The following is a 60948-nucleotide window of genomic DNA, read 5'->3' on the forward strand; positions in this document are numbered from 1 at the left end:
GATCCTTCGAATTACGTCAAAGTTTTTCTTTTTTAGCCAATGATTAATTCATCAGTTTATAACAAAAGGGATAAGAGAAGAGATTGGAGTAGATCAACTAATTCAGATGAGTCGTCATTTGGTTCTACATCGACAATACGTATTGTGGAGTCAGTTTATATTATAGAACAAAAACCTAATACGAAATCATCATCGTCATGTCGGTTAAGTTAGGTACACTTGCTACATTACTCTGGAGTCATATGTTCGTGATTCGTCCGAATTGATTCATGACCCCATCCAACAACGATCCAAACCACCAAAGTCAACATCTGCTTACTATCCTATACAATATACAGGTTGTTTTAGAGGCTTTGGGAAGCAATAAAATACTTACTTTGGAAAACCAGAATATTTCCGCCTCAAAAGTAAACGATGACATATTATTTGGCATCTTTTTAACCAAGTTTGACTAATGTAAAACTAAGGGATAATGACATATATGGTTCCTAAATTTTACCTCAATATGCAATGTGGTCCCTGAACTTTTAATTTGTTCAATGTGATTCATAAACTTTTACTTTTGATACATGTTCAATTTAATCCTCGCACTTTATGAAAATGTTCAGTGTGATCCTTCCATTAATTCAAGTTCACGGACAACATTGAACATTTTCGTATAATCTAATGGCTAAATTGAACATGTACTAAAAGGCCAAGAATCACATTGAACAAATTAAAAGTTCAGGGACCACATTGCACATCATGCCGAAGTTCATGGACCATTTGTATCATTTTCCTTAAAATTAAGCAATAGGGGTCATTAATCGAGTCAGAGTTATGTTTGCATGGACCTGGTCTGATTGAGTCAACATCTTTTCTTTCTTTTGGATGATGCAAAGGCATGAGCGTAGACTCGGACTATCCAAGGGTCCAGGAGACACACCACAAGCCCCATGCACCAGTTAAGTTAGAGCCTATGGCCTATACATGTGAACTTGATTCAAAACAGTTTGCATTCAATTTATAGGTTTCAAACAAAGGTAATGACCTCCATTTCCTGAGATAAAAACCCTCCAACCCTCCAACCAATTGACCCAATCCTGGGGAATCGAGTGAATATCATTGAAATCGTTCAATTCATGAATCTCAAGTAAAATCAGCCATCAACAACGTCTTAATCACGGAAAATTTTCTTGGGCATACTAACATTGGCATACAAAGTTTACATATGAAATAATGGTGCAGACTGCCATTGGATTTTTAAACAAGCGAATCATATTTGTATATCATTTGATATGTACCGATTAAGTATATTGATTTCAATCTAACATCTACTCAAGCACAGATCAATCAATAGCCGCAATTTACACGTTCTGGCACATTAGATCTAAACGCAAATTTCATTATCAAACTCATGCAGGGACAACTTCCAAGGACATCTCATTTTTTTGTTCCCACCCAACATTCTCTTTATGGTTGAACAACTAGTAGGTACTTCATAAAGGAAGAAATGTTTGCTAATTTCTTTAGGCTTTCGTTTCGCTTTCCATGTGAGACGATGCTGTATTAATTTAGTCAAGAAAGACAAACCGAGGAGATGCTGATCTCCATTTAGAACACATCACGTGTATGGTGTTTGATGGACAGCAATTGCACAAACATTAATGGAAGATAAGAACGTCTAGTTGGGCAGTGCCAGTCAACGATCTAGGAGGGATTATATGGAATTGAACCAGACTGAGGAAGGGCCTACCTTATCTGAGTCTTTTCTTCAATGTGTCATTCAAATAATTTGATTTGACATGGCCTTTTCTTTACCCTTTTTCTTTTGCTGTGGATGTTATATGCCTGCACATGAGGAGTTGCTGAACTTTTGTGCGAAAATGACATAAATAATCATGAATCTTAATTTAATATATAACGTAATTTTTAAATTTTTTATTTATTTAATATGATTTTTTAACTTTAATATAATATATAATGTGATTTTTGGACTTTTAATTCGTTCGATGTAATTTTTAAATTTTTAGTACATATTCAATTTAGACCATGAACTATATTTTAATATAGTCCTTTCATTAATTCAAGATGATGGACTATATTGAACAAGTGCAAAAAATCTATGAACCACATCAAATATTATGTTAAAGTTCAGGGACCACATTAAATATTATATTAAATTTTAAAAATCATATTAAATAAATGAGAACTTCAGAAATCACATTACATATTTAATAAAAGTTCATAAATCTCTTATGTCATTATCCCTACTTTCATCGTTCCACGAGCGAAGACTTTGTTGCTGCACTCTCCTTTGACCAGATCTTGCTCCGGCTGAATGTGCCTTTGAAGTTTCACGCTTTCTGTCTTGTGAATATTTTTTCGGGTTAACGTCACGATCCCAAACTGATACATTTATAATAATTTTACCCCGAACTATTTTTTTGATCACAAAAAATCCGAAACTAGTACACCTGTGATAATTTTACCCCGAACTATTTTTTTGATCACAAAAAATCCCAAATTGGTACACCTGTAACAAATTTACCTCGAACCATTTTTTTGACCACCAAAAATCCTAAACTAGTACACATGTGACAATTTTACTCCGAACTAATTTTTTGACCATCAAAAACCCCAAATTGGTATACCTGTGACAATTTTACCCCAAACTAATTTTTTGACAACTAAAAACCCCAAACTGGTACACCTGTAATAAATTTACCCTTCGTTAGTATCTGTTACATTGGATTAATATCACGAAAAATCACAAATTTATAAACTTGTGACAAACAGAGGGGTAAAACCCAAAATCGGTACACCTGTCAATTACCACGTGTCATTAAACTTAGCAATTTGACAGTAAAATTTAACGGAAACTAATAGAGAGTAAATTTGTCACAGATATACCAATTTGGGGTTTTTTGTGGTCAAAAAATTAGTTCGGGGGTAAAATTGTTACATGTGTACCAGTGTGGAGTTTTTGGTGGTCAAAAATATAGTTTGAGGTAAAATTATCACAGGTATATTAGTTTGGAGTTTTTTTATAGTAAAAAAAATAGTTTAGGGTAAATTTATTACAGGTGTATCAGTTTGTGATTTTTCGAGGTATTAGCCCTATTTTTTTCAGCCATGACTTGACTGTTCCTAGAGATCACTTCCATGGTATGTGTCGCTTCGAGGGTTTGTGCCTAGTCTCCTTATAAGACGATGCAAGAAAAGGAGCGAATAACTCTAATAAGTCCACTACTTTTTTTTTTGCTAGAATAAGTCCCACTACTTAAAAGCGGATACTTGAGAATATCCGAGGTTCAAGACAGCTAGTTATCCGAACAATGATCTCCTAAACAAATGAAGTTCTGAGGGCTAATTCGCGATGAATTGTGATGGGAATGATAACTAGTTTCGTACCTTATTACAAGGCACGAGCCATTGGCCTTGTAGGACCTTGTGGCATGTATTATCATCGGTCACGTACTACATCTGTTTCACCGAAATTATATTGTCGATGAAATACCTTTCACCAAAGGCTGGATATATGATGTTTTTAAATGAATAAGGTTCCGTGACGACTCGGACACGAAATAATTTGCATAACAAGGATCACTAACTATAAATATAGGTAAAAGCTAATCCCTATCCACAAGCAATTACGATCCCTTGAATATCCTCCAACTCAACTATCGATCAAATATACGTATACAATCTTCACTCTACATCTTTTGTGACATAATCGACCATTCGCCATTGTATGTCGATAACTGTTTTGGTTAGTTATCACCCATTGACACCGTCATTGGAAACATAACATTGATCTTGCGTCGGCAGTTTATCAATTTGCAAGTATACCTATCGATCACTCTATCGACAGCTTGCTACCATCACCATATCGATTTACACGAACTTGAATTATTATTGAGTGTCGACAACTTCGGCCAATCTAAGCGCGCAATAATCTGATGCTAAGGCGCACGCACTGTTCGCTGGATCGTTTGTACGAAAGAATAAATGAAAATAGATCATCAGAAAAATATTCTACTCAGTTGTACTCATTAATGGTATAAGCAATGTCTATCAAGGGACTATCGGGATAGGAGAGTTTGAGTAGTTGAACCCTCTAAAGAGCTTTACAGACATTATCTATTCTAGCAGGAGTAGATATTACGCGTGCTCGAGATGACATCAACCAGAAATTATGAAAAAAATAAGGAAAATAGAAAAAGCCTAAAAGGCCCATATGCTATGACGTGCCCTGGACTCGACCGATCATGGATAATACAGCCCTCCCCAAGAAGTCCCCCTACGATTCTTCTAAGACGTCTCAGTATAAACCACTCTAAAAATCCAAACACACTCCAAATTCTTTACTAGTCTCGAGTTCATTTTGCATAGGGCATCATTGCATGCAGCATTCCCTGCCAAATAATATGTATTCGGAGACTAACCATAAATCCAATGGATGAATCAAAACTGTGTCATGAAAAATATCAAATGTAAAAGCTTGCCCAAATTATGCATTTGCAATTGTGTAATAGCTTTTTATCAAAAAGTGTCAGAAGTGAAGACCATCCTGGCACTTCGAAGATTAATTTAAACGACGCCCATGTTTTCATATAAATGAAAAGTACATTAGTCACTGACTAGGAGTAACTTGCATTTCATGAGGCTCGAAATTGCCGGATCTCCGATTTCGTACCCCTGAATTGGGTGAAAGATCAAAAGATCGAGGAAAGCAGCTTCTTTTCATTAACTTTTAGATGTTGAACTTTCAACCAGCCCTTTTCAAAGTGGTTTCAGTACATTTACCCAAGTATAGACAGACTATAACTTGTTTTCGAGTATATGTCCACGTTCGTATGATGCATGAAATGGTTCTCAGAATTCCCAAGGATGATTTAAGATGAGAGATGTCATTTTCACAAGGCAACCGAAGACATTTTCTTTCTTTTGCAGAGTCCTTGTTCCAATCAAGTAAAAGTACAAAAAAAATTAAGGTTAATAGCACAAAAAATATCAAATTGATATGCCTGTATCACATTTACCCTAAATTAATTTCATATCACTAAAATCCCAAATGGGTACATCCGTTTCACATTTACCACTAAATTTTTTTTCCTGTTATAAAAAATCTTAAATTGTTACATCCATGCCATATTTACCTCAAACTATATATCGTGCCAAAATCTTAGAGGAGAACTAGTTAGGCATTTCACCCCTAACCACAACTTGTCTGTTGATTCTTCAACATCAGTTGATTTGGACCTCCACTTAGTTTCGCTCAAGCTTCATTCCGGGGGAAAAGTGTCAAAAAAGTCCTAAATCTTTTGCATTGGTGCCAATTTAGTCCTAAACCTTTTTTTGGTGCCAATTGAGTCCTAAACCTTTTGCATTGGTGCCAATTTAGTTCTAAACCTTTTTTTGGTGCCAATTGAGTCCTAAACCTTTTGCATTGGTGCCAATTTAATCCTAAACATTTTGTATTCGTGCTAATTCAGTCCTTCTGGTCAATTTTGGCCAGATTTCGCTGACGTGGACGCCGACCGGCGGGCGATCGGTCACCGGCGCTGACGTGGACAACTTTAATAATATTTTAATATTTTTTTTGAATTTTTTTCTTTTTTTTCTTTTCTTTTTTTTTTCTCTCCCCTCCTCCCGCCGGTCGCCGGGACCGGCGACCGGCCGGTGGCCAGAGGCCAGCGCCGGCGAGGGCGGCCTCGCCCGGCCCGCCGGCCAGGCTCGCCCTCGCCATGGCTGGGCGAGGCCCGACCTCACCGGATCTGGCGAGGTCGAGCCTCGCCGGCAGCTGGGCGAGGCTCAAGCCCTCGCCAGCGGCCTCCGGGGAGGGTTCGAGCCTCGCCATGGCTGGGCAAGGCCCGACCTCGCCGGATCTGGTGAGGTCGAGCCTCGCCGGTGGCTGGGCGAGGCTGCCCTCGCCAGTGGCTGGTGAGGGCGAGCCTCGCCGGCGCCGGCCTCTGGCCTCTGGCCACCGGCCGGTTGCCGGTGCGGCGATCGGCTGGAGGAGGGGAGAGAAAAAAGAAAAAAAGAAAAAAATTCAAAAAAATTCAAAAAAATATTAAAATATCATTAAAGTTGTCCATGTCAGCGTCGGTGACCGGCCGCTGGCCGGTCGGCATCCACGTCAGCAAAATCCAGCCAAAATTGATCGGAAGGACTGAATTGACACAAAAACAAAAGGTTTAGGACTGAATTGGCACCAATGCAAAAGGTTTAGGACTCAATTGACACCAAAAAAGGGTTTAGGACTAAATTGGCACCAATGCAAAAGGTTTAGAACTAAATTGGCACCAAAAAAAGGTTTAGGACTAAATTGGCACAAATGCAAAAGGTTTAGGACTTTTATGGCACTTTTCCCTTCATTCTGGTCATGAATAGGTCAACCAAGTCTGGATCAGGGCAAAATTGGGGATTTTGACTGATTTTTGAGACGTGAGGGAGCTCTTAAGGCAAATTAGTAGATTTAAGCACATTTCCCAATCCAAGACTTTGGTTAATTTTGGATTTTTTGTAACAAGAATATTAATTTGGGTAAATGTCGCAAATGTGTACTAGTTTGGAATTTTTTTGACACAAAAATTAGTTTAAGGTAAATGTGGTACGGACTTACCAATTTGGGACTTTTGGTGGTATTAACCCAAAAGATTAAGTACATATTTACCGTAGAGCCCCCAAAGATTTATTGTAAGTTGGTAAAATTAATGTAAATTTAACTCACATGGCTATTTATCCATTTATAATTCCGCTAAATTCTTCCGATTTTTTCATCCTATTTTACCTTATCTCATCTGCTTTTACTTGCATGCGAATATTGAAAGTACAATGAAAATTCTAAAAAATAATGAAAAAAAAATTGCATGTGAATTTACGTCCTTATATTTATATGGTATATGAAAATTTCAGGTTGTTCGGATTTGAGGAAGTCGAATGCATGAGCTACAAAATTCAAATCAAACAAACTGTGAAATATAAAAATCAATCCAAACACGTTAAAGCGCTGTGAACCGAACAACTTTCCAATTAGCTTTCGTGTGATATTGATATGATGCATTGAAAAGATACTAGAATTGAAATATTCACATTTTCAAATGATCTTCCTAAATTTTGCAATTCATACCTTATCGTGTACACACAATCTAATTTCGTTTGAAATTCACTTAATGTGTACAATTAGGAGTTATATCTTAGATGATGTACACATTACATCATTAATTTATAAGATGTTTCACGTCATGCTCTTACTATAGTACGTTTTCCAGCTTTTTAGGCGTGACCAGCGCACCTTCTTCATCCACCAAACATGCTCGGTCCAGTTAAATTTAAGCAACGATCTTGTCAATATTATAGACGGCCTAACCATTGGCAAGAGGGTCGCAAATAAGTCAAACTTTGATTTTGGCCTATGCTAAAGAGAATCATATGTGAATGAAAGAAAAGGGACTATGTACAAACCTTCCCAATATTATACTTGGGAAAACTATTGCATAATAAATATATGGAATAATATCGCAAAAAATTTCAAATTGGTACATCCATAATACATTTATCCCATATCATTTATGTCACAAAAAAATCTCAAACCGGTATTACCCGTGACAAATTACCTTTCGTTAACAAATCGACAAATCCTCTTAAATTATTGATGTGGTAAGACACTTGAGAAGCGGCTCGTTTGATGCAGATTTGATATGGAAATTCAATATAATTGGCTCTTTAAACAACGTCGTCATTGTGGGGAAGCCAGATCTAAAGAAAATGAAGTGAGAGTGGGAATTTGGGCAAAATTGAATTAGCTCCTTCTCTCTCCCCCAAATTGAATTAGATCTAATAAAAATGAACTGCCAGCCCTTTTAGAATAATGGTAGCTAGCCCTTTGCCACGTTAGAATTTTTTTAAGCAGCAAGTGAAAGTTCATGGCCACGAGGATTGAATTACAAAATGACAGGAGTCAAGAGATCCTGATTCTAATTCTGACAAATTTGTTTTGGGGGGTTTAATTCTGACAATTTAAAAAGCATGTCTTGGTTTTTTTTTTTTTGGTCAAGAAAAAGCATGTCTTGTTAGCAAGTGCCCCTGGGGTCCTAGTCGAGTTAGCTAAAAGTGGACTTAAACAATTTTCAACACTACGAAAATGGAAGAATCGTGCATTTTAATAAATCGCCCGCTTCAAAAGGCAGTTTTATAGGCAAAAGGACACTAGAAGTGTCATAACTTGTGTACGGCGCTCACTTTGGTGCCATAACTTTTTTTCGGATCACTTTGGTGCCAAATCGTAGGAAAAACGATCACTTAAGTGTCATAATTTTTTTTTTGGATCACTTTAGTGCTAAAATTTTTGAAAAACGATCACTTAAGTGCTAAAATTTTTGAAAAACGAACATTTAAGTGCTAAAATTTTTGAAAAACGATCACTTAAGTGCCAATCTCCGGCGAGACTCCGGCGAGACTCCGGCGAGCCACGTCAGCTTCAGAAATTAATAAAAAAAATGCCACGTCAGATTTCCGACGAAAAATTGTGTACGGCACCGGAGTTGGCACTTAAGTGATCGTTTTTCAAAAATTTTAGCACTTAAGTGATCGTTTTTAAAAAATTTTAGCACTAAAGTGATCCAAAAAAAAGTTATGGCACTAAAGTGAGCGCCGTACACAAGTTATGGCACTTGTAGTGTTCTTTTGCCCAGTTTTATATATTCAAAGCACATCGATAAGGCTTAACAAGTACCCAATGAAAACTCTTTATCATTTTCAAAAACGGGGCATTACGGGACAAAATCGTAAAGTCGCTGCAAATTTGGAGTACAAAAAGGAGTTCAACTCCTATTCGTATTGTGATTGATTTTGCCAATCATGAACCGGCATCGTTAAGCACCGTAGCTTGTCGTGCAATTCCCTATTTTCCGCCAACTTTGCATTGACTATGTTGATTTCAAATGAAAACCAAATCATACAAAACCCCCCAAGTCCTTTTCAATGGGATTCTTCAATACCCCAGAGAGAGAGAGAGAGAGAGAGAGAGAGAGAGAGAGAGAGAGAGAGAGAATTATATTAAGTGTAAAGTTCAGTTTGAGGCTCTGTCCACATCGTCAAATAACGACGGTCGCCACCTAACATATTTCTATCTTTCGATGACAGTCCAAAACAAGCATTTACAAAAGAAATTTGCATGCATATGAACACGAAAGGGAGGTACATGTGGTGGTGGTCTTACCCTCTCTCTCTCTCTCTCTGTCTCCAAGGCGTGCATTGACTGGGGAAGCTTTGCATGGCGCTTTGAGACCGGCGCACGCAAGTGAAAGCAACACTTTTCAAGAAGAGTTTAAAAGGGTTTTGGGGAGTTCTCTTTGTAGTTGAGAAATATTTAAGGATTGGATTGAGAGTGAAGCTACTCTACACTAAACTGGTTGCTATCGGGTTTGAATATAGTATTTCGGGTTCTCTTTTGTAGTTGAGAATCCACGCTAAAAAGTGATTGATTTGTCAGGGCACGACGGATGCCAAAACCCGACTTCAACACAAAAACTGAAACTTTAGATTATTAGGTATAGAGAAACCAAATTGACGTATGACTGTAGATAATGTTAGGTGTCCTAACACTGGTGCACAAATATTAATGTAATGACTAATACATCGACTCTCATAAAGATGATCTTTTTTTTAATACAACCTACTTATTCAAAGGCGTACCGGTAACATCTTTCATTGGTTTATCAATTTTACGAACCGTGTTACTATGTCCATCATTCCTTTAAAGTTATTATGATTCCCATTAAGAACTGTGTACATGTACACTTTAAGGGATAGAATTAATGAAATGGATGAGGAAGGTGAAGTGAGGGAAGTTGAACTGGAAAGAAAGCTAATGCATAAAGGGAAGGTTTTCACTTCTGTTTGACCATGTTATATATGGGGATGTTTTCGTTTTACCTCAGCGAGCTGAGGTCGTGTCACCAAACCCATACCGTCGCACCAATCTCTTTCTCTCTCACGCACACAAGGTTAGATCTAACTCCGCCCTCTTGATCAACCCAGATTTGGTTAGAGAGGGAAAGACTTGCGGAAGAGAGACAGGCACCCGGATGGCGGCGGCATCGGCGGCAACTTCAGTTATAAACGACGGAGGCTGCGTGATGGTTGCTGCAAAATGATCAGAGAGGGGGAGGAATAGTGAGACGGGGGGAGACTGGTGTTACCGATGTAAGATGTGACATTGATGAATTAGGGTTTGAGTTAGAGGTGGACGTAACTTATATGTTGGTCACTGCATAATATATCAACGAACGCCATGTATTGTGCAGCAACGTTAATGCTACTTCCCACCAACTGCGGAACCATTTCTGCACAAAATCGAAAAATGGGGTAACTGGATCGAATTACCCTTTGTACGACCTGATTTTTGTTTATTTTATGGAATAACTTACAGTAATTGAAATTCTACAGTTACAACAATTATAATCATGCTCATGAATTTCAAATGATTTGTCAATTCATTTTACAATTCCACTCTTAACTTATTTTCTATCGACGACCTTTCGGTAACAAGTATACTTCGGTAATTTGTTAAGCAATCAACAATGCCTAAACAAGAAATGTTTTTATACCCAAGGCACTAATTGCACTTGCATGAAGGACATCAATTTGAAAATGACAAACTTATTATCGGGACGTCTAACAAAAAAAAAAACCCCGAAGGCTATTTATTAACGAAATCCATAATAAAAATACAACTTCTAATATATCATTTTTCTCGTTTGAAGCGTAATCACCGTTTTTGAAATATCAAATCCTTCATCACCCCCTTTTATCGGTCAAAATGCTAATTTTTTCTTTTCGTTTTAATCTCGAGGACACAAAGAGGTACGAACATCGATCTTCAAAACAAGGTCGTTTGCAGATCTGCTGACTTCTATAATTCGTCGATGATGCACATAAAACATGCAACCCCACGAAACCTATTAAATAAAAATTCATGGGATTCAAATTAGATGAGCTATTAATTACACTTGGTCAGATCGAGGCAGATTTAATTAGTGCACGACGGTTAGTTTATCAAATCACGTGAGCTGGAACCGAGCCGAGACCGGCAAGCAGGCCACGATTCGAGGGGGCTAGCTAGTGCAAGATGGTGGATGACGGTCCATTAATATTATAATTGCAAGTTGGAGATTAGAATAATGATGATGGATTAGGAGGTCAAGATGGTGATTAGGATAATCGAGATTGGGTACTAGATCAGCCAAAGCACCACAGTCTAACTAACGATATCTCACTCCAATTTGAAAGCACACCCATAAAATAATTCCCCTAATTATTTTTAAGGTCTGTTAAGGTTTGAGAGCTAGGTCATCGGATCCCAATCAAGAACTGTTAAATGAACCAACCGCTTGATTTTGCATTATTGTTATGTTCAGGGATGACAAACGTTGTTGTCTAGAGAAGGTGGCCAATTAAATTAATTTTTAATAAGAAAGGGTTTAATCAATTGAGGATACGTTAAATGATTTTACGGTTTGTAAATGAAGACGAAAATAAATGTGACCAGACGGCGCTTAAGCAGGTAATTAATTATTACCGAGGGCGGTGGCGTCGCGGCGGCAACTACTTTTGCGCCGGAAGCACCAAAACCTTTTCATCGCAATGAGAAGAGGGTCATTCTAGCAATTTATAATCCTAAGAGGCAAATTAAGATGCAATATTCAAAAGAGACTGCATTACAATAAAATAAAATAATTCCCTACTTTTAAAGGTTCTGTAAGGTTTGAAAGCTAAGTCATCCCATCTCAATCATGAACTGTTAAATGAACCAACCGCTTAATTTTGCATAATTGTTATCTTTAGAGATGACACGCGTTATTTAGAGAAGGTGGCCAATTAAATGAATGTTTATTAAGCAAGGTTTAAATTAATCGAGAATAAGTTAAATGATTTTACGATTTTTAAATGAAAACGAAAATACATGTGGCTAGACGGCACTTAAGCAGGTAATTAATTTTTACCGAGGGTGGTGGCGTCGGCAACTGCTTTTGAGCCGAGAGCATCAAAACCATTTTATCACAATGAGAAGAGGGTCATTCTAGCAATTTACAACCCTAAGAGGCAAATTTAGATGCAATATTCAAAAGAGGCTCCATTACGATATAGTTACGTAAACATTGAGACAACCTTTAAGAAACTCAAAAGTGAGGAAAAAAGGAAGAAAGAAAAGAGGGGCCGTCCTTCTTTCTTTTTTCGAATCCCTTTCAATGTACTTATCAGGTCGGAGCGGCGTATCACTGTACCCAGATAAAAATAATGGAAGCTTCGCATTAACCACCGATCAAAATCAAAATCCAATGATCCCCGATCGTAACTTCCGCCGAAACCGAGCGACGATAACCGGCGAAATCCGCCTCTTCATTCGATAAAAAAAAATCCATCAAATTCAAAAGAGCAGTTGGTAAGAGGGAGGGGAACGAAAGCGAGGCGCCAAACAAACGAAGCACGCCATCCTATCTTTTTTTCCTTAGAAATTTTCAAAGTGCTCGGACCCAAAAGGTGAAAAAAGAAGGAGGATTTTTCAAAGTGTGTTGGGCACCAAAACGAGCTCCAAAAGGGCATCTTCATGTCACGATGACTTTCGATTGTTAGGGGGGGGGGGGGGGGTCAAAGCTTTTATGCAAGAACTAAAGAAGCAGCTTCTCGGGATAAGCACGAACGCCCCCCACATAAGTGGAGGATCCTAAGGGTATAATGCAATCCATTTCTATATATCTCGTACTAAGGTTTCCATTTAAATTTCTTTTAAAAAAGAGAGAGGGAAAAACTTTAGTGTTATAAATGATGAAGCAAGGTGGGGGGTGGACAATAATGTTGTTTTTTTTAATGTCGGGTGGGACCCGCGGGCACGCGCTGCCCTTTCGAGTTTTCAATGCTTGGAGAAACTATAGGCAGGCAGGGAGGCCCCAGGAAGTGGGGGCATGCTGGGTGTGAGTTCAGGGCGAGAGGCACCGCGACCGTTCGTTTCATTCGGACACGGCCTCCATAAATTGACGCTTGGGCTACTGCATAGCAGTTACACTCGGGGAAAACGGCCGTGCCGGGTCGAAAGCGATCCGACCTAAATAGATCCGTTTTAACCCTCCTCGATTCGTTTTCCATGCAATGCAGATCTGGTGATTCATACCCGATTCGATCAGAATTGCTAAAACGCTTTTATGTTTAAGTTAATTTAGGGAAAACTCATACATAAGCTGAGATGAGAGTACGGAACGAATGAACGCGAGATCGAATAAGTGGGAAAGAAAATGAAGAGAGAGAGTCATTGATGTGGATTAGGCTTAAGTGAGTTGTAAATCCATTTATGACCCATATTATGTTTGAACCCGTCGATTGAATAAAATTAACCCATTTAATAACTCGGCGCATCGTATACGGATTAAGGAATTTGTCGATGACCTATTTTGACAGGTCAAAGTAGCAGTACACTGCTGAAATAGCTACTGTAATTTTTTCTTTTCTAATATAGATATGAAGTTGGAGACGAGTCGATTGGGCTGGCGATCTCCGTTGAGTGCCGTCATGAGTGTCGAGCGTTCGGTTCGACTCATAACTGCTCTAGCATAATTTGCGATCCTAGATTGCCGAACCCATCACCACATCCAGACCAAGATGCTATCGGGCAAGAAATCTCTTTGCACGAGATGCATTGCTGCAACGCGGCACGAGCCGTTCGAAGGTCCGCTTGTGATGAGAACTAAACTCATGACCTTGTAGAAAATAGTTGATCTCTTTACTACCAGGTCAACTACCTAACTAGGTGATTGTTTTAATTCACTTTTAGCCCAACATACCCAAAAGAAAAAAAGAAAAAAAATCACACACTGCGCATAAACAAAACTATTGAGTTTGTGTGATTGAAATAAGATTGTGTTAACGAATGACTTTAGAACACTTGTCAAGTATATTTGATAAAAAAAAACTATTTCCAAATTACGATGATTATTCCAAGTTTAGGACACCAGGCACTTAATGTACACGAGTCACTTGATGCGTACCCGTCATTTTCATCTCTCCGTTAAAATGAATTACTGCGGACGACAACATTATTCATGAAGTACATAAAATAATTCTTTTTGTGTTTTCTGTTAATCCCATAAATTGATAAATGATTCGGATAATTTTACTAGTGATGTTGCCCAATACACTAAAATGTCAATTTATTTTGTAACCAACACAATTTAACTAAAATCCGATAAATTTTTCGGCAGATTAGTGATGTGGCAGGTCACGTGGCTAATTGTTTCAAGGTGTCATTTCACCGGTACACGAATACCACATCAGCATTCCGTTCGAAATTAGCGGAATTCCTATCGAGATATATCCATTATGAAAGGGGAAAATTCACTTTGGAGCCTAAATTTATCTCGAGAAACTTTAAGGACCCGTGATTTTATATTTGCCTAGGTGGGATATTCTTTGGCCAAGAAGAAGTGACCACCCTCGAATTTAAAGTTCCTCAGCTTGGAATGATTGAACTATGGGGCCTATTCGATTAAAGGGAACTTGTAGGGCTTTGATGCAGCTCATTCTATATCAGATGATTTACAAAATTATTACTTCTTTTCAAACTTAGGTCTCTGTATAAATTACTCGATACGGCAAAAATTTGAGGACATACACTAGTGGTATACCGTGTCCTTTAAAGGGAAATTCGGGTTCCCGATACTATTTTCAGAGGTATAGCAGCAATATATTGTCTATAGTTGCCATCCGACTGTTGATATTTGTCAATAGATATCATCTTATGATTGACTGTTGATTATGTGCGGTACGATATGACACTATAGAAGTGTTCAGTTCTTGTTTGCTATTTTGCTCTCATCTTGTTTGGTCAAGTGGAGAGGTGAAAATGAAAGGCGAGTGCGAGAAGCGAGATAGACCAAAAAAGCGTGCACATTCTTTAACAATCTCTGTTAAAAAAAAAATTCACTAGCAATATTGTTGATGACGGGTTGATTCTTTTTACCTCATTAACCTTAACCTCATTTGTTATGAATTTTGTAACTATACTTATTCGCATACATGAAGAATCAAATGGAGACGTTCCAATGTGATAGATATTCTCATTTCGATTCAAGTGATAGAACAGGTCGATTACATCCGGGCAAATCGTTCTATCATGTTGTATTATATTTAGGGAAAATTGTCAAATCAGTCCTAAATCTATTGTACGGCGGCCAATTCAGTCTTAAACCTTTTAAATTCTTGTCAATTGAGTCATTTCGGTCAATTTTGGCCGGCCGTCCGGTCAACGCTGACGTAGACATACGATGGGGAATCACCAGATCTGGGCGAGGCTCGACCTCGCCGTCGTGACCCAGGCGACGGCGAGGCTCGACCTCGCCTCGCCTCGCCTCGCTGTCGCCTGGGTCGCGACGGCGAGGCGAGGCCGACCTCGCCTCGCCTAGCCAGGGGCCGGCGGGGCGAGCTTCGCCAGAGGCCTCGCCGGCCCTCCCCTTTGGCCGGCCGCCGGACTGGCCAGAGGGGAGAAAGTAGAAAAAAAAAGAAGAAAAAGAAAAAAAAAGATTAAAAAATTAAAAATAATAATTAAAAATTACCACGTCAGCGTTGACCGGACGGCCGGCGTCGGCCGGCGGCCACGTCAGCGCCGGCCGGCCAAAATTGGCCGGAAGGACTCAATTGGCAAGAATTTAAAAGGTTTAGGACTGAATTGACAAAATTAAAAGGTTTAGGACTGAATTGGCCGCCGTACAATAGGTTTAGGACTGATTTGACAATTTTCCCATTATATTTATGACAATGGATCTCCTACAAAAAAACAAAACAATAACGATGATAGTCCTATCGAAACCAAATGTTGATTGAACATGGTTTTGTTTTCTCTGCACTTCTTTTGGCTAAAATTCACGTACAAGGAGCTCAAAGCACGCCCCCTCGATCGGGTCGTACAATACAAATGGGGCTTCGTACGTTGAAATCGATTCACACATCACATGATTGTAACATGGGGAGATACATAGAAAAATCAATGGAGCTAAAAAAAAGAATAATTTTCAAGGAAAAAAAAAGATCAAAACAATATTTAAAAGAATTAATATCACGAAAAATCTCAAACTGATACGTCTGTAATAAATTTTCCCCAAACTAATTTTTTTAGTCACAAAAAATTTCAAACTGGTATATCGTGATAAATTTACCATCCGTTAAATTGGATGAATATTTTGACAAAAAAAATTGGATGAATATAAAAAAACCATAGTACATCTGTAAAAACCTAAGCCAGTACATTCGTCTTAACTTAGAAATTCGACAGTAAAATTTAATAGAGACTAACGGAGGGTAAAATTGCCATAGATGTATCAGTTTGAAATTTTTTGAGGTAAATTTATTATAAATATATCAGTTTGGAATTTTTCGTAATATTAATCTTATTTAAAAAAAATTAAAGGTCGAAACGAACGGTGAAGTGCGCAACCTTTTTTTTTGTTATTATTATTTTGGCTTTCCCTTTTTGCCCTCCGTATATTTTATTTCCTTCGAATCAACGATTTATCGATTAACCCACCCCATTATTTTTTTTTCATATCTCAAGAAAAAAAAGAAGAAAAAACAAATTTATCGTCGCTACCCACCCCCACCCAATCTGTTTGATTTTTCCTCCCCTCTCTCTCTCTCTCTCTCTCATTTCTCTCTGTTCTTTCTCTCTCTTCTGCTCCTGCTATTTCTGCTTCTGCTTCTTCTTCTTCTTCTTCTTCTTCCTGCTTCTCTCTCCTCTCTCATCTCTCCTACTGTCACTGTTGTCGTTGTTGTGGTGTTGTTCCCATTTCAGTTGAACCAAAGACCCTCCAGATTCCCGTGTACTGAAGCGACTCGAGTCCCACCCTCTCCACCTATTTGACGCCCACCTGATCTCGCATCGGTCCGCACCTATAAACCCACCCCCTCCCCGCCTCCTACACCGCGACCCACCACCTCCCGAGACCCGAGACCCGAGAACCGAGACGTACCCACGAATCGCCGTCCCTCATTCTCTCTACCCATCTCTTTCTTTGACCCTTCTCCCCTGATTCCAGCTCTTGTCCCACGTACCCCGGCGGAGACAGCTCTTGGGTAGAAGTTGGGGAGCTCAATCTCTCTCCCTCTGGGTTGCCGGGGGGGAGTGAGGGGTTGAAATGCGGACGACCCGGAAAGCTCCCCGAGCCCGGCAGCCGATCGGAGGACCGGGGCCGGCTTGATGGGATCGATGACAGCGGTCTTGGAGCTCTCGCGAGTGTGTTTGACTTCGGCCTTCCATGGAGGTGACGGTTCGGCGGAGGAGCGCTCCCGCGGTGCCCCGGCACGTCGCTGATCTCCGATTCGCCGTCGCCGTTGTTGAGGTGAGCTGGAGTGCGAGTTCGATTTGGCTTCGTGCTCTTTGCGGGTTCGGGGCGCGCGCATCTAGTGTTGGGGATGGAGGGTTTTTGGGGGTTTCGTTTGTGTGGCTGTTGGGTCATTGAGATGGAATGTGTGGACTTGTGCTCTTTATGGGTTTGCTGAAGTTCGGAAGAGAAAGAAATGAAGGAAATTGTGGATTTCAGCTTGCGCTGCTGTACACAATTCCTGTTCATTAGAATTTATGTGCGTTTTTTGAAGGATAAACCCGGGTTAGTGTTTATTTGAGGAGTCGAATTGAGCTTGCAAGGAACTTAATTTTGAAGATAGAGTGACTAATTTTTTTGGTTTTGGACACTGGCCTGTTACGGTGTAACTGGTTTTGACAAATGGGATCTTACATTTGTTGAGGTTGGATGGAAAGAGAAGTTAAGTTGTTGATCCTTCCTCAGATCAACTTAGGGTATGGGGGTTTCGGATCATTGTGATTGTATGGTATAAACTGCTGTCCTTTTCTCATTATAGTTCTAGATTTACTTTGTTATATAGTTTCTGAACCTTTGGCGTGAGCTTTTTATGCAAGCTTGTTGATTTCCTTTGCTTTTTTATTGCCTGAATTATTAATTCTTTTGTGCGTACCTGTGCTACACTTCAGATTGTACTGTTTTTGCTGTGTTTGGAAGCTGTAAATGCTAGTATTGCTGAGAAACCCCACGAATGGCATGACCCTGGAAAAGGAAGTGAGAAGATTAGCTCACATTCATGCATCCATGACCAAATACTTGAACAAAGGAGACGGCCTGGTCATAAGGTATACTCAGTAACCCCACAGGTCTATCACCAGTCTGGTGTGTCGAAACCTGTGCATCGGAAAGGAAGGGCATTACTTGGATTGTCCACATCGCCATATCATCAAAAGGATGCAAAGCAGCCTATCAGGATATATCTAAATTATGATGCGGTCGGCCACTCTCCTGATAGAGATTGCAGAAATGTTGGCGATATTGTGAAGGTCGGTGTGTTTAAAGTTTTCTTAGGCTCTCCACTTCACTTATCTCATTGCGGTTCTGCTGACGCTTGTTTGCTTTTGTCAGCTAGGGGAGCCCCCTGTTAACTCTCTCCATGGTAGCCCATGTTGTAATGCACATGGTGAACCTCCAGTTTTTAGCGACTGCTGGTATAATTGCACCCAGGATGATATAGCTGGAGATGACAAACAGCATCGGCTACGCAAGGTTTAAACCTTAGCTTGTTCTTAAAATAATCGTGTGCCATCTTCTTTGTTTGTCTAGTGGCATGAATGACTATAGGAAGGAGGCTACTAGGGCTTGTCAATGAGTACGGAATCTAAGTGAGAGCATGATGCAGGCTCTAGGGCAAACAGTCAACTGGTTCAGTAGAGCCCTAGCTGTGGAGCCTGTAAAAGGGAACTTGAGGTTAAGTGGATATTCTGCGTGTGGACAAGATGGAGGTGTACAACTTCCACGTGAATATATCGAAGGTATCTTTGTATTAATTGAGTGTTCTACACTGCACAATTGCTTTCATCATCATTTGGGTTGTTGAAGTCAAGTGTCATGACGAGTCTTAACGCTCTGTTCTGCTTTATTTTGTAGATGGTGTTGCAAATTCAGATTTAGTTCTGTTGGTGACAACCAGACCAACCACGGGCAATACTCTTGCTTGGGCGGTGGCATGCGAACGTGATCAATGGGGTCGTGCAATAGCTGGTGACTACTAATGCTTTATATGAAACAAAAAATCTCTCTAGCGCCATTGCTACAGAATATTGTCTAACCGATTGTCCATTATTATAGGACACGTTAATGTTGCTCCTCGCCATTTAACCGCTGAAGCAGAGACGCTACTTTCTGCCACTCTTATACATGAGGTTTGTTGTAACGTTAAACCAGAATATTCCATGAGGTCAGCACTTTCTCTAATCGATAACTTCGGTCCTTTCAGGTCATGCATGTACTTGGCTTTGACCCCCATGCTTTTGCTCACTTTAGGGACGAGAGCAAGAGAAGGCGTAGCCAGGTAAATAGTTTATTATTCACTGTCGTTATCCAGTCTCAAATTAGTGTTTGAGACTGTTTCTCCTAGTGGTGGTCCACTCAATTATAATTCTATATTAAATAACTGTTTAACATGGTTTTTACTTCCTATTCTATCCCATAATTTTCTTAATCCGGCTGTTTCATTCTTAGTTTCATCAGCTATATTGACTTTTTTTTCCTTTCATATGCTTGCCCAGTTTATTGACTGTATGACTCATTGCTATGGTATTCTTTCTTGTAGGTCACAGAACAAGCAATGGATGAAAAGCTTGGGCGTATGGTTACCCGTGTAGTGCTTCCACGTGTTGTAATGCACTCTCGCTTTCATTATAGGGTAATGAGCAACTTGCCTTCTTCAGCTCAATTTTGGCATGATAATTATTGTCTAAATTTAGTTTTGGATCCGCGTAAAATAATCATTTTCATCGGATTCTTACATTTTGAATTGTCTGGTCTATTGGTAAAAAATTGAACTAATGATTCTTGTAGGCATTTTCCGAGAATTTTACTGGCTTGGAGCTAGAAGATGGGGGTGGACGTGGCACATCAGGTTCTTCTTCCTATTCCTGTTCCCTACTTTCCCCCTTTTAGCCATGCCTTACTTTATATGATTCTGATGTAGTTGTTTCAAGTAGTAAAATTGGTGTTGGAGTCTCTTAAGTTAGCTAGCACTTTTTTCCCTTTTAAAGTTGTATGGTGTTTTGATTATCAGCTTACACAGATAACTTGCATATAGGGTCCCACTGGGAAAAACGACTACTTATGAACGAGATTATGACGGGTTCAGTTGATACAAGATCTGTGGTTTCTAAGATGACTCTTGCTTTGTTGGAAGACAGTGGTTGGTATGAGGCCAATTACAGTATGGCAGACCGTCTTGATTGGGGCCGCAACCAAGGAACTGATTTTGTCACTTCCCCTTGCAATCAATGGAAAGGGGCATATCATTGCAATACAACACAATTTTCAGGCTGTACATATAACAGGGAAGCAGAGGGTTATTGCCCAATAGTAAGTTATAGTGGAGACCTCCCTCAATGGGCTCGCTACTTTCCACAAGCTAACAAAGGTGTGTGGTTTTTCTATTTTGTCATCTCTTCTTTTGGTGGTTTTATTACTATATTGCACAATCTCTTCATTTTTGTGCATGTCCATGTAAGTATAACCAATCTCTTCTATTTCCGGGTGCAAGATGTTTGTTCTGCTGCAGTTATTATTTCAGACATTGTCTGGTTTTTCAGATTGTATATTGTTGTCGAGTCGATAGTTGGACCCTCAAGGATCTTACCTTTTCGCCCCAGTTGTGGATTGGTGTTGTCTTGGGCCCTTTCCTTCTCTTTCCATTACTTTTGAGTTATTAAGTACTCCTATTATCAATATGAACTCGTAATTCTGTGAAAAGTTAAGTCGTTATTGAAGGTTCTGATTACAAATTCCCGTGGATCATTGGGGTCTTTTGGGCACCAAAAGTATGGTCTGACATGGTTTGGAAAGGCCAATTGAGGCTGGTGGTGGCTGGGTTAATTTGTCAGAATATCAAAACCTCCTGCGCAAAAACTTTAAAGTAGCGAAAGCAAAAAAGACATGGTTTTTGAAGTTCTTTTCCTGAGCAATGACTCGATTGTTACCATTTACTTTTCTCTAAAAGGTCATAGCGGCACTCCCTTTTTATTATATTTGGGTCAAAATTCTGGTCTGAATTTCAGTGTCGTAGATGCTCATCTCTTGAAGTTATTAGTGGAGAATCCCTAGAAGGCGATGTGATAAATATATGCATTTGCAGGTGGGCAGTCCTCCCTGGCAGATTACTGTACATACTTCGTTGCTTATTCTGATGGGTCATGTACTGATACTAATAGTGCAAGGACTCCTGACAGAATGTTGGGTGAAGTGCGGGGAAGTAATTCCAGGCAAGTATTTCTATGTTGTATTTCACATATTGCTTTGGCAGGCTATCTTATTTGCTTGTGCAATGAAGTTGGGAGAATCAAATAGTAAAAGCATCTATTTTTCATTTTATAGGTGTATGGCCTCATCATTGGTACGGACTGGGTTTGTTCGGGGTTCAATGACCCAAGGGAATGGTTGTTATCAGCATAGGTGTGTAAATAATTCGTTGGAGGTAAGTTCCTGGCTTTGGTTGGTCTTTTTCTGCAAAGAACGAATTTAAATTTATCAGATATTGTGCATTAGTTCATCCAATAGTTTCCTAAGGTTTGTGATTAGTGGATGCTTCAACTGTAACTTAGGAAGTTTGTGACTAAGATATGATTTAAAAACACCGCGAAGTTTTGAATGATTGAGATTTGAAGATTTATTGCAAGTTAAAGTGAATTCGAGCTTCAACTGCTAGGTGCGTGTTGATTGATAGTTTTTCATTGCTTGATGAGTTGATTAAATTGATTGTCACTGAAGCTCCTGGCCTTCTGCCTACTGCTAGGATTGATTGCTAAAAATTGGCCAAACTAATGGGTTGTATTGGTATAAATTAGTGGGATACCTTGTCTTTGCTTAACACAGGCTTGCTGCCTGAAGATGTTAGTGTATGTTTGGGGGCTGTGGTGCCTTTAGTTATGACAGTTGGAGCTTCGTATCCTGGTTTTATTTGACATGGTTATGGGAGTGATTTGAATATATAACACCTTAAATCTATAAAAGTACAGAAACATTAGACGTTATATTAATTTGAGTGTATCTCTAAGGAATGAATTAACTATTTAACTAGGGATGACATAGAACAGGATTATCCACAGCTTCAGGCTCCTAGCTCCTAGCTCCTAGCTTTTACATCCAAAACCAGCACCCCCACCTACTCGTGCACATAAATTGAGACACTTTCTACTTTCTGGGATTTAACGATGAATCTCCATGCTTTTGATGAACGAATAGTTGCTCTATCACGAGACTTTAAAAGCTTGATCATGGTCGGGCAGGTTATACTGGTTCAGCACATGTTAAAGTATTTTCAAAATTGTCGGGTTCATTCTTGTATATTCTCTATTAAATGGTTGCTTTTAATCCTCAGGTTGCTGTGGATGGAATCTGGAAAGTGTGCCCAGAAGCTGGCGGGCCAGTTCAGTTTCCTGGTTTTAATGGTAGCTGTGCTTTCCTCTGCATATAATGTTTAATACGATGTTTTCAACTGTCTCATTTTCAGTTCTTTGGTAGGTGAATTGATCTGCCCAGCTCATCACGAACTGTGTAGCTCTGGCTTGCTCCCTGTTTCTGGTCATTGTCCAAATTCATGCAACTTCAATGGGGATTGCATTGATGGGAGGTGTCATTGTTTTCTAGGGTTCCATGGGCATGATTGTAGTAAACGTGAGTTCTGACCCTCCTTTACCTTGATCACAGAACCAGTCCCAATATCAAAATTCCTTGAAGCAAAATATCTAAGTCGGCATTTCTCTGTGCAGGTTCCTGTCCTGGCAACTGTAACAGCCGTGGAAAGTGCCTGAGGAGTGGTGTATGTCAATGTGATGACCGATACACCGGCATTGACTGCTCAACTGGTAGTGTGACGTATCTTTCACAGATGTGCTAATTAGCATTTTCTGACTGGCCCTCCATTTGGTTTTGAATGCTAGTTTGTGACTGCTTCCACTGTAATATATGGGGTCAAAATGAAAAAGAATAAATTACTCTCAACATGTGGTGGACCTTGTCCTCAATGAGATTTGCTTTTGATGCTAGGACTGATTCTTCTTTTTGGCTCGTTGATGACGTAAGTCAGATTCTTGCAGCGGCAAAATAGATCTTCTCATATAGTGTTGGGGTGTTTATATTGCAGAAGTTTGTGATGAACAGTGCAGCCTCCATGGTGGTGTCTGTGATAACGGCAAGTGTGAATTTCGTTGCTCAGACTATGCTGGTTATACGTGCCAGAATAGTTCCAAGCTTCTGTCCACTCTTTCAGTTTGCCAAGACGTGCTAGAGATAGGAAAGTCTGGGCAGCACTGTGCACCGAGTGAACCAAGCGTTCTGCAGCAGCTAGAAGAAGTTGTTGTGATGCCTAATTATCACCGTCTATTTCCGGGTGGTGCTCGAAAGCTAATAAATAATCTGTTTAACAAACAGTTCGACTGCGATGCAGCTGCTAAAAAGCTAGCCTGCTGGGTGAGTATGGCTCTTTAAACCTTTGACTGGAGTTTTTTAAAAATTGCCGTCGTTATAAATCTTCAGGAAGAGCATTTGTCTCTTCTTGACATTAGAAGTCCATCCAAACAATTTTCATGGCCTCAGTGCATGCAATCGTTTGAATTTTATCCTGCACATAATTTCTCTGTCTGTCTAATGCTGAGACCCCTTATCGAGTGGTGGGACTTAATCTTAGTAACTTATCTATGAGCTTTTCTAGGGTGAATATCCTGATACTTCTTGAAATACGTTTTCACATTTTAACCCTTATTTTGGTGTGAGGTTGTGCATTCATACAGTGAAATTATTTACTGGTGCTTGACTATATATCTGAAAATATGCTAGATCTCAATCCAAAAGTGTGACAAGGATGGAGACAACAGGCTTCGAGTGTGCCACTCGGCGTGTCAATCCTACAATAGAGCCTGCGGAGCGTCCCTTGACTGCTCAGACTTAACCCTTTTCAGTGGTGAGAATGAGCATGGAAGCCAATGCACAGGTTCTGATGAAACTGCTCATATAAAAGGATCGGCCATGTGGGGAAGGAGCTCAAAAGCCCTGGAAGCCTTAAAACAAATGTTTGTATTGTACAGGTAGCTCGGAATTTTCCTTTTTTGTAGTGTCGCAATTCGGCTTGTAATTTTATCCTAGGGTCTAATTGTAGGAAAGGGCGGCACGTGGTGCACGTGTCCGAGATGTAGGTCCTTTTTTCCCCTCATTTTTATTTTTGGCCTCAGCCCAACTGCGTTTGAGGAAAGTTGGGCGAGCATGTTAATTCTATATTTGGGCTTTTGAAGATGAAAGCCGGTTGTAGAGAAAAATATTGAACTGTATGAAAGAGGAATGAAAGAGAAGAAAATGACAAGAAATGTAGAAAGAACAGCGCTTTTGGATGATAATTCAGAATATGGTTTTGGGCCGAAGGCCTTGACAGGAAAAGAAAGCGGATTTCGAGCTTTTGTTTTTCCTTATTCAGTTGATGTTCCAATCTTCTCTCTTGCGGTTCTGAGTTCTTTGGCAAGTGAACACGAGCATTATGTTTTTCTGTCATTTGGGGCGTTTAACGGATTTTACTCAAGTATGTAGATGTGTGGGCGCAATTTACTGGAAGAGACCCAAATGGACAAAGTAAGCAGTACATGGAAATATGGTCTTGAACATTAAGTTTTGGTCGTTTTGTAGTACTATGAGGATGTTATCTTCTAGTTACATTTGGCAATATTTTCAATCTCTTTATTTTCGGGCAAAGGTAATTTGGTTGTATTGGCTTGGCCGGCGTTCTTCTGTATTCTCATTCTGTACGTGAAGAGGTGCGAGCTTTCAAATTGGACGACATTAAGGCACAATATCCGCAAGTCAAAGCCTCTCGAGTGCGCATTTCCATGTCTAGGTGAAAAGAAAACATCTGGACTCTGGAGGAGATCACGTTTGTGAAATATCAGTCTAGTTGTTTCGATTAGGATCTGGAGGTGGAGCTTAATATCATACGGGGACGTGGAATTGGACAGGATATGAGATGTAATGTAATTTTTAAGATGAATCGGATAAGATACAAGATGTTATGTTGGTGGATTTGTTCTAAGATATTCATTCATGTATCCAAAAGAGTTTTTCTGGATGGGTAGGATGAAGTTTTTCAACTTGCGATGACATTGCTGCTTAGTAGGGATGATGATAGTAATAGAATAGTCAATTAAGCTTACAAACAAGCTTCGAGACAAAATGGTGCATCAAGCCTCTTTGAGTGGACCTGCTAATTTCTCTGTACTTGTTAGACATGGCTGGAGAAAGGTACCACAGAAGTCCTAAACTTATTGTATTGGTACTAATTAAGTCTTAAACTTTTCAATTGGACCAATTCAGTTCTAAATCTTTTCACATTGGTACCAACTGAGTCAATTCCGCCAATTTAGGTCGAAAATTGCAAACGTGGACATCGGCCGTCTTACGTGGCATGGCTGGCGCTAACGTGGATATTTTTTATATAATTTTTTTTCTCTTCCATGGTGGCACATGACATGGCCGGTGAGGGTAGACCTCGCTAGAAGCCGCGAGGTTGAACCGAGGAAGTAGGTTGTGAAGCATGAAAGCCATAGGGGGGATTGGATTGTCGTTGGAGGAAGGAGGCCGTACCTCTTCGTAAGTTAGGTTTTGTAGGGATTGGGAGGAAGAGTTGGTCAGTAGGGAATGGTGTGAACTTGGTGAGTCGAGGAACCAAGTTAGGAGAGGGAGATACCTTGTAGCCTCTAGCAAGGGCCGCCCTCACTGGATATGGCGACGGCTCGACCCTCGCGGCTTGGGTGAGGGTCGTCCTTGCTATCGGGCGACGACCACCCTCATCAAATCTAGCAAGGGCTTGCGGTCCTCGCTGTGGCTAGCGATGGCCTAGGGAAGGATTGCGATGCGACCCTCGCCATCGCCAAATGGCCAACGAGGGTCGTGCCACAATTAAAAAAAAAGAAAAGAAAAAAAAAAGGAAAATAAAAAAATTCAAAAAATATTAAAAATTCATTAATTTTATCTACGTTAGTGCTTGTCGTGCTACGTAAGACGACCGACATTCACGTCAGTAATTTCCGGCCTAAATTGGCCAAATATACTTGATTGGTACCAATGTGAAAATATTTATGACTAAATTAGTTCAATTGAAAGGTTTATGACTGAACCGATTTAAATACAGTATGTTTAGGACTTTTTTGGTACTTTTTGCGACATGGGTGTGAAACTATGAAAGGAACTCGAATGAATGAGTCGAGTCTATATAGGTCAATAGAAAATGTTGAAAGATCTTACTAATTTTGAATCGGGTATCATGTTGAAAGAAAATGTTTTTCTTCATTCAAATACTAATTTTTGATGCCTAAACAACCGATCTCGAATCAAAGAACGAGAGTACATCGAATATCCCCAAACGCTTGGAGCTTTGTTCGGCGGAACTAAATGATGGGTGGTAAAGAGTTTTTTTTGGGTCAGAGGTAAAGAGTTGAAAGAGTGTGATCTGATAGAAGTTTATAGTTACTAACTGATCATATGTCCAGCGTATTGTCCTGTACTCGAGAGCTTTTGTAATTGCAGAATTAGATCCTTTATCCTCAGATTATCAGATACACGAAGCATTGCATTGACAAGACTTGGAGGCTCCCATCACACTACCACTTGAACAACCCAACAAGCATATAAAACTGGCAATGTGGATACTTGTTGGGCCAAAGATGTGTGCTTATCCTGGGATAATGCATGTTTATACCAGCCACATTCTTGGTTATATTACAACATCAACTACTTTGTTCTTCATCTTTCATCTCGACTCTTCATTAGAAATTGGTCATGGTTTTTGTGCTCAAAATTTATCCATAAAAATCTGTTTCCGCCATTTATGGGCATTTTTAGTAACGTTTCTATTTCTCTATCTTTCTGTTCTTCTGTTCTTCTGTTTTTTTGTTTCTTGGAACAGAAAAATAATAGAAATCCGTTTAGTAAGATCAGTTAATTTTTTTGTTCCTCGAAACAGAAAAGTGGTTAGGGAGTAGATTTGGAATAGAAATAAGAAATAAAAAAAATCTACGTTTCTGTTTTTGGAACAAAAAGAGAAACAATAGAAAAACAAGATCAACTCTCTCTCTTTCATAAGATATTCTCATATTAAACCCTAAATCTCAAACCCTAAACCTTAACCCTCAAACCCTAAACCCCAAAACCTTAAATCTCAATACCCAAACCTAAAACTCATTACACTAAAATCAAAAACCCGAAACCCTAAATCCTAAAACCCAAAACCTCAAAACCCCAAAACCCAAATCCCTAAACCCAGACCCTAAACCTTATAAATCCCAAATCCTAAACCCAAAAACGCAAACCCTAAAATCCCAAACCCAAAACCCCAAAACTCCAAACTCGAAACCCTAAAACCTAAACCCTAAAATCGTAATTCCAAACTCTAAATCCGAAAACGCTAAACCGCAAAACCCCGAACCAGAAACCATAAATCCCAAACCCTAAACTGTAAACCCGATACCCTAAACCCAAAACCCCGATACCCTAAATCCAAAGCCCCAAACCCTAAACCCAAATCCTAAAACCCGAAACCCGAAACACTAAACCGAAAACCCCAAACTCGAAACTTTAAAACCTAAATCCGAAACCCTAAACCTTAAAATCCAAGACCTAAAACCCAAAACCCAAAACTCTAAAACCCAAACCCTAAACCTCAAAACCGAAATTCTAAAACCCTAACCCCAAATCCTAAAATCCTAAACCCTAAATTGAAATTTCCTCGACTACCACCTGGTATTTGCTTTGTCTATAAGGAGTAATTTCTTTATGATTGTATTAAGGTCATCCAATTCTATATCATAATATATTATTATTTTATTTCTAGTCCAATTTTATCCAAACATGAATTGTTAAGTCCCCTAAACTGCAATTTCCTTGACTACCACCTGGTATTTTGCTTTGTCTAAAAGGAGTAATTTTCTTTATAATTGTATTAAGACCATCCAATTCTATATCATAATAAATTTTTATTCTATTTCTATTCCAATTTTAGTCAAACATGAATTGTTAAGTCTCCACCGATAATTTTATAATTAAAAGAAAAAAAGTGGGAGTAGAAATTTTTTGTGTCCTACCAAACGCATTTCTGTTCTTTCTCTACTCCGGGAATAAAAATTTTATGCGGTTACTAAATACGTTTTTTTGCTTAGAAACTCGTCTAGGGAATAGAAATAGAAAAAACTATTTCTGAACAGAAATTGTTTCTGGGAACATAAACATTACTAAATAGACCCTAAACTGCTTGAAGCAGTTTATTCTACTGCTATTACTCTGGTTCCTAAGGTCCCAAATACATCTAGAACTACAGACCCATTTCTTGTTCTAATGGGTTTATAAGGGTATCCTAAACTACTTGCTAACAGATTGAGGGTAGTCCTACCTACTTTCATTTGCACTACCCAGGGTGCTTATGTTGAAGGAAGGAGGTTGATAGATAATGTATTGCTCGTGCATGAGGTTATGGAGCACTAACATAGGAAGATAAGTCTCCTAGAAGTGCTACAAAAGCTGGTTTTATGAAATCTTTTGATTCGGTGCATTGGCCTTTCATATTCAACATCATGGATGCTTGCTCCAAGCTTTGTTGAATGGGCTCGATGTTGCACGCATTACCTCTCCTTATTTCTCTGGCACTGTTGATGGAGGGTTGGAGGGTTAATTTCCATAGGGTGAAGACCTTAGACAAGGGGACGCAGTATCTCCATATATTTTTGTGATGGTCATTGACGTGCTGTCTCCTATGCCAAATAGAGCTGCTGAGCAGGGGGGGGCGCGGGTTGGGTTACCATATCATCTAATATGTAAGTTAAACTGACACGTGTTTTGCTGATGGTGTGCTGATTTTGACGAATGGAAGCTCTGTATCTTTAAGGGTAATTCCAAATATTTTTCAAGACTTCTATGCCACACCAGGATTAAAGTTAAACCTCGCAAAAACTGAAATATATACTTTAGGAATCTCAGCTGCTGTCAGGAATGAAATGGCCCAGATGAGTGGTTTTAACTCGGGAATCTGCCCATCAAGTACTTGGGACTTCCACTAGTCTCAAGTTATCTGTGAGAAAGAATGCAGGCCTTTTATTGAGAGGATTTGAGCAGGATTGGAAGTTGGACTGCTGGAAGACTCTCCTTCCTTTGCAGGAAGGCTTCAACTAGTCAGCTCTGTGATATATAGTATGGTCACATACAGGTGTGGTGTGCTTCTCTTGCCCAAGAAGTTCTTCAAAAAAATAGGAAGCTGTTGCAATTCCTTTTTGTGGACTTGTACATAAGGAAAAACAAAAGGAGTCAGGGTGAAGTGGACTGATGTGTGTTTGCCCATAAAAGAAGGTGGCTTAGGACTGAAACAAGTTCATCAATGGACTCGAGCTGCTGCTATGAAATTGATCTGAATTTTGCTCACCAGTTTACTTGCTGAAGCAACATGGTTTTTGGCAAATACCTCCCGTCTGTTCATTCCTCTTATATTTGGAGGAAACAGCTGAAGCCAAGAGCTGAGATTAAACCTCTTCTGACATATGCTACTGGTCTCCTCGGCATCCTTCAGGCACTTTGGAGGATGTTTTTCCTCACCGAGTTATTTACGATGCTGGTCTCCCCATGAACGCAAGAGTTGCTGATGTTCATGCAGGGGTTAATGGAACTGGCCTGCTAAGCCTAATAAGAATTCTTGGAAAGAAACTCCATCAAGAAAATTTACTGGTGATAAGTGCCTCGAGTAAAATGAGAACTAGAGCAGCTACTCTATTTCTATCTTGAATTCCGTTTGTTTAGCGGAAAATGAATAATTTGGAATAATTGTTTGTATCGTTTACAAAAATTATTGAACGAAAAATATTTTCATTGTCCACAAAAATATTTAGACATAAATTATTGTTGTCGATGAAAACATTTTTCAATGGATAATTATTTCAACCGATACAAATCATCATTTTTAGGAAAATATTTTTCAAATTATTCATTTTTTCCGAAACAACGGAGCCTTATTCTATTTTTACTTTCAAATTGACAAGTAGCATTTTTTTTTTGGTTAATACCACGAAAAATCCAAAACTGGTATACCCGTAATAATTTTACTTTAAACTAATTTTTCAATAACAAAAAACCCAAAACTGGTACACCTGTGATAAATATACTCCAAATTAATTTTTTGACCAACAAAAATCCCAAACTAGTACATTCGTGACAAATTTATCTTTCGTTAGTTTCCGTTAAATTGGATTAATACCATAAAAAATCACAAATTGATACACTTGTGATAAATGGAGGGTAAAACCCTAAACCAGTACATCCGTCAACTGTCACGTGTCATTCAACTCAGTAATTTGACTGTAAAATTTAACGGAAACTAACAGAGGATAAATTTGTTACATGAGTTTTTGGTAGTCAAAAAATTAATTTGGGGTAAATTTGTTCCTAGTGTACTAATTTGGGGTTTTCGTGATATTACCCCTTTCTTTTTTTTGCCTCTCTTTACTCTCCTTTCTCACCATTTGAATATTAAATATACCTTTTTTTCCTAAGTACGTATTCACAGCTTTTACAACTTAAGGAACTTATAAGAATTTACGTTATATTTTCTTACATTCATTGTCTTAAATATGTTTCCAACGTCCATGCCGACAAGTAATTTGAACCAGTAACGGTTTTTAGAAAAAAAAGGGATAAGTATACTAAAAGTCCTAAAACTTGTCATGAAAGTGCAATTATGTCCTAAAACTTTCAAAAAGTACAAACAAGTCCTAAAACTTGTCACGAAAGTGTATTTGAATCCTAAAATTTTCAAAAAGTGCAAACAAGTCCTAAAACTTATCACGAAAGTGCAAACAAGTCTTAAAATTTATAACAAAAGTGCAAACAAGTCTTAAAACTTTCAAAAAGTACAATCAATGGAAGGATTTGATTAAACTAATTTGACAAGTTTTAAGACTTATTTGCACTTTCGTGACAAGTTTTAGGACTTGTTTGCACTTTTTGAAAGTTTTAGGACTCAAGTGCACTTTCGTGACAAGTTTTAAAACTTGTTTGTACTTTTTGAAAGTTTTAGAACTCAATTGCACTTTCGTAACAAGTTTTAAGACTTTGAATGCACTTATCCCGAAAAAAATGTAAAAATTTAGTTATTGTTAAAAAGAACTTTAATATGACTTTAATTATGTTTTTTTAATAGGGGGCATATAGTACGATGAATGTTTTGTTTCTGGTCTAAAAGTCAAACCAAAATCTACAAACCCTTAACTACATTAATTAAATCGGTATATTATGGTAATAACCAAAAGAATTTGGTCTATATGGGTCATCACGAGGAGATACATAACACCCCATAAAAGGCCTTTACACACAAACTTACCTTATTACTTTGTTCTTTTACTCTTGCGATAAGTGTATTGGAAGTATTCAAACTTATCACGAAAGTGTAATTTAGTTTTAAAACTTTCAATAAGTGCAATTAAGTCCTAAAACTTGTCACTAAAATGCAATTGAGTTTTAAAACTTTCAAAAAGTGTAATCAAGTACTAAAATTTGTCAAATTGATCCAATCAAGTCCTTAGGCTGATTATACTTTTTGAAAATTTTAGGACTCGGTTGCACTTTTATGACAAGTATTAGGATATGATTGTACTTTTTGAAAGTTTTATGACTTTATTGCACTTTCGTGATAAGTTTTAGAACTTGATTGCACTTTTTAATAGCTTTAGGACTAAATTGTACTTTTGTAACAAGTTTTAGTACTTTTAGTGCACTTATCCCTTTACTCTTTTAATATTTTCCGTCAATGTAATTTTTTTTTTAATTTAACAATTTAAGTGGTGTTTTATGAGTATTTGTAAGGTGATACGTGGTGCTCTTTTCACTATATGTATATATAGTATTCAATGAAAACAATTATAGACGTAACTTTTACATCTATCTATAATTAAGACTTCGGCGATTCATCAAGATCATTCATCTCATTTTAGGAGTAAAATTTGTATATTTGTTTGGGTGGATACAAAAGCTCCGTAATAACTTGTATTAATACTTCTTGTCAAAATATAAAATATTAACTATCAAAAACTTGAAAAAAAAATAAGTATGTGAATTTTTTTGACACCATCAATATAGTTAACGATAATCTTATAAAAAGTCATACATTTAATGTTGAAAGATCCAAATGTTAGTGGGTTTATTAAGGCTGCATTTGGTGGTTCAGATTTGGTGATAGTATAAAAGGTCGCATAAGAAATCTGGCGTAGGGGGTGGGATAAACTTGGATTGGATATAAAATTTTAAAAATTAACTTTAACAATTCCCACGCACCAAGAAAACCTCACCTCAAGCGAGTCTCACCGTCCTTAGTGTTTCTCTTCGGAGGCACCCCACTACCACTCCGGTGGCCGTCCACCGTGATGGTCCCTCACTCCGGCATCCTTGAGTATTCTTGCCGGTTCCCTTGCTCACGGCTCACTTGGAAGGCTAGGGCTCTCACCTCATTTGTGGCTCCCTCCCTCTCTTTCTCAGTCGGTTTTCAAGCTTTTCCACTATATCTGAATTATCTCTCGGTTCCTCTCTCTGCTTCACCTCTGATTATTCATTCTCGGCCTCCATTATTCCACGATCTCTCTCTTGGTCAACTCTGAACTAGTCGTTCATCAAGTGTTTGATGAAACGCCAGAGAGAGATCCTCCTCTCATTCATTTTCAAATTTTGCATAATGGAAGAGGTCATGTCTGTTGAAAGTCGTGAAGCTCCCAAGGTTGATTTCCTAGAGATTACTTGTTAACGACAAAGGTCGAGAAGATTTGAGTTGTTACATACACGAGGAGCCCCTCAGAGATAGCATTTTCAAAGATTTTAAAAGAACAAGATTTTCAATTCTATCTTAGGTTGCAAATTTTTAAAGATTTCAAATCCTATCTTAGATTGCACCAAACATTTGATGGGATATTTTTATAATCGGGAAGATATTCGGAGGATTTTACATCCCACTTTATCTTATCATATCCCAATTCAAATCTGGATGACCAAACGCAACCTATTTTCAATTGATTATTCAACATCTTTATTTGATCTAGTGAAATTTTATGTTGGATAATATTTTCCTTAATTAATGTTTATTCCCAAAGACTAAATAGGTTATCATTCATCCAAGTTAGATATTTTCTTTTGAGATTAAGTTGATTATGGAGCCTACAGCTTCCAAAATGACTCATAGGGCTAAATGGGTTGGCTTGCTAGCAATTTCCTTCTAAAAATGACCTGCCTAGCCCGATCATTTTTTTTGGTAGAAAATTAAATAAGCTTTTTGTTTTCATGGGCAATGATTTTAGGCTTGCTACTAGGTTGGACCCACTTGTTGATAGATCTACCCAATGTGTCGATTATGTAAAATAATAGTAGATGTTAAATGTCGTCCTTGTTCTTTAAAGTTAAAAATTAAAAACAATTATGTATATTTCGGTTCGGGAAGTAAACTCACATTGTAATAGCGACTTGTACTTCCATAACAAAGAGGGGGGCAATATACTGGCATGACATGAAAAATGGAGCATAACCAGTAAACTTATCACTGATTCTTGAAACGTGATTGATTATACGCAGCGAAAGGAATTTAGACAACAATGTCTATCCGGGCATGAGATAAGCAACTTGGAGATTTTTACCTAAACAATTTGCAAATATTTGCCAAGCAAGAATCTGAAAAAGACGAAAGACACTTTCCCAATGGTGAATAAACAGGAAAACCCACAAATAGATCTGGTCTTTGCACCATTTTGCTGCTGCTGCTAGTCATGGCCACGGTTCGGAACCGATCGGTTCCGGTTCGGAACCGGCGGTTCCGGTTCGGAACCGGCGGTTCCGGTTCGTGGCCAAGTATGAGCCGGACGGTTCCGGGCCGGTTCCGGTTCCGGTTCAGGTTCGGAACCGGTCGGTTCGGAACCGGTTCCGGGCCGGTTCATAATTTTTCTTTTCTGTTTTTTTTCTTTTTCTTTTCCTTTTCTTTTTTTTTCTTTTCTTCCTCCGCCGGCCATAGCTGGGGCCGGCGGAGGTCGCCGGCCTCGCCAGATCGGGCGAGGGCTCGACCTTGCCGGCGTCGGGCGAGGCCGGCGAGGCTCTACCTCGCCGGCAACTGGCGAGGTCGGCGAGGTCGAACCCTTGCCAGATCTGGCGAGGCTCGACCTCACCGGCAACTGGCGAGGCCGGCCTCCCCTGAGGCCGGCGAGGTCGAACCCTCGCCAGATCTGGCGAGGCCGACCTCGCCTGCAACTGGCGAGGCCGGCCTCGCCCGACGCCGGCGAGGTCGAACCCTCGCCAGATCTGCAGCTTCTTCTTTTTTTTTTTTTTTTGAACCGGCGGTTCCGGGCCGGTTCAAAAATTTCTGGAACCGGAACCGGGCCCGTAGGGCACGGGCCGGTTCCGATTCCAAACCGCGAGCCCGGTCAACGGGCCGGGCCCGGGTTTGACTGGGCCGGTTCCGGTCCGGTTCCGGGCCGAAACCGGCCCGTGGCCATGACTAGCTGCTGCTGCTCATCCCCCCAACCACCCCATTTGCTTCCCCCAATCACTACCGCCCATCATCACGTTGCCTCAGCTCGTCCCCCTCCTCCTCTGATTTCTCTCAGACCCCTTTTGTCTCGTCACATTACAACCAAAAAAAATAAATTTACAAAAATTTAAAAAAGAACAGAGAAAAAGGGTCGCTTCTTTCTCACCAAAACCAACCAGAACCGGACCCGCCTAACTTTGCAACGCATACAGGAAAAAATCAGAAATTCACGGTAAAAAGGTGAACCCCCTAAACTTTTTCTTAGACATGAAAAGCAATTAAATAAAATATTTCATTTTAATTTGATTTTCTTGTGAGTTTTATCCAGAGGTGTGAGCAACTGGACCGGGTTTTTCATTGATTCTTGCCAAGGGTTTCCATGAAAATCAATGAAATTTAGACAACAATGTTTATGCACCTTGGAGAAAGATAAGAGGTTGAGTTGCGTGGTTCCGCCTCCAAAGGGAACCGACCTCTGATTCCTTTTACCGGAAAAAATGAAACCAGAAAATGAAATAAAAAAAAAAACAGATTCTCAAGTGGACAAGTTCCAAACAATTCAAAGGCAAATAGAGTAAGTTCCAGGTTTCCAAAAATCGGAACCGTTATAATAGCGTAGGTTCCACTCTCGAACAAATTATTCCTATAATTTTCTTTGAATTACCCATTTTAATTATATTGCGCTTTTTATATAAAAAATTGAAATTTAATTGATTTTGAGTGCGATAACATGTTTAGCACTGCAAAAGTAATTGCCGACGAGTGCGGCAATGATTAATCAGGACTAAAATTTTCAATACATAAGATAATGAGCCTCAAACCCGACGTACGAACATCAACGCAATGTTTCTGCGTGAAGACCACTTAAAGTAATAACAAAATAAAATAACATATTGTTCGCATCTAGGAAATAAGAGACTGGCTCGGGCAAAAAGTGATCAAATAGTCCGACCCGGTACACGTGCACGTGCTCGTGGCGTCGTCGTACGCGTAGCTGTATGCTGTCGGGCAGGCCCTCTTGAACATCTGCGAGTACCGCGACGGCCCGCACGTCTGCGGCGTCCCGTGGTCGCCGGTGCAGCAGTACTCCGGCGTCCTGAACGCCTCGCACGCGCTCTTGCACGCCACCACCCGCCCCGACTCGTCGGCGACCCTCAGCTCCGCCGGGCAGTCGGCGTTGATGTCCACCAGGCAGCCCGCGTACTGGCAGTCGCCGGTGCCGCCGGTCGCCCGCACCCCCATCCCCAAGTTGTAGCCGTCCACAAGGCTCACGTCGTAGAAGTCCATGCCGCCAGCGTTCGGGGCGGCGACGGTGAACTCCACCAGGGTCGCCGGCGGGGCTCCTCCGCCGGTGCACTTGAGCCCGCCGGGGCAGTCGCCCGTGACGCAGGTCCCGACACCGGACCCGTCGAAGCTGCAGCCAGTGCGGCCCCAGAAGCGACCGGACCAGCCCGCCGGGGCCGTGAGCTGGACGGAGCCGCCCGGGGCCAGGGCGAAGCCGCCGTCGCCAAGGGCGGCACCGTTGCCAGAGAGAGTGCCGGGCCACACGGTATAGCTGCATTGGTTCTGGAGGGTGAAGACCGTCGCTGATACAACAGCATTGCCTGCCCAAAAAACAAGAAAGAAATCAGTACAAATCTTTTTCGTCAAGTCTCGAACTTTTCGAGCGATGAAATCTCGCCATCTTTCACTAATTTTGCCAAGATTGAGGGGTTAGATCTTGCTTAACTCAACACTTAAATTTATACAACTCATGCAAACAGTAGATTTTGCATGAAGAGGGCAAGAGTGCAGACATGGAAAGCTTCCAAATTGTGGTTAAAATAACCGAAAAAAAGTGAAATTAAAGAAGACCCCTTTTCTTTGGCTGACAGAGAACGTTGAAATTAGTACATACCTATCGAGAGGATGCAGAGGACGAGGAGGAGGAGATGAGATTCGGAGGTGACGACCGCCATTGATGAATGCTCTGTGGAGGAAGCAAGAACAGGGGCAGAGTGAAGAGAGACAGAAGGATTGTCGAAGGAGGACTTGAGAGGTGAAGAGGGGTCGTGCGTGGGTAATTATATGTGGGGATGATGGCGAGATTCGCGCACAGATTTTGGTGTGTCTATCTTTTCGTGATCTTCCTTCCTGTTCAATCGTCTGTTCTTGGAGGGAAAGAGCGTGGGGAGATGGGGATGTGAATCGAGTCGCAATTCCCATGTTTCCCTAACTGATCCCGGTTCGATCATCATTGGCGTCCAACGTTGGCAAGGAGGAAGGACTTTTGCGACATTTTCCGATTATTATTTTATCGTGTTTCTTGATTGATTCCCTTTTGAGATTATGAGTGGGATCAAGATCACACATTTCGTCCCCTTACCACTTTCGCACGGGACTTCGACATTTTGACGAAATTACTCCGGAGCATCCGGACGATGAAATCACTAAAAAGAACAGGAGAAATGCTTATTTATCTGTCCTTAATTTATCGCGAAAAAAATAGTCTGTTTTGGGTCATAAAAAAATAAATAATAAATAATTAGAAATTATCGTGGAGTTCACTCTTTTAAGAAGTCGTGGCTCACACGTCACACCATGTTATTAATCTCACAATAATCCAAAGAATATTATGTTAGCAAATCCGGCATTCTAAGTAATACAATGACCTAGTCACAAAAACAGCGGAAAAATGGCAAAATCATGAACATCATAAGCCGTTGAAAAGTGAACAATAAACGATTGGGTACTCCGACACTGCAAGTAATTAACATAAAGGAGGTTACTTTAAGGATAATCCTTACTTTAAAGCCAGAAGAGAATAAAAATTATACCATAGCGATAAAGTTGATCCATCTGATGACGAACGTGCTCATTCCGATGCCCATCTATAATCTCTCTCTCTCTCTCTCTGAGGTCATACAACAAAAGAAAAAGAAAGAGGAGAAACGGTATGCTCCTCCGGCTACACATAATAGTGCAATCGAAGTTAAAAAAAAATGTTTTCTTATAAAAAACAAATCCTCTGATGCATCAATTGCTTCCACATTGAACTTGCTTGGTGAAGGAAGATCGGCAATGACCGCAGAAGGTCAATCCTGCACAAAAGCGAGAGTATCATAATAACTTCATACCTTTCATTGATGAAATCACTTTATCAAATTAAACAAGCATCATACTTTGTGTGATGTGCCTCATGTGCATTAGGAGGCTTTTCTCTACCGCCCTTCAATTGAATATTGGGTACACCTTTTGGTCTTTGCCGAAGGGGATCAAGTATTCGAACTTCAATATGATCATTACCTGTCAAAGATTACATTTTGTTTGTGATATGGGAGTGAAGACATAGTAAGGTTGTAGTTGGAAGCTCCTCCATAACATCATGATTTGCACCAACGTGTTGGAGAAACATTTCAAGAAAATTTTGATGATTCCAAAACTATCTTTAGTATAATATTTTACATTGATGATTGCAGATGTTTGTGATAATGTTTACAGAACTAAAATGGACCATGTATTTATTATGTCTGTAAAAATAGCACCAACGATTCTCTAAAAATCAGCTACAAGACAATATTTGCTTTAAGCTGAGGAGATCAGAAAGTTCATATTGTTATAGAAACGGATCATTTAATGTGATCGTTGATTCGCTATTATAGCCGTTGTGAACTAGACATATACAACAGAAGAGATGGAAGATCTGAGAATACGCCGTTTGACAGTATGTCAGAGCCACAACGACTGGATAGAAGCATAAGCTATTTTAGGTAGTCTGCAAATGTTCGAGAAAGATTGTATGGGCAGTAACATCTTCGGATAGCAGCACCAACGAACTCCTAACAGCTCTCTTGCTTCTCCAAAACAGCTTTAACAGTCCGTTTGAGGATGCCTATAAAAGAGAAGATCTATGATGCTAATAAGTAAGAGACGTTAAAGACACAAATCTAGAAATCTGCTACAAGTGTCTTTACCAAAAATCTCTTATCTGTCTGTGATTCTTGCTACATTGTAATTATGCTAAAAGATCAAGTGTATTGAGTAATATCAATTCCTAATTCCTAATAGAGTGATCTATCTTCTGAAAGGATTGATGTGTACTGGTTGTAACTTGTTCAGCAAATTACTAGTGTATTTCAACCCGACATGTGGCTATTAGTGGTGAGAGTGGACGTAGGATTGTGGATAAAGTTAAAACAACTATATATCTTTGTGTGTTATTATTTTTCTCTGTTTTAAATCACATAAGCGCACAATAAGCTCACTGTTTCTGAAACATCATCTTAATTTGATCTTTTCTTAGCATCGACTGTTTTCCACAAAAGTTGTTAAAATTCTTGAAACAACCTATTCACTCTTCCTCTAGGTTGTATTACTAACCCCATCATAATGTTCATAACATTGAAAGCCATCTACATCAACCTCTTCAAACACAATATTTTTGACTTCACCGCTGCATGAGAGCTTTGTCCAACATCACAATAAGTCCCTTGTTTTGCATCTTTTGTCCACATCTTCAGAAAGTATTGTGAGTGAATGCTTGTAACATTTACAACATGTGTCAAGATGCATAAAGTATGCCTACACAACCATCCTTGCATTTCAAATAACTTATAGCTACATGTAATGATTAAATCACTTGGACTAAAACAAATAGCATGCCTTCTTTCCTACTTTCAGTTGCCACGATATAAGTGTGTAATGGCCCATCAATTTCCGATCTACAAACAAACACAGTCAAAGCATGCAAGAACTCAACCTGGAAATTCCTATAAATGAACATGAGTGTCCACATTTGCAGCATGTATCAAAATTCCACTATTTTCAACCCTAATTTGCGACTTTCCTCGAGCACACTCAAAATCATCAACCACTTCAGAAATGAGCATTTTTTCAAATTGCTTCTCATAATAGTTGACAAATTTAGACAAAGTCATGATCTTACATGTCATATCTTGGAAGACATTATTTGTGTTCACTTCTTTGAGTGGATTTGCTTTCTGCAGAAAAAATATCCTAGCCAAATGCAAGACACCATTTATAACGCAGCCGATACACATTATCCAACCACTTCTTGTTCCTTCAAGCTCCATTACACATAACTTTCCAAACATTCTCCATTTCAAATTCAGATTCACAATGATATAAAAGCTTATGCCAATATTTATCGCAAAAATTCGATTTCTTGAGAAGATGCTCGATATGATGCATATCATTTTTCCCAATGTGCCATACACATAAACGGCGATTAGTATTCGGAAGTACGGTCTTAATGGCATTTTCCCTAGCATGATCTTGATCGGTAAAAAAAGTCTTGGGTGCTTATTACCCATTGCCTCTAAAAAGGATTGAATTGCCCAAACAAAAAGATGCAATAGTTTCATCCAATAAAAATGCATAACAACTTCCAATGACGATTCAACCCAACGAAAGGTGCACATACCATATTTTACTTATTTGTACGGTAAGTTGTATCAAATATCACCACATCCCCAAAATTTTTATAGTCCAGCTTGGATACACCATTAGACCAAAAAAGTTGGTTAGTCTCTTTTCCTCATCCAATTGAAATGTATAAGAAAAATTGCTTCCATTTGATTGTAAGCAATTAAAATGGTTAATGAGATTTTGACAATCACCCGCACTAATGAAGTCTCTTCTCTTCGATTGTAAGAAATTTTGACAATCACATCAAGTAAAGCCAACATGCTCTTGTCCCCCCGCTTCACCACTAAGATAGGAATACGCTTTCGTAGCCCTTATACCAGCTCCAGCCATAGAAGTCAAAATACTTTTATTAGTTACTACCATGTGCCACTATGATCGTATCAAGTGTTTCTATGTATCATCGATGAAGTGATGATTATAAACATCCTTAAAGTTGTTGACTACCCAAACTCCATCTTTGATTTTGAATTTTATGCAAGCTTGACATGCAATTCTCTTCATTGTCCTGTAAACATCCCTTTGTTCATGAAGTCGGATTGGTAGAGAGCGTTCTTTACAATTATAGAGAAATGTGCATGTTCTCAATATACCTTTACTATTGTTTGCCTTTTGTCCTCTTCTCACTCCAAATCCCTTGATAATTGCATATGTATTGTATGTCTTGTAAGCTTCATCCTCGTTAGCAAATGTCGTGCCAATTCTAAATTCAAATTCTTTATTAGCATTATGCACAATGATATTATCCTTTGCAGCCTCTATGAATTTTTAAAAGAAAAAAATCTAATCATTTAAAGGAGGCAGATAAAGTAAAAACAAACTTTGATTTTGAAGTCATCCATTTATCTTGAGAACAAATCAGCTAGCAGCGAAGTACTGAGAATAATATGTCGTAAATTTGTACAAATGTAAGTTAGTGACTTCAAAAGATTATGCATGTGCATATTTAAGTCATATTTTGTATTACTATAACCATGACAAGATCTCTACTCATAAACACCTACAAACTCTTGACAATAAATTCATATTTCACTAAGCTCCACCCACCAAATCTTCCTCCACCTTTACAAGCAAATCACAATAATCCTATACACAAGAAGAATTAGACACTATGCAAAATGGATCATCCACTCAATCATTGGACTGATTCTCTCATCCGTATCTTACATTTGAACCTCTCTCCTTCATTATCTCACTGTACATCGATAAGCAACTAATCAAGATTAGATACAACTCGAGCTCGTGTACTAATGGAGCTCAACATGAAGCACAGTAAGATGCAAACAACCATCACAAGCACGCTATTTGCTCTGATCAATTCTAGAGAGACAGACTATAACGTATACATACACTTACTCTTGCGCACGGAGGGGAAGCCACAGGCACTGCAATGGCTCTTCTAAAGGTGGAAGCTATGTTGTCCACACCTCACGCATAGCATGTGCATCTTGTTCCTTCTCTTACCAAAGCTCCTTGTTCCCTTACCCTATAAAGACAAGCATTTGCAACATTTTCTTTCTCAGTGATTCACCGTTAGGCAAGATAGATCAAGATTATATGCATAACATTTTCTTTCTCAGTGATTCACCATTAGGCGCGATAGATCAACATTATATGCACAAGCTAGAGAGAGAGAGAGAGAGAGAGAGAGAGAGAGAGAGAGAGAGAGAGAGAGAGAGAGAGAGAGAGAGAGAGAGAGAGAGAGGAGAGAGAGAGAGAGATGGAAGAGCGAGAAAATATTACTATGCGGCTAAGGAGGAGGAAGGAAAACCCTAATATGTTTGATGAAGAAATGCGAGCAGCGTGTATAATCTTAGAGAGTTTGTCGATAGGGCTTTGAGGTGACGATGGAGGCAGAGGCGACGTGTTGTGGCGACCCAGCAACTGCAACCAATGTGGCTCTTTGGAGAGAAAGGGCCTTGGATGCCTCTTCTGGTCCCACTTCAAAAACCACAAAGAAAGGGCCTCGGAAACCTTTTCCCCGGAACCCCAAAACTTAGCACCGTGTGACATCCGAAATTTTCTACTTAAGAAAATAGTATTTAGGATGCTTTGGCGTGATCGTTATCGCCCGTAGTCCGATGTGTTAAGATTAAGTTAATAGATATTAACATGTACTTTGATGGTATAGAGTGGGGGTAACTGATTTGTTGCCATATTAGTTGTAGAAAGGGATAGATATGCTCCGAATCGCTTGTTTGATGGTTTTTAAGTTTTAAATTTACGGATTTAAGATTTTCTCAGCATCCATTATCTTTCACCAGTGGGTTCAAAATATTTTTTGGACTTATTAGTATTTTAAACGGACACTGGTTTTTCCTTGTTGTCATACCTATACATCTATCGTTTTGGCAATTATTAAATATCTACTTTGGGAATCATTTGATTTAAGCCACTTGTCTCTCATTGGAGCTTGCCACCTCTTCGTATTTACTACCAACGGTTCCAATCCACATGCCTTGATGACATTATACTTAGCCTAAGCAAATGACATAGCACATTACATTACCAATTTTAGCCTTGCCTCATTAAAAGCAAGTGATGAATCATCTCCTTACTTGGCCAATGAAGAAGAGGTCTTGTGGCCAATAACATCAAGCCAATTGCACCCTAGTTATTAGCATATAGGCCACATGAACTCATTTCATTGGAACAACTTGCCTCTCTACCTTTAGGCTTCATGATTTACCCTATAAACATTTATTACCTTAACTATGGTTAAACAATTTCATCCCTTCATTTCTTGTGTTGCCATGTGAATAAATTGGAAGAGAACTCTCTTCACTCACCTCACCGATCAACTTTCCACTTCCCTTCAACTCTCGCTTTCAACTTCTAAAGAGACATTCTCTTCAAGTTTCATTTGTCTTCAATAACCCGAGTAAAAGTGGAGGCCCCACTCGTATTTCTAAAATTTCGGTTTCGATCTTTTGAGTTAAAAAGGTACCGCCGACTTTCATTACTTTCCATCAACGGTTTTGTCGATTGTAAATCAAGTGTCATTGATTTTTGGTTTCATCTATTTTGATTGAAGGTGACCAAAGCTTTAAACCGCTCAATTTTCTCAAGGTAAGTGAAAACTGTAGGGGCTAAGTTAGATTAATTTACTTAGTACTCTTGACTTGGTTGGTTGATGGTTGTTATATTTTGTTTGCCTTCGTTGTCAAGTGTGGGTAAGTTTTAATGATGGTACGTGAAATCTTTGTGTTCACTTGAATTGGATCGTTAAGCTTGTTCCGTGCCTAAGAGGTGTTCGATAGATTTCCTAAGGGGTGTTTGATTGTTTCTCTAAGATGTGATGACAATTTTTAGTGTGAAAGATGTGGAAATGAAGATTACTTAACCTGAAAGCGATATTTTTGTAATTTGATTAAGTTATCGAATTACTAGCCAAGTGTTGTCGATTAATCACGTGGTTGATTGTTGAGTTGTCGATGTTCACCTTGTCGATTAATTGAGTTGTAGATGTTCACATTGTCGATTAATTGAGTTGTGGATATTCACGTTGTCGATTAATTGAGTTATTGATATTCACGTGTCAATTCTCTAAGAATGTTATCATGGCTTGCATGAAAATAAAAAGAGGCCAATGTGTTATTATTACTTATGTAAGTAATGCATGGAAAAGACGTGGCAATTGTATTTCAATAATAATTTGCATAATGTACCAAATGTTGATGTTGAACATGTTCAATCGGTGATGGCTAAGTGAAATGATGTGGTGCATTGAATGTTGATGTTGAACATGTTCATGTGCATTAATGTTGCATGATAATATTGACTATTAAAAGAGAAAAGTGTCGTCGTCCACGTGAGGGTGGCGACGTTGCCCCACATGTTGGGATGCTCTGGGGAGTGTTTTAGGATGCCTCGGGAGTCAAGATGTTGCAGAATCAGGATGCCCCATCGAATGTACGGGATACCTCGGAGTTGAGATGCCCCGTGAATCGGGATGTGATGAAATAATGAATAAGATGCATGCTCATGTGTATATAAATTCATGATGATATGGCACTAGGCGATACTAGTGCATCACAAAATAATATGCCATTTGTTTATATTTGAATGAATGATTTTATGCAATGTTGTTAATGGTTTCTATTGACATATCATGATAGTGAAGTTAGAGCATGTGCTTATGCATTCGTTATTGCTTAAGCTCACGTTGTTTGATAGTATCAGGTTGATTGGTAAGCTAATCTCCTATATTAGATTTAGAGATTTTATTTACTAAGCTTCGACTCACCCCTTATTTTTTAGTTTGTAGGATGGTCCCCAGGACATGGTGATGGAGGGGACGAGATGATAGGGGAGTCCACTAATCCTCGGGTTGGATGGTGGTTTGGTTAATATGACTGTAGTAGTGTTATGTGACCCTGACCTTTCCCAGGACTGTGTATTTTGTTGTGATAATAAATAATTGTGCTTGTGAAAAGTTGAAGACATGTGTATTGTTAAACTCGTGCGATTTTGTAAGGTATGTTGCGAAAATGTTATTGTGTTTCCGTATGCGTAATTATAACTATAAGTATAAACAGAAATGACATGTGTAGCATGTGACGTTCTGGGGCGTCATACACCTCTATCGGTATATCTAGCCTCGCAGGCCTCTTCCACTTCAAAATCGTTGGCAACATACCTAGCCCGAAATCAGAACCTGAGCCAGTCAGCAATTTCTAGAACCGGAGCCGGAAAGGCGACGACGATGACGAGGACAAAGGCAAAGAAGAAGGAGGAGGGGAGGGCTAGCGGTGGGTGAGGGATAAAGAAAGGGCTCGTAGAGGAAGAGAGGATAGAAGCTTGTTGTAGACGATAGACATAAAAACATGAAAAGGGAGAGAAAAAGAGCCTCCATTCAATCGAAATATGTTTTGTTACAAAGAAGAGAGAGAGAGAGAGAGAGAGGGCTCAGTCCATTATTGCAGCCTGCGCCAAAGAGAAGAAAGATGGGCTTCCGATTTTAATTTTTTATTCCACGTCAGAGGACACATGTCGACTTTTGCGTGGAGCTGACTAGGCTCAATCACGTCACGTGGGCTGTGGGCTGACAACAAACCACTGAATATTTTCTTAGGAAAGAGACTTTCAAACAGGAGGGCACACATTAACACCTGCCGTACAATGAGTGGACTATTGCATAAGTGACGTGGCACCACAGTTGTAATTCCATTTTGTGGACCTGTACATATGGAAAAAAAAAGGAGTCAGGGTGAAGTGGACTGATGTGTGTTTGCCCATGAAAGAAGGTAGGCTAGGACTGAAACAAGTTCATCGATGGACTCGAGCTGCTGCAATGAAATTGATCTGGATTTTGCTCGCTAGTTCTAAATCTTTCTGGGTAGCTTGAGTGAGAACTAACTTGCTGAAGCAACAAAGTTTTTGGCAATTACCTCCATATCCTCTTATATTTGGAGGAAACTGCTGAAGCCAAGAGCTGAGATTAGACCTCTGCTTACATATGCTACTGGTGATGGCAGAGATACTTTCCCTGTGGCTGGATCCTAGGCATCCTTCAGGCACTTTGGCGGATGTTTTTCCTCATTGAGTTGTTCATGATGCTGGTCTACCCATAAACGCAAGAGTTGCTGATGTTCTTGCCGGTGGTGAATGGAACTGGCATGCTAAGCCCCAATAAGAATTCTCGGAAAGGAACTCCATCAAGAAAATTTACTAGTGATAAGCGCCTGGAGTTAAAATTAGAACTAGAGCGGCTACCCTATGTCTATCTTATTCATTTTTTACTTTCAAATTGACAAGTAACATTTTCTCTTCTTTTTTTTGGCCCATCTTTACTCTCCTTTCTCACCATTTGAATATTAAATTTACCTTTTTTCCTAAATATATATTTTTAAAGAGGGTACATATTCTCAACTTTTACAACTTAAGGTAGTTATTAGAATTTATAATATATTTTCTTACGACCGTTGCCTTAAATATGTTTCCTAAGTCCATGCCGACAAGTAGTTTGAACCGGTAAAAGTTTTTAGAAGAAAATTGAAAAATTTAGATATTGTTAAAACGAACTTTAATTATGTTTTTTTAATAGGAGGTATGTAGTACGATGATTTTTTTGTTTGTGGTATAAAAGTCAAAACAAAATCTAGAAATCCTTAAGCACATTAATTAAATCGGTATATTATGGTAATAACCAAAAGAATTTGGTCTATAAGGGTCATCACGAGGAGATACATGACACCCCTTAAAAGACCTTTACACACAAACTTACCTTATTATTTTGTTCTTTTACTCTTTTAGTATTTTCCGTCAATGTAATTTTTTTTAATTTTACAATTGAAGTGGTGTTTATGAGTAATGGTGTTTAGGGTAATGATCACATTGTAGCAGTAAAATTTGTATATTTGTTTGACTGGCTACAAAAGCTCCGTAATGACTTGTATATATACTTCTTATAAAAAATAAAAAATATTAATTATCAAAAACTTGAAAAAAGAATTAGGTAGGCGAGTATTTTTACATCACCAATATAGTTAACAATAATCTTATAAAAAGTCATGCATTTAATGTTTGAAGATTCAAATGTTAGTGGGTTAATTAAGATCTTCATTTGGTGATTCAACATCGATATTTAATCGAGTGAAGTTTTTATGTTGGGTGATATTTTCCTTAATTAATGTTTATTCCTAAAGACTAAATAGGTGATAATTTGTCCAAGTAAGATATTTTCCTTTGAGATTAAGATGATTATGGACCTAATAGCTTCCAAATCGACTCATAGGGCCAAATGGATTGGCTTATGCAAGCAATTTCCTTCTGGAGACTGGCCAGCTCATCTTTAAGGGCAAACATGGGCAATGATTTTAGGTTCACTACTAGGTTGGACCCACTTATTGATAGGTCTGCTCGATATGTCAATTATAGAGGTGATCGGTTCTCGGTTCTCAATATGGGAACCGGGGACCGGATTGGGTTCGATCAGATTCCGGTTCGGTCCAATGGATCTCGTCACTTAGAGTTTAGTTCACATTTTTCTAATTTTGTCAATGAGGTTCACTCAAAGTTTAGTTCACATTTTACAAATTTTTTAGAGAAATAAAAAAATAAAAAAGTATTTATAGTCGGTCGATTCTCCTTTGTAATCGGAAACCGGACCGCCCAGACACCGGTTCCACTTTTAGGAACCGGGAACCGGACCAACATTTCCGGGAACCGGACCAAACCGGCCGGTCCGGGGGGTTCTCGGATTAGGCGGTCCATTTTGCACACCCCTAGTCAAATAGGTAGAATAATAGTAGATGTTAAATGTCGTCCTTGTTCTTTGAAATTAAAAATAAATTAGAAACCATTATGTATATTTCGGTTCAGGAAGTAAACTCACATTGTAATAGCGACTTGTACTCCCGTAGCAATTGGGGTGACAATATCGTAGTACGACATGAAAATGGAACATAATCAGTGAACATACCACTGATTCTTGAAACGTGATTGATTATACACCGCGAAAGGGATTTAGAGAACAATGTCTATCCACGTATGAAATAAGCAACTTGGAGATTTTTACCTAAACAATTTGCAAATATTTGCCAAGCAAGAATCTGAAAAGGACGAATACTTTTTCCCAAGGGTGAATAAACAGGAAAACCACCCACATATAGATCTGGTCTTTGCACTATTTTGCTCCTGCAGCTCATCCCCCAACCACCCCATTTGCTTCCCCAATCAAACCCTTCCTCACGTTGCCTCTGCTCCCCCTTTCCTTCTCTGATTCCTCTCAGATCCCTTTGTCTCTTTAAATTACAAAAAAACAAAAAAACAAAAACAAATTTAATTTAATAAAATTTAGGAAAAAAGAGAGAAAAAGGGTAGCTTCTTTCTCACCAAAACCAACCAGAACCGGACCCACCTCACTTTGCAATACATACAGAAAAAAATCACAAATTCACGGAAAAAAAGTGAACCCCCTAAACTTTTTCTTGGACAATGAATGCAATTAAATAGACTATTTCATTTTTTAATTTGATTTTCCCTGTGAGGTTCCCGTCATTTTTCTTTAAATTACCCGTTTGAGTTATATTACGCAAATTATTTAAAAAAAATTTAGAATTAATTGCATTGCGTGATTAGGGTTTAAGACTTTGAGTGCGATAATACGTTTAGCACCGCAAAAGTAATTGCCGACGAGTACGACATGAATAATATGGACTAAAATTTTCAATACATAAGATAATAAGCCTCAAACCCGACGTACGAACATCGACTCGATGTTTCCAACCAAAATAAAATAATATATTGTTCGCATATAGGTATTAATATTGGCTCGGGCAAAACGTGATCAAATAGTCCGACCCGGTACACGTGCACGTGCTCGTGGCGTCGTCGTAGGCGTAGCTGTATGCCGTCGGGCAGGCCCTCTTGAACATCTGCGAGTACCGCGTCGGCCCGCACGTCTGCGGCGTCCCGTGGTCGCCGGTGCAGCAGTACCGTGGCGTGTTGAACGCCTCGCATGCGCTCTTGCACGCCACCACCCGCCCCGACCCGTCGGCGACCCGCAGCTCCGCCGGGCAAACGGCGTTGATGTCGGACAGGCAGCCCGCGTACTGGCAGTCGCCGGTGCCACCGATCGCCCGCACCCCCATCCCCACGTTGTACCCGTCCACGAGGCTCACGTCGTAGAAGTCCATGCCGCCGGCGTTCGGGGCGGCGACGGTGAACTCCACCAGGGTCACCGGCGGGTCTCCTCCGCCAGTGCACTTGAGCCCGCCGGGGCAGTTGCCCGTGACGCAGGTCCCGGCGCCGGACCCGTCGAAGCTGCAGTCAGTGCGGCCCCACAAGCGACCAGACCAGCCCGCCGGGGCCTGAAGCTGGACGGAGCCGCCTGGGGCCAGGGCGAAGCCGCCGTCGCCGAGGGCGACGCTGTTGCCGGAGAGAGTGCCGGGCCACACGGTGTAGCTGCAATGGTTCTGGAGGGTGAAGACCGTCGCTGATACAATAGCATTGCCTGCCAAAAAAAAAGAAAGAAATCAGCAAATCTTGAACTTATCGAGCGATGAAATCACGCGATCTTTCACTACTCATGCCAAGATTGAGGGGTTAGATCTTGCTTAATCCAATACTAAAAAAATTTAATCCTCCAATTGATTGGTGGAGTGGCAAGGGCTTTGGGGTTGTGGGTGACTGATCCCAAGTTCGAGTTTCTCTGCCTTTCACCTTATTACACTCTTGACTGACACGGAGGCTAATCCGTGGGTTTGGCTAGTTCTCTCCCGATTAGTGTTTGGCCGGTCGGACTCTTGTAGTGTGGCCGGTGCGGGAGTCCGGGTCATAAAAAAAAATAACTAAATTCATACAAACTCATGCAAACAGTAGATTTTGCATGAAGAGGGAAAAAGTGCAGACATGGAAAGCTTCCTAATTGTGGTTAAAATAACCGAAAGAAAGTGAAATCAAGAGAGACCCCTCTTCTTTGGCTGACAGAGAGCGTTGAAATTAGTACATACCTATCGAGAGGATGCAGAGGAGGAGGAAAAGAAGGAGATGAGATTCGGAGGTGACGACCGCCATTGATGAATGCTCCGTGGAGGAAGCAAGAACAGGGGCAGAGTGAAGAGAGCGAGAGCTGAGAATCGGGGGAGGTTGGAGCGGTTGTTGAAGGAGGACGTGGGAGGTGAAGAGGGGTCGTGCGTCGGTATTTATACGTGGGGATGACGGTGAAATTCACGCACAGATTTTGGTGTGTCTATCTTTTCGTGATCTTCCTTCCTGTTGAACCGGCTCTTCTTGGAGGGAACAAGCGTGGGGAGATGGCGATGCGAATCGAGTAGCAATTCCAATGTTTCCCTAATCTCATTATCTAGAAATAATTATCTAGAAATAAAAAATACATGTTTAAGTATATACCCAAACAAGATATAGAAATTTCTAATAGATTAGATCAAATCTCAAAGAATCCATGATTCATTATATTTACATAAAATAATAAACTTCGAATCGTTTCATTTGTGAGGAGTCGGATGAGAAGAAACTCTCATGTTCGGTTCTGTAGTAGAGGTGGAATTGAGAAAGAACCATCAACTATAACCCAAAAAGAACCAGATTTATCTCGGTTCCACAATCATTGGCGCCCCACGTCAGCAAGGAGGAAGGATTTTTGCGATATTTTGCGATTATTGTTTGATCGTGTTTCTTGATTGATTCAATCTTGAGATAATAAGTTGGATATGGCACATCATCGCCCCAAGATTGAGGTAATATTCTAATCGAGATGTCTTGTTATGAACGTCATGATCTCCCGAGAATTTACTTTGTTTAAAAAGGAAATTGCCGATTCGAAGTGGAATTATCTATATAAGTGGATATAGTAAAGATTATATAAAGTAAAACACGGTATATAGCCTTCACGTGTTAGTAATGCCGTGCTTAGTTTTCCGGCTCCGGTTTATCGGGCAATCATTTTTGTGCATGTGTAGGAGGAAATCATTAGGGATGTCTAACTCGATGATCGAGACTTCAGCACTGAATTTGTTTGATGCGTCGACATCAGTTGAAATTAATGCTATCGATGATATATTAATTGTAGATGCTAATTAAATACACATGCCCGAAATGCGTGATAAGATTTAATCAATGCTCAATACGGATGTAATTTGGTGTACACATGCGTCGGTGAAAAAATCGGAAAAAAATTAAATAAAGAAATAAATAGTTTATGTGTGTTATTTTAGGAAAAGAGTTGAAATTATTGCCCACGAATATTTAATACAAACTCATAATTTACAAACGAATATATGAGATTTGATGATATTTGCATTGCTCGTTCTAAATTATAACCTTTTCCATTATTTAGCTATACACACACTATTTTCCTAAATTATAACCTTTTCCATTATTTAGCTATACAAAAACTATTTTCCATTATTATAATGTGTTCTTGTTTTTTTTTTTTTGTTATTTCTAACGTACACGTAGAAACTAATAGACTCTTGTCTCTGACATTGAACATGACATGATCGTATTGTTCCTGCCGCGGCACATGTCCCTAATTAAAGTACAATTATTTCAAAAAGACCCCCAAATCTAGTCACGTGTACCATCCTATGCTCCGGAGCTTAATGCCCCTTGGACGGAACGTATCCAATAATCATGTTTAACACCTAATTAACACCTTATTTCTTAGTTTGATGGTAATTGGTTTGGTTAATCTTTTCGTAAAGTTGGGTTTTGTCTTCAAACTATTGATGGTCTTAAATGGGAAATAAAGTCAAGAACAAAACGTCGAAGATCTTTTCAAGAATATTTTACATCTACTAGAAATTAATATTTCCATTAAAGAATGACGTAATTGAGGGAGGTGTCTTGTCAAAAACCAACGATTGGCTAATTGAGATATGGTTCTTTTTTTAGAGATACACTCTTTGATGATTAATGCCCACATCAATGTGGCTATAAACGAGGATGAATCTGATTACCTTAATCTACCATCAAAAAAGCATCTTATATATATAGTTACCAAAACACTGATATGATAAAATAATTACTTTCCGCGTTGAATCCTACAAGTTTTTTTTTTCAATAGGGTATGGTAAATATTATACGTATATGTGATATTAATATTGCAAATATATTATAGGTAGCTAACACAAAGATATGAGCTGCATAGGTCTTTGTAGTACACGGCTGTAAGTTAGACGATACTTTGATTTTTATTCTTATGGTCGCATTTACTTTTGACGTTTGACGGCACTTATAATTTTGTTTTTCGTTTAATACGAGATGGTTGATACCTTCAAAAGAATTTCAGATATTGACATGTAAGCTACAATTTTTTTTTCACAGTTTTTTTGAATAGAAACTTTTGAAAGGAATTCATTTGAGGTAAGATAAGTGCACCATAATATCTAAGATTTGTATAGTGTGATTGAGTTCCAAACATTTTTGCAATATATGCAAATTGGACATGGCTTGATTGCACAAACTGGATATGTGTTAGAATTTGTTTTGGTTGCACTATTCGAAAGTTTTGGTGCAATCATCCTTACCTGTTTTAAAGTCTATGACTACATTGTGACTTGATGTGAAATTATTTGTTAAGAAATATAGAGGGGTTTTGATTGTTTATCGGAGGAAAAGCACACTAAAAGTGCAATCATCCTTATATGTTTGAAGGTCTATGTCTATATTGTGACTCGATGTGAAATTACTAAGATATACAAAGTGATTTTAATCGTTTACAGGAGGAAAAAGCACATTATAAGTGCCATGACTTTCGTACGACGCTAACTTTAGTGACAAAATTTTTCGAACGATTACTCGAGTACCACTCTTGTAAAAATACGGACCACTAGTGCCATCAGCGATTGACGTGGCAATATTTTATTATATAACATCTAATGTGACTCGTTGATAAGGTGAAGTCAGCAATTAAATCTCTAAACGATAGTTGAGGCACTTCTAATATCAATTTCCCTGTTTACAAGCGCCATAAAGGGAATTATGCTCACAATACCATAGTCCCACATGGCAGGAGAAAGAACTTATAAACCTATCCATATAATTAAAACTCTACTTTCAGGTGGCCACAGCCTTGAGTATTTCTTTTGAGGGCTTCGTTCGATGGATTGACTCGAGTAGTTATAAATAGTGTTAGAGTAGTGCACCAAAACATCGGAACTGAGTTTCACAATGCTACACTAAAGTGTAATTTATACGTTAAAATCAGAGTTGATTGCTGGTTTGAAAGCTAGTTCAAAGTTATCTTCAATGGAACGGCACGTACATAATCTTCTTTATTTGTCAACTAAAAGTAGTAACTGAGCACGTTGTTATCTGGTTTTACACGTGAGGAAAAACGCGACGGAGAGCATCTTGGTGAGAAATAGCTATCTAAACAGGAAGCATAGAATAAAGAATGGTCATAACCCTAACAAGAAGAAGGAATTGTTGATAGGCAAGAAAGACAGAAGTCAAAGACCGGACCAGTGGTCCTGTGACTTCAATCATGCCGGTCAAGTGACAACTGACAACTGAGCCAAACCTAATGTTCTTAGGATCAGACCAATCATGATTATCCAGCTACTCCATCGTGATTTTGTTAACTTATCGTAATAGATCCTAATAATATACAAGATTAACCTGATACATTCATGTCAACCTTTAAACGCCACGACTTAATTATGTCCAGGAAACCAAATACTTGATTTTACGATAAAAACGTCTCGATTCCGATCTACAGGAGAGAGTAAATAAATGTACCGTGGTGCATCACATTAGGTGACAAGGACAATTTATGATGTTTGATACTATCCTGCCCTCATAGAAAGCATGAAATACCATCCTCATAATATTCACAATCAGCGTAATACATGCATGTCAACAGTCAAACACCATAACTAATGATGTTCGATCTTTATTTTGGTATATCAATTAGATGGTCTCCGAATCGGTTTTTGCCTACTTTTTTTTTTTTTGGTAACCGAGGTGTCCGAGCCAGCTTGTGCGCACATCGATTATTCCTCGGCGGAGACTAGCACAGCAACCCACCGCCATGGCCCCCCACTTAAATCACAAGTGCTTAACTGGGGAATCGAATCTGGGACCAGTGCGCCTAACCACACAATCCCAAGTACGCCCTAACCAACTGAGTTACCCATGGGTGGGTGGTTTTTTGCCTACTTTGACGAGTTCACTTCGTGACAAAACTATTCGTTTAACCAATTCCTTAAATATGTTTTTTCCGTTTCAATTTTGGGAGATCTACACAATCCTCATCATCATCTTTAAAACCTTTTAGCCCGGATCTAAATATGGCTGACATGCATTATGGCGATCCATGTCGATGTCAGGACATAGCCAATGTTAGAAGGTTTTAATTCACACCCAATCCAAAAACCAGAAGATTTGAACCGACAAATAACTAGTCTTTACTTGGGCCTGAGGAGGTCCTTAAAAAACTCAAGGGGAGATAAGGGAAAGAACTTTTCGGTATAGTGGGGGGATCTCCCTGTAAGTTCTCTTCATATTCCTTCTCTCCCGGGAGAAAAAACAACAAGAGAGAACTTAGGGGGCCTTGGGCGGAAAAGGTAAACTCCACGTTAACTTTAGTTGACTACCATCGCGTAGGCAAGTATAGTAGCCTTCCGTGCCTTGAGTGAAAGCTTGCTTCCTGAGCAGCTAGCTGCATACCCCTGGTTACTGAGCATTGTATGACCTCATCAGCCAACTCCAACACTTATATTTCCTTTTCCCTCTCTTGGGAAAACTTCTAACTAGTGTGTGTTGTTGGTTAATTTCCTAACAATTTAGATTTTAAAAGGAATAATTAGGGTGATTCGGTACCAAATTATGAGTGTAATGACTCAGCTTATTCTATATGGGCCAAATTCCGGAAATGGATAATGATATAGTCATATAAGGTGGTTGACTATTTGGAGGTGTTGACTTATACATCACTGAACAAAGCCTTCTCCCATTCAATGTGAGACTCTGAGATGTTATAAAACCCCAAATAAAAAACCGACTTCCTCGATAGGGTTGGTCCGAATCACCCAGCAATACACCACCTATATTGATTAGTGGGTTGCCATCTTAAAAATCTATTAAGAGCCGCATTTGGTTTAAGCCTCCTCTCACTTCTTTGACCGCTTCCTATCCTCATTTAATCATGTAAGGACCTAATTTGTCCACTAATCACACAGCTATTGGAGGGAGTCATGCTCTAATACAATCTGTCATGACTCAACTTGCTCTACTCGAGCCAAACTCCCAAAAGGAGTATTCAAAGTAACCATACAAGGTGATGACCAATTAAGAATACGTGTCAAACTCATATATTACTTAACTGTGGTTTCTCCAATCCGATCCAAGACTCTAGGACATTAGCATGAGTCACGAGATAAAAAACTTAGCATCGTGAGTCTGTTTCGCAACTATTAAACTTTTAGAAAAAAATAATTTTGGTGTAAAATGTAAGTAGTATATAACAGATGATGTACAGCAGCTTAGGGGCATTCCCCGGCATTACAACTAGTACTAATAATTCGAGAATATGGAGGTAGGAAGTCTCCATAAAGTAGCTAAAACAAAGTTAGCTTGCGAAGGTTTGATTTTTTTGTATAGTGAAGCTCTACCTCTTACATTTTTCTGCACCTTCGCCAAAATAATCTGAATGTCAGTTGGATTGTTTTGAAACCGCCTATGGTTGCGCTCCATCCAAGTGCAATATACAGTCGCTAGGAAAGATACTTTGAGGAGTTTCGCTGCCAAATCTTTGCCTCTTGTTGCTCTAACCATCCATTGAAGCTCCTCATTCCATCCCCATACATTACGCCTAATCCCATGTTGCGCAAGAATATTGCGCCAGATGCTACCTGTCCATTCGCATTGGAAGAAAAGGTGAGTCGTGTTCTCTATACTTGCCCTACAGAAGGTACATTGAACATCGACTGAAGTCATCCACCGTGATATGATCTCTGCTGTCGGAAGCCTATCCCTACATACTAGCCAACCAATAAAATTGTGTTTGTTAACGCCGCTACTCCATATTAAGTTATACCACTCCACAGCCGGACTCTCGTGTCTAAGTTCATCCAAGACATCATGACAACAATATCTTGGATTAGACATGACTGGGGTTAGGACATGACGTAGTTTGAGAAGACATCGCCAACTCCAGGCCATACTACCCTTCATGTCCATCTGCAAAAATGGGGTTCCTCTGCATTTTGTACTGTGGACCCAGGAGCTCCAAAGTGAAGAAGATGGATGATTGATAAGATTCCACATTGTGCGCCCTAATAACACTTTGTTCCATAAGTTCAAATCAGGCAATCCTAACCCTCCTTCCTTTTTGGGTGAGCATACTACACGCCATGCAACTTTGTACGATCCACGGTTTGTTGAAGACCCAACCCATAGGAAGTGGCGAATCGAAAAAAAAAAATAAAAAAAAAAACGTGGAAAATTTTGGGTAGGGAAAATTTTGGTCTCGTGCATTGGTACAAGCCCAAATTAATCTTTCACAAACGTGGAAAGCGCGTTTCCTGAAGAAACCCCACAAGCTAGCCATTCATCTTTGTACCTACAATACATTGTGAGAAATTCCAAAACCTCATGAATGCGTTTCTGGATTCGATTCCTTAGCGAGGAAGACAAATGCATAGGTGCTATGAATACGATGCTCCATTGTTTTGGATTTTAGCCATAATTCATATTGTAATTATAAAGGAAGAATTATCCCTGAATTTTGTTTGTCTATGACTTGTGAATGGAAAAATTACCCAATCTATCATAAATTTATTGTGCGGATGCTAATTCAGTTTTAAACTTTTCAATTTTTTCAGTTCAATCTTAAATCTTTACATGAAATTTTAATGTAGTCTTTTCGGTCAATTCTCGCTGGATATTGTTGACATGACGATCCTGTCATTGCTAACTGTCCTACGTGGCACACCACCACGTTAGTGATTTCTTTTGCATCCATCTATAATGAAGACTTTTCGGTGCTTCATCAAGATCATTCATCTATAACGAAGACTTTGAGGAGTAAAATTTGTATATTTGTCTAGGTGGCTACTAAAGCTCCGTAATAACTTGTATTTATACTTCTTATCAAAATATAAAATATTAATTTTAAAAAACTTGAAAAAATAGGTATGTGAATATTTTCGACATCATTAATACAGTTAACTGATATAGGAGCATCCAATTCTATGGAGCATTCCTTAAATTCCGGCTTGATTCCATTGATGAGCCCAACACTATCGATGATCATCCAGGTCAAAGTTGACTTTGGTTATAATTTACTTCAATGGGTCAAAGAATGAAGCTGTTAATGAGGAGACTATCTACTAGGTTACCAATTAAAGGAGTTGTAGATTCTTCTTTAGCCATTCAGATATTTCGTATCGATTCACTAATATCATATGTTGATTTCAATGCAGATCGACAACAATCAATGAGAGGTTATTTCAAGCCATTTCCTATTACATTTGTTGATTTATTGAGATGGTTATCCTTTGATCAAAGTTGGTGGACGAATTTTGGAAGATACCGCAAGGGTGAAGAGTCAATCAAGATTTTAAGTCTTCTTGTCTTTATTGCACTTCATAGTTCCTATGTGTTATCAATGCATTTCTAAGTTCCTAGGTCTTTATGAGTTTTAATCGTTGTGTAAGTCTCAAGAGTCAAACTTCTAAGTTCCAAGGACTTTAAATGCTAATAGTTTCTAGGTCTTTAATATTTGGTCATTTCCTATGTCTTAGTCCCTCCATAAATAGAGGAGATTTTTCCATTGTAATGCAGACTAGACTTGCTGAATAAAAGAACATGAGATTTTGCTCTGTGAGAGCGAATTTCTTTGGAGAGTGGATTACTCTACGGTGTTGAACCAAGAAGCACTTTATCCTTGGCGCGTGGTTTTTTCCCTTTAGGCCTTGGTGGTGAGTTTCCCCTATCCCGAAATCCTATATTCTTGGTGGGTGGCTTGTCCTTTAAGTCTCGGTGGTGAACTTCGTCGATCCTGGTCATCATCCTTAATTAGTGGCACGTCCTTTTTACCTTGTGGCGATCGTATTCTATCCTGCTTTTTTTGCAACTCACCCATTGACAACCATCCCACACACACATCCGTCCATACACTTCACCCACAAAACCCCATTTCAAGAACCACTCGGCCACGTACACATCATTAACAATAATCTTATAAAAAGTCATGCAATTGATGTTTGAAGATTGAAATGTTAGTGGGTTAATTAAGATCTTCAATTGGTGATTCAACATCGATATTTGATCAAGTAAAGCTTTATGTTGGGCTTCGACCAATTTTTTATTTTTTATGTTGTTAATATTTTCCTTTAATTAATATTTATTCCTAAAGATTAAATAGGTGATGATTCGTCCAAGTAAGATATTTCCTTCTTAGATTTAGATGATTATGGACTCAACATCTTCCAAATTGACTCATAGGGCCAAATGGGTTGGCTTATTGCAAGCAATTTCCTTCCGGAGATTGGCCTACTTAGACCTACCTACCCCGATCATTTTTTTTTGGTAGAAAATAAATTAAGCTCTTAATCTTCATGGGCGAGCATGGACAATGATTTTAGGCTCGCTACTAGGTTGGACCCACTTGTTGATAGGTCTACTTGATGTGTCGATTATGTAGAATAATAGTAGACGTTAAATGTCCTCCTTATTCTTTGAAATTAAAAATAGGGCTAATACTACAAAAGACTTCAAACTGGTACGCTTATGACAAATTTACATCAAACTATTTTTTTGACCACAAAAAAATCCAAATTGGTACATCTGTGATAAATTTACCCTCCGTTAGTTTTTGTTAAATTTTACTGTCAAATTGCTGAGTTGGATGATACATGGCAGTTGACGGTTGTACTAGTTTAGGATTTTATCCCTCTGTTTATCACAGATTTACCAATTTTTTATTTTTCGTGGTATTAATTCAATTTAACTGAGGGTAAATTTGTCACAAGTGTACTAGTTTGGTCAAAAAATTAGTTTGGAGTAAATTTGTCACAGGAGCATCAGTTTGGGGTTTTTTATGGTAAAAAAATTAGTTTGAGGTAAATTTATCACAGATACACTAAATTAAGGTTTTTTGTGGTATTAACCCTTAAAAATAAACTAAAAACCATTATGTATATTTCGGTTTAGGAAATAAACTCACATTGTAATAGCAACTTGTAATCCTGTAGCAACAAGAGAGGCAACATACTAGTACAACATGAAAATGGAGCATAATCGGTGAACTTGCTACTCTTGAAACGCGATTGAGTATATGCGGCGAAAGGAATGTCAACAATAATGTTTATCCGCTCATGAAATGTACACCTTGGACATTTTTACCCAAACAAATTGCAAGTACTTGCCAAGCAACAACCCTAAAAGGACAAAGACACCTTCCCAAGTGTGGACATATAGATCTGGTCTTTGCACCATTTTGCTGCTGCTCATTTCTCCAACGATCACATTTGCTTCCCCAACCACCCCGCATCATCACGTTGCCTCTGCTCCTCCTCCTTCGCCTCCTCTGATTTCATTTTAGTTTGATTTCCTTTCAATAACCCGTTTGAATTATACTGAACAAATTTTGTAAAAAAAATTGAGAATTGCATTCTGTAATTAGGATTTATGATTTTGAGTGCGCTAATACGTTTAGGACTGCAAAAGTAATTGCCGATGAGGACGACATGATAATCAGGACTAAAATTTTCAATACATAAGATAATGAGTTTGACGTACGAACATCAACAGTGTTTCTGAATCTTGACCCCTTAAAGTAAAATAAAAAAATTTCGACCAAAAAATAGAAATAATATGTTGTTTGAATCTAGGCATTAAGACTGGTTCGGGCAAAAAGTAATCAAATAGTCCGACCCGGTACAGGTGCACGTGCTCGTGGCGTCGTCGTACGCGTAGCTGTATGCTGTCGGGCAGGCGCTCTTGAATATCTGCGAGTACGGCGTCGGCCCGCACGTCTGCGGCGTCCCGTGGTCGCCGGTGCAGCAGTACTCCGGCGCGTTGAACGCCTTGCACGCGCTCTTGCACGCCACCGCCTGCCCCGACCCGTCGGCGACCCGCAGCTCCGCTGGGCAGTCGGCGTTGATGTCGGCCAGGCAGCCTGCGTACTGGCAGTCGCCGGTGCCACCGGTTGCCTGCACCCCCATCCCCACGTTGTACCCGTCCACAAGGCTCACGTCGTAGAAGTCCTTGCCGCCGGCGTTTGGGGCGGCGATGGTGAACTCCACCAGGGTCACCGGTGGGGATCCTCCGCCGGTGCACTCGAGCCCGCCGGGGCAGTCGCCCGTGATGCATGTCCCGGCGCCGGATCCGTCGAAGCTGCAGCCAGTGCGGCCCCAGAAGCGACCAGACCAGCCCGCCGGGGCCGGGAGCTGGACGGAACCGCCCGGGGGAAGGGCGAAGCCGCCGTCGCCGAGGAGGGCAGCGCCGTTGCCGGAGAGAGTGCCGGGCCACACGGTGTAGCCGCATTGGTTCTGGAGGGTGAAGACTGTCGCTGATACAATAGCATTGCCTGCTGCAAAAAAGAAAGAAATCAGCAAATCTTGAACTTTTCGAGCGATGAAATCTCGCGATCTTTTCACTACTCATACCAAGATTGATGGGTTAGATCTTGCTTGATCTAACACTAATTAAATTCGTACAAACTCATGCAAGCAGTAGATTTTGCATGATGAGGGCAAAAGTGCAGACATGGAAAGCTTCCTAATTGTGGTTAAATAACCGAGAAAGAGTGAAATCAAGAGAGACCCCTCTTCTTTGGCTGACAGAGAGTGTTGAAATTAGTACATACCAATCGAGAGGATGCAGAGGAGGAGGAGGAGGAGGAGATGAGATTTGGAGGTGACGACCGCCATTGATGAATGCTCTGTGGAGGAAGCAAGAACAGGGGCAGAGTGAAGAGAGACAGAGAGCTGAGAATCGGGGGAGGTTGGAGCGGTTGTTGAAGGAGGTCGTGGGAGGTGAAGAGGGGTCGTGCGTGGGTATTTATATGTGTGTATGATGGTGAGATTCACGCACGGATTTTGGTGTCTATCTTTTCGTGATCTTCCTTCCCGTTTACTCGGCTATTCTTGGAAGGAAAGAGCGTGCGAGATGGGGATGTGAATCAAGTCGCAATTCCCATGTTTCCCTAACTGATCCCGGTTCGACAATCATTGGCGTCCCACGTTGGCAAGGAGTGTTGTAATTATGGAGTGTTAAAGGATCAATAAATATGAGCAAAACAAGATTAGTATTTTCAATTTATGTATTTCTTATATTTGTGTATCTACTTAATTCATGTATCTTTAAGATTCGTGTATTTACTTAATTTATGTATTTCTTGAGTTCATGTATCTCCTACATTCTTGTATCTATTTAATTTGTATTATTCCTAAATTCATCTATCTATTT

General features: G+C 39.5%; 2 protein-coding genes across 7 annotated transcripts; one reads left to right on the plus strand and one right to left on the minus strand.

Moving 5' to 3' along the window:
* Positions 1–16662: 16662 nt before the first annotated feature.
* LOC115680855 (uncharacterized) lies at positions 16663–24460 on the plus strand. Its single transcript, XM_030604697.2, has 17 exons — positions 16663–17369; positions 18020–18376; positions 18459–18599; positions 18733–18865; positions 18981–19094; positions 19182–19255; positions 19330–19404; positions 19666–19758; positions 19914–19974; positions 20161–20493; positions 21208–21334; positions 21447–21546; positions 22450–22519; positions 22593–22745; positions 22841–22936; positions 23215–23540; positions 23907–24460. Exons 1-17 carry the CDS (start codon positions 17286–17288, stop codon positions 24156–24158), a joined length of 2589 nt encoding a protein of 862 aa, XP_030460557.1. The 5' UTR covers positions 16663–17285; the 3' UTR covers positions 24159–24460.
* An 11008-nt stretch (positions 24461–35468) lies between these two features.
* LOC115680892 (pathogenesis-related thaumatin-like protein 3.5) lies at positions 35469–60597 on the minus strand. Of its 6 annotated transcripts, none has more exons than XM_056312002.1 (2): positions 60347–60597; positions 35469–36245 (listed from the first exon to the last, which is right to left on the minus strand). In XM_056312002.1, the coding sequence occupies exons 1-2, from the start codon at positions 60408–60410 to the stop codon at positions 35545–35547; spliced, it is 765 nt and encodes a 254-aa protein (XP_056167977.1). In that variant the 5' UTR covers positions 60411–60597; the 3' UTR covers positions 35469–35544. The 6 variants fall into 6 exon arrangements, with proteins under 6 accessions (XP_056167977.1, XP_056167978.1, XP_030442245.2 ...); XM_056312003.1 differs by lacking the exon at positions 60347–60597 and adding an exon at positions 49521–49757; XM_030586385.2 differs by lacking the exon at positions 60347–60597 and adding an exon at positions 36539–36909.
* Positions 60598–60948: the final 351 nt, after the last annotated feature.

This window comes from Syzygium oleosum, unplaced genomic scaffold (assembly GCF_021117445.2).
Source record: "Syzygium oleosum isolate NSW1041296 unplaced genomic scaffold, Sole_v2.1 Sole_v2.05, whole genome shotgun sequence".
NCBI lineage: Eukaryota > Viridiplantae > Streptophyta > Magnoliopsida > Myrtales > Myrtaceae > Syzygium > Syzygium oleosum.

Excerpts from the sequence above, each read along its gene's own strand:
- LOC115680892 (XM_056312002.1), bottom strand. The coding sequence starts at position 60,410 with ATGGCGGTCGTCACCTCCAAATCTCATCTCCTCCTCCTCCTCCTCCTC. Across the intron at positions 36,246-60,346 it reads CCTCTGCATCCTCTCGATTG|GCAATGCTGTTGTATCAGCG; the intron begins GTATGTACTAAT and ends TTTTTTGGGCAG.
- LOC115680855 (XM_030604697.2), top strand. The coding sequence starts at position 17,286 with ATGGAGGTGACGGTTCGGCGGAGGAGCGCTCCCGCGGTGCCCCGGCAC. Across the intron at positions 18,377-18,458 it reads ATGTTGGCGATATTGTGAAG|CTAGGGGAGCCCCCTGTTAA; the intron begins GTCGGTGTGTTT and ends TGCTTTTGTCAG. Across the intron at positions 21,547-22,449 it reads GTGTAAATAATTCGTTGGAG|GTTGCTGTGGATGGAATCTG; the intron begins GTAAGTTCCTGG and ends TTTAATCCTCAG.